The 72,089-nt window shown below is 37.6% G+C and overlaps 2 protein-coding genes across 3 annotated transcripts; one reads left to right on the forward strand and one right to left on the reverse strand.

Moving 5' to 3' along the window:
• Positions 1-3,844: 3,844 nt before the first annotated feature.
• MTHFSD (methenyltetrahydrofolate synthetase domain containing) lies at positions 3,845-10,081 on the forward strand. 2 transcript variants are annotated; one of them, XM_053448295.1, is made up of 8 exons: positions 3,845-3,957; positions 4,618-4,721; positions 4,996-5,109; positions 7,467-7,580; positions 7,817-7,907; positions 8,053-8,165; positions 8,765-8,890; positions 9,462-10,081. In XM_053448295.1, the coding sequence occupies exons 1-8, from the start codon at positions 3,930-3,932 to the stop codon at positions 9,951-9,953; spliced, it is 1,182 nt and encodes a 393-aa protein (XP_053304270.1). In that variant the 5' UTR covers positions 3,845-3,929; the 3' UTR covers positions 9,954-10,081. The 2 variants fall into 2 exon arrangements, with proteins under 2 accessions (XP_053304270.1, XP_053304269.1); XM_053448294.1 differs by lacking the exon at positions 4,996-5,109 and adding an exon at positions 5,143-5,256.
• A 7,459-nt stretch (positions 10,082-17,540) lies between these two features.
• On the reverse strand, positions 17,541-20,482 carry FOXF1 (forkhead box F1). Its single transcript, XM_053448297.1, has 2 exons — positions 19,384-20,482; positions 17,541-17,956 (listed from the first exon to the last, which is right to left on the reverse strand). The coding sequence occupies exons 1-2, from the start codon at positions 20,360-20,362 to the stop codon at positions 17,799-17,801; spliced, it is 1,137 nt and encodes a 378-aa protein (XP_053304272.1). The 5' UTR covers positions 20,363-20,482; the 3' UTR covers positions 17,541-17,798.
• Between the last annotated feature and the right edge of the window lie 51,607 nt (positions 20,483-72,089).

The raw sequence follows: 72,089 nt of genomic DNA on the forward strand, positions 1-72,089 counted from the left end.
TTTGATGTGTGATCACATTTTAATGATAACCAATTGAGAAGTAAATGGCTTCCACATGTAAATGTATATATTTTGGTAACTTGTAGATAATATGATATCTTTGTTTATTTTATGTAACACTTCGAGATCTCTACCCAGAATAGCGATTTTAGGATTAACAGAAAGGATTGAACACTTAAGAAAATGCCGTGTATTAAACAAAAATAAAGTTACTTTTATTTTCTTTATCACACAATATTAATTTGTAGATTTTTTTTATACTTTTGAAATAGAATGTATGCAATGTAGAGTCAAAAAGAAATGTTTATTAAGGTCAATCATTTTTAGATAAAGAATAAATTGATATTCTCTTTTATAACAAGATACTTAGTTTATTGTTAAAAAAACAAAAACAAACTTTAACAATTGATAAATAATTTAATCTGTTTTGTGTGTTTTTATATAACGTTGGTTGTTTTACTGGCACACAGGACACCCTGATACAAAAAAGACACTACTAAATGATTAAATCGTTTTTGATGTATTCGTTTGTTTCTTGTTAACAACTACCGGTATTAAATATTAGCATTGTAAAATCACGTTATTAAAGTTAAAAGAATAAGGAAAATATCACTTTTCGAATACTTTGAAATTATTCTGAAACTATAACATTCTTGTTTGGAAAAAACAAATATTCATAAGTGTTAATTTTTCAATTTGTTTCCACTTGGTACAGTGCATTTCTAAAATATGGATTTCTGATATCGACGCGCATAATGCACTTGAACGCAGTTTACTCCTTAAAGTGGTAAAGTTCTATTAAATAAACTCGTTATGCGCTGACTTTTGTTAAACCTAAAGCTCTGGGCTAACCGGTTCTGCCTCCTCTTACTAATTTCTGATTTCAGACACTTGATTCTGTTACGAGGCGCCCTCTAGAGGAAAAAACATGTAAAACCAGAATGGCTTCCTTTATGATGCTTAAACGTTCATCTGCTGCCACCTTGTGGCATTGTGTTCACAGGAAGCCTTTTTTATATATATATATATATAAAATGTGTAGGCAATGTAAAGGGAACTACAGGCTAAACTATTAGCAGCAAGAAAATACACTTCTGTACTTATCTGTCCATCCAATCATTATTTTTTTGTGCCTGATCACAATTGAGCAGCTTCAGATTTTCCATAGATCCTCATGCTTCTTTGTGCTAAATTATTTGCTCCACATCCTTGACTTTCAGCATGTTTTGCAGCCCAGATAATCTTATAAACCATGCAGACAGCAGTAGAGTGCCACTTTGCTCTCTCTGGCCTAGGTAGTCAAATCTGCATGCTCAAACAAGGTATAAATACACACAACACCTAATGGAGATATTACTTCCTTCAACCTATATGTCATGGTATGTTTGGTACATGACCCACTGAAAGAGAAGGTGGTATAACTCATGTACACTTCCATAGTCCTAGAAGAAAAACGTGACATACAAGGCACAGTTATTCTGGGGTAAAAGAAAACCCATAACAGCTGTAAAGCTATTACAGTCATCTCAGGTATGGGGATTAATCTACATGGCATCAAAATTAATTTAGTAAGACAAACATATCAGGGGGCAGTTTTCATAGTCGATAAATTCTCCTCAAGTTTATGTAAATGTTTGGTTTTACTACATGGATTAAAAATCCAGGGAGAATCTTATTTTATTATTCTGAAATATATCAATTATGAATTTACCACTCATTTCAAATTACATATTAAGTCAAAATTGGATGCTCTCCAGCACTATGTATGTGAAAAGCTGTCCATAATCTAAACAATAAGTACTTTCAAAAATCATTTTACAGATCTGCTGGATATCCCATATAATTTACTGTTCACAGGGATCATGCGTATGTTATTCTGTAATTTCAGGAGTGCAATATATAATCTGGAACCCATACAGCAAGTATTAACAGAACAACCTGATTTACTCAACCGTGTATATAGTTTCATTAGAGAAATACGTCCCAATACACATCATTTCACCGGAGTCCTTGTCCCCAATTTGGTGACATACCAGAACTCCACACACCTCCTTTATCAGCTGCGGTAAAATTATAACCGAGACCGCTAACAGCTTCCGCTACGAGAGCCCTACAGCTTTCTTACAATGAGAAGGTTAATTAAACAAGAGGTTGATTTCCTTCGGTGTAGTATTAAATGTGTGTACTTTGGCACATCTCACAATAGCATTTTGTAGATCCAGATTTTATGAATGAATTCTCCTCATCCCAGATGAGAAAACATTCAGAGCTAGTGGTGCAGTGTATCAACCCACTAGAATTCCTGTTCTTACTATGGGCTGTATCCTGCACTGTATTCCATCTTAAAAATGAGTGCTTTTTTCAAATGGATCTGTCAGAATGGTTTAGGATTAGAAATGGTCTACAAGGGGTCACTCAGTGCGCTTCACATTGGGAAAACCACCTTAAGGTATTTTATAGATGGTATTTATATCCTTCAATGTTATGAAATCATCTCAGTCCCCACTTTGTTGGAGAGGCTGTGGAACATGTATGGTGGTCCTGTGCCAAACTGACCAACTTCTGGTCACGTATTCTCACAATGTTCAAATTAATAACTTCTATTAACTCTCTGACCCCAAAGATGGTTCTATTCAAAGTGATTCTCAATGTTATTCCCAAAGTACAGAGAATTATCCTCATTTATTAATTGCTGTCACTTCTATTCTCCCTAGACACTGGGGTAAAAAACTGTCCCAAATACACAAGAATTGTTGACACTTTATAAGGAAAATAAATCTCTAGAACTCAGTGTACGTCATTTGACGATAGAATACCCTACATTAAAGTACCATTGGGATGAATTTAACAGGAAGCTTCGTAACAAATTTAGGTCAGAATGGGACTCTACTTAGGAAAAAAAGAAAAAAGAGAAGTGTATTGTGTCATTTTCTAAGTTCAGTTGTGATATATTAAGATTGTACATCTCATTATACTCTCATCTGGATGTACTGCAGTATATATATGAAAAATTTACATTAACTATTGTAAGTAGCTGAACCTCCCCCTTTTTTTTCTCTTTTTTCTGTATTCCTCTCTTAAAAGTTATACTTATTTGTTATATGAAAAACCTTTAAATAAAAATTAATCGAGAAAAAAAAATGAGTGCTAATATTTTATTCCATTCATTTTACCTATGTATTTTATACTGGCAAAAACCATTCTATTCTGTAAGTTGCTTCATTGTATGTAGGGATCATAATTACTACTAGACATTGAGGTTTAAGAACTAAAAGGGAAATCTGTCAGGAGAGTTTGTTGGAGACTTTTGGTTTTCGCTCACCCAACTTCACTATTCTTTATGAAGGGCCCTGTATAATGCATAACTCAGTGGGTAAGGATAATTTCAAGAAATCTCACTGTAACTATACCTTATACAGGGCCAGTCAAGCTCTTCCTGCAGCAGAAGCTCATAAGGGTTGCACCATTATAATGTAAAGTGATGTCAAGGCGTTTGAATCACAACTCTTCCTTTAGTGAATAAACCCAATTGTGAAATTTTAACATGGGGTTATATAAATCATGATAACAAGCAATAAACATAGCATGAAGCCAGGTGCCTGTATCCTGCATGTTTGTTTGCAAATAAGAATGATATAAACAAAATCTTGACTTTACATTAACTATTTTCTCTTCTGGTATATTAGTCACATTAGTGCAATATTTATTAGGCATGCATTGAATTGGTGTAGAGCTATCAGCCTGGAGATCACATGTGTGAATGTTTCACTAGCTAAATGCTTTGCTATTTTAGGTATTTTGTCCTCTCAGGATTCCTGTAGTTTTCTTCTGCACACGTGGAGCTGTCAGTTTCTTAACTGGGTCTCTGGGAGAAGTCTAGAGACGACTGCATGCAGCTGCAGTCTTACAGGGAGTGAAGACCTCATGCCATGGAGCCTGCAATTAGACTGACACCAGGTACATCCTTCTCTAATATTCCCTGGGTGCTGTCCCCTGGGTGCTGTCTGAATGCAGTCCACCTGTACTGAGTGGGTCAGGGCAGCAGGCATGTTATTAAGCAGAATGGGACAGAGCTGCCACCCAGCCAGGGTAACTTGTTTCATGTCAGCAATGAGCCTGTGATATTTACTTCCAGGGCAGGGGCAGTGGGAGCAGTCACTGGGGGCTCTATATCATACCATCAAACCCCATATAAAACACCACTGGCTATCTTTATAACCTTTGTTAATCTAACTTTTTTCTATAATGTTCTTAAGGACCACTGGAAATCCCCTCTTTCACAAAGTGCTGTCAGTGTGAAAATATGTGATCAACCATAAAGTGTATCTAATTGGGCTTGGGCACAGCAGATGTCCCATTTTCTCCCTTTTACCCTCAGAATATGTGGTGTGTTGTGTTTCAGCTGCTGTCCATGTAACATGTTTATAAACATGTTCTTGCTGTTTGATACTTTCACTTAGTTACATAAGTAGTTATCAGCACATAATACAAGGCAGACAGCTAATCATTTGATATACGGGATGGGATCTGCATAAATGTTTGTTTTCAAACAAAAAAAAGTTTATTTTTATATAAAGTTGTGTATCTGCTTATATTTATTTTAAATATCAATTGAAGGTTGCAGCAAATGGGATATCCGCCAGAAGGTGTGGGATTACATTGAAAACAATAATTTGGCTGATTTTCCAAGGCCTGTTCATCATAGGATACCCAACTTTAAGGTACAGAAATCACTGGAGATGTGTGATGTTTTTTTGTTTAGGATTATATAACTATGCAGTGGTGTTTTATCACTCCGAGGGCTTAGGACCCTATATTTGGTGGAGGGTTCAGATTTACAGGGCGTGCTGCTGGCATTTTCCATACCATTCCATACCAGCTGTTTATTTTTATCTAAAATGTTTGGATATTGGGGGAAAAGCAGACCTTATTATTGTCATTAGTACTAAAGATAAACCTGCTTCTGTTATACCATTGCTCGGACTCATGGCGCAGGGAGCTGCAAAGGCATGTGAAAGGCTCTCAGACTTGCAGGCGTTCCAAGATGCCAAGACTCTTAAGATTAACCCCGATACCCCTCAGAAGAACGCACGCTTCCTCACACTGGACGTAAGTAACACATATTTACCTCTTCCTGTATAGGGCTCCAGACAAGCCTGTCAGAATATAAAACTTCTAGAGGCATTTGGTAGGACCAAGGAACTAAAAGTGGATCCTGACAAGCCCTTAGAAGGTGTTCGTCTAGAGGCTCTCCAGGTAAAATGGACATCAGCCATTTCACAGGGTGAGAAAATTAGCACCACTGTGGTCATATACCTGTAATCTGTTATCTTATGTATACTACTGCTTGGATCTCTGATATTTCCAGATCCCGCTAACATTGACACTTTACATGGTTATTACCTTGGTGCAGCTGCATGATGTGCGATTTGGCCACAGTCAAATACTACACAAATAAAGGGATAAAAGTTACATTGAAAATGCCATCCCGCCCGGCATTCGCTCAGTTGGCTTGATGGCCAGAACGGCCCTGCACCTGGGTCAAATCAGCCAGTGTATAAAAGCTACAACAGTTATTACTTAAATTTTATTGTAAACTTTAAAATTATTGCATCACGTCCTTTTAATAACTGATTTGTTAATCAACAGTTGCCACAAACCGTTGGGTACTGAAAAGGGTAGTCAGAGCTGTAGATCAACCTTGGTGAAAGTGGTAGATCTGGAGCTTGTGGAATGCTCCTGCTCAGGGGCGTAACTAGAAACCACTGGGCCCTGCGGCAAATATTCCCCCCCCCAGGCCCCCCTGCTAGTCTGTGCCATCATTGCCCTTTGACCCCTTCCTTCGAACATACAACATGTAAAAAGTACGCATCCGTGCTCTCTCATGCGCACGCATTCGTGCTCTCACTAGGGCTGCAACAACTAATCGATAAAATCGATAATTGATAATAAAAATCGTTGACAACTAATTTCATTGATTAGTTGAATCGATTTTATCAATTTATAATCCGGTTCCTTCAATGTCACTTACAGCAGTTACTACTTACCAGTCCCTCCCTTCAGTCAGACTGATTGGGCCCGCCCATTTCCTTATAGCGTCCACACTGCTCATCTTACAGTAAGTATAAAGTTATTTGGGCTGCTGAAAGTTAGGGGGGTGGGGGTTAATTTAGGGGCAGTTATGGTTGATGGGGTTCTTTAGGGTTAATGCTAGGAGCAGTTATGGTTGATGGGGTCTTTAGGGTTAATTCTAGGAGCAGTTATGGTTGATGGGGTCTTTAGGGTTAAATCTAGGAACAGTTATGGTTGATGGGGTCTTTAGGGTTAATTCTAGGAGCAGTTATGGTTGATGGGGTCTTTAGGGTTAATTCTAGGGGCGGTTATGGTTGATGGGGTCTTTAGGGTTAATTCTAGGGGCGGTTATGGTTGATGTGGTCTTTAAGGTTAATTTTAGGGGCGGATATGGTTGATGGGGTCTTTAGGGTTAATTCTAGGGACAGGTATGGTTCATGGGGTCTCAAGGGTTAATTTTAGGGGCTGTTATGGTTGATGGGGTCTTAAGGGTTAATTTTAGGGGCTGTTATGGTTGATGGGGTCTTTAGGGTTAATTCTAGGGGCAGTTATGGTTGATGGGGTCTTTAGGGTTAATTTTAGGGACAGGTATGGTTGATGGGGTCTTTAGGGTTAATTTTAGGGGCTGTTATGGTTGATGGGATCTTTAGGGTTAATTTTAGGGGCGGTCATGGTTAATGGGATCGTTAGGGTTAATTTTAGGGGCAGTTATGGTTGATGGGGCCTTTAGGGTTAATTTTAGGGGCAGTTATGGTTGGTGGGGTCTTTAGGGTTAATTTTAGGGGCAGTTATGGTTGGATGGGTCTTTAGGGTTAATTAAGAGGAATCTAAATCCAGTGTGCTGTGAATGGGTCTGTGAATCTATGAGGGCGCTATAGCATATCTGGAGGGTATAAGGCATATTTGGGGAGGACGGAGCGGCATATCTGGGGTATAAGGTATATTAGGGGGCACAGTGGCATATCAGGTGGCATAAGGCATATGTAGGGAGGGTGAAGTGGCATATCTGGGGATATAAGGCATATCTGGCAGGCAGTGTGGCAAGTCTGGGCTCAAATGTGCATAACTGGGGGGCAGGTTGGGAAATAAAAACAAGAAGTGCATTTTTATCAAAGTTTTTTTATTCTGCTGTTTTTAACATCCTTTTTGTTTGTTAAATTATGTTAAATAAAACTTTTACATTTATTGTTTTATCCGATTGATCGAAAAAATAATCGGCCAACTAATCGTTTATGAAAATAATCGTTAGTTGCAGCCCTAGCTCTCGCACACACCCACGCGCACGCATGCGCACACACACACAAATACATCCATACATCCATGCTCTTCTATGTGTAAGTTGGAAGGCACACTTCCTTTACAGTAGATTAATGGTACACTCTCTCTGTACACAGGCTCGTAAGACACTGTTGGTCCCAACTCCACGGCTTCGAACTGGTCTCTTCAACAAAATCACCCCTCCCGCCGGGGCCAGCAAAGAGGTGCTGAGGATTTGTTCAACTTCACAGGTCAGGTGCATTGTACATAACATAGCAGTGTGTGTGTGTGTGTGTGGGGGGGGGGGGGGGTGTAGAAACCTCTCTCAAATTACCAATATTACAAAGATGCTGACCGCATATTCAACAAAATAGCTATAAAAGGCTGCTCCCTTGTGGACAACATTTGTATTACAGTGACACTAATATATATGTGGATTGCTATAGGTTTGCCATTGTGAGCCAATACACCTATCTCTTATTTGCAGGGAGTGAAGGAATACAGCATTCCTTTAGGCTTGGATGCTGCAGTACGAGTGGATCTTGTGGTTGTGGGGTCCGTAGCAGTATCTGAAAAAGGTAACTGTTTCCCACCTCCAGCAATTAACGTACACAACAGTGTTTAATATCCTGTGTTTATCCTGTTAGTACAGTAGAGACACAATGGACCTGTTCATATTCTCAGCAATACATGTTAACACAACACAATCTTCATGTTATTTAGGCTGGAGAATCGGAAAAGGTGAAGGTTTTGCCGACATGGAGTATGCTATGATGGTGGCCATGGGGGCAGTTACAGAGCACACAGTTGTGGTCACTATAGTTCATGATTGTCAAGTATGTGTTTTCCTCCTCCCAACTGAAAGTCTTTCATAATTAACACTGGCTATCTCATGACCCCTTTATGTTAAAAAACAAAAAACTAATGGACTGCAAGCTGTTCAGCGACATGTACAGTTAGATTCTGTTTGACTTTACTTCTACAGTACTTTACTCTGTGTATTTTTAATAGAAACCTAGAATTTGATGGCAGATCGACCCTATTCGGCCCATCTGGTCTGCCTGTTTTTCACACTGTTAAGACTCAAACATAAATCAGTTGTTGGTCTCATCCTAGATTCATGAGCCATACGACCATTCAATGCATTGTTTCAATTCCTTAACTGTGTTCACTTCTACCATCTTTCCTCTTCCACTTACCTACCACACACTCATCCTTACATTAAATCTAAACCTCTTATAGTTTAGGGTTTAATTCCTTGTCGAATTTGGAATGGTTTTCTCTAAAGTGGCAGCTGTAATCTTTCACTGTCTAACACTAGAGATAAAATTGGAGAACAGCAAAGGTCATCTTCCAATTTGTAACTGCATTTTTTTTTTGCCTTGAGATATTATACATTTTGGAATGTGGGAGTTGTCACATTTATATGTTTAAGGTGATGGATATTCCAGAGGATCTTTTAAGAGATCATGACCTCACAGTGGACTATATACTGACACCTACGCGAGTTATTAAGACAGACTGCACACGCGCAAAACCACAAGGAATTATATGGTCAGAGGTATGATCAACTTATCTTATGTATCTTTAATTTAAATGAAAATACATTTCCTAAGGGCTGAAAGGTTAGAGAATGGAGCTAGGAGTCATTGGAGTTGTCTTAGATAACGTACTCTTTTGTAGATATTGTTGGAAAGCTTAGGACCCATGTTCTCAGGGCCAATATAAGCAAACTAATATTATAGAATTGTATCCAATTCATAGTCATTTTGTTTCCAGCCGTTACAGACAATATAGAGAAATGACAAGCGGATAATCTGTTGCATCTAATGAAACATTACAAAGAGTTAAAGGTGCAGTACCACCTACTCTGCTGAATGTAACAATTTAACTCGGGAGCAAAGTAAACGCAACACACACACACTATAGGATGTATGTTAATTGTTTTCGTAAAATGTACAAAATATGTCAACAAATGTTAGAGTGAAAAGCAGTAACAATGTTTAATGTTAATAAAGTACAAGTTACCCATTTACAAATGTTAGGGTTCCTTTAAGCTGGGTTCCCATTCACTGTTCATGAAGCAGAGTTTCAAATAAAAAAACAAAACTTTTTTTTTTTTTATAACGCAGATCACGCAGGAAATGATGGAGAAGATACCGATCCTAAGGAAACTTCGGGAAAAGGAAAGGAGAGCTGGAAAAGATGTGACTCTCAAAGACAATGGAGCATGTCCACAAGCCTTAATAACAGGGAAAGAGGAGGCAGCACATGCTTCCACACCGGCAGGTGGGACGGATCCACGCGAAGCTCCAATACACTCCAGATTAGCAGCCTGTGATATTAGCGATGTCGTCACTGTGTATATAGGAAATATCTCCCCGGCTACCAGAGTCAGCGAGTTAAAGACCATTTTGCGAGAGCGAGGGGCATCCCCTCTGCGGCTAACATGGCAAGGAGTCCAGCACAGAGCCTTCCTTGATTACAGAGATATTAGCCAGGCTGAGAAGGCATTGTCTAATTTAAAAGGGTTAAATATCGGGGGTAATTCTCTGCGCGTTGAGCTAGCAAGAACTCGCGGTCAAATTCCCTGTCCAATCAATAGGTACACGAAAACAAAGTAGGGCCTTGAACATCTAGAAGGGTCACCTACAGGGGGATTATATTGGTATATGTGTGAGTAAAGTTGTATTGTGTGACAAACAAGCACATCTCAGCTGACGCTTGTTCCATTTGAGCCCATGTGAAAAAAGTAATTAGAAAAAGTAATGTTCATTTTATGGCAGTCCCTCTTGAGAGGTTAGGTCACATTCACACCCGATGGAGTGATGGGAAAAAGGAAGAACCATGTCAGTTCAGCTTTACATATCCCCAAGCAGATTGTGTTCCACATATGAAAACATTCTGATTTGCACAGGAACAAGTGCGTCGTTTTGACATACATGCAGAATAATGTTCTCTCCTCCCAAAGCACACAAATCTAAACATTTCAAGGCCCCACCACAATCCTTTGTGTTATATTGTTATTTCTAGAGATGTGTGATTCACTGTATTTGATGCTGGAGCTTTAATGGGGACACAATGATTAAGCAAAGGCGTGCTTCTAATGGTGCTACGATCGCCAGCTCCTAGAAGTTAGGGGTGTATAATTGTTTCTTTATATGTATGAGATGCCTTCTATATGGAGGATTTCTACTCATTAAACACGGCATTCAGATTTTTTGTTTGTTACTTTTTCTTGCAAGACTTGAAGAATATTACTGTAATTGGCTTTACTAAGGTGGCTGTTTGCTTAACAGTCCAGTGGGTGAGATCAGATATCTCCCTAGCTATTAGCTAAGAGTTTTGTACCTTGTATGTGGTATCCTTACCCTCCTTAGGAGGCAGAAAACAGGCATACAATGTCATATAGCAGGACTCAGTAGAGAGGACAGCGGTATGGGAGCAAGCACTGGGAAGCCACCCAGCCTAAATACAATACATCTTACTACGTGTAACCCTACATGCAAAAAATGCAATCTGTTTTTATTCTTGCACATTATTTTGCTATAAAACTCTAAACTAAATCTCTTCATAAAGTAGATAGAGCCACATCCAGGTGACAGTTCACCATTGCGGTCTACAAGCCATCAGCACAGCAACCAAATGATGACTTTTTATACAAGATCCCCAGGTTTGGTATGGTGAGAAAAGGTCCACATGTAGGTATAATATACATAGACTATTCTAAATTAAAGGGGGCAGTCCATTAATGACCATGGAAGACTAAAAGAGAATTCAACTTGTTACATTGTAATTCAACTAGTAACGGCTAGATGTCGCCACAGCTTAGCATATATCGGTAGTTCTACTTGTGTCGATAGTGATCTTGGTCACACTGTATATTATCAGTATAGTTGTCCTATAATAAGTGTGCAAGATTATATATAAAAACGCTTGACAAGCTATGGTCTGAAAACAACCGGTTATTAGAACCACTTAGCTGACAAACCCTTTTGCCTTTAAAGAATACTTTAAAGATTCCTTTGGTCAGCTCAGTCATATGGTTCTTTACCAGAAAGTAATTTGGGACCACTATCTTGGCATTGGGGACACTGGGTGATTTACCAATTTTGCTACACCCTGTCTCCTTAGTAAGAGTGAACATATGGTTCCTGGTATTGATTGTATAAGAACAGCAATTTAAACTGGTCAAAGGGAACTGGACCGGTTTTCTAGTTGCAGAATCCACACACAATCCCATACCCACGGGGATCTGTGTGCCTTAAATATGCAAGTTTATTGTGGGCCTAGTAGCTGTCAAATAATCACAGGCCAAAGGTGCGACAGGCCAATGATATTATAAATGCCTGGGCTGACATTGGGCAATTAACTGCCAGTCCATAAAGAGGCTCAATTTTCATTGGGTAGATGTGATTTGAGGCAGAAAAATAAGATGCAGATATAGGTCCTGTCCAGTAGGAGGCACCAAAGCTCTTTACAACTTGTGTGCCTAGATGAATTACCCTTTGGACTGTTAGCGGGACTTCTGTCTATACCTTCAGTGAACATCATTAAAAAAATCGCGATTTCAGAAATGTATAAACTAATAGTGACCTGTGACTCTTTACAGGGTGACCGTCCATATGTGTCAGCTTAATGCATGATGGGAAATAAAATGAAGCAGACAATTCACTAGCAGCTTTTATCCAATTTTGTTGCTTACTGTTAAAGGTTAGTGTGATTGTTTGCTAGCCCTTGTTAATATGGCTTTACATGTTACCAATACTTTGTTTTCTGTAAGGGGTAGCCAGGCTGATCCTTTTACCAAATAGCCTTTTCAGTTTGCCTTTAGAAGATTATATGACCTCGTTTTGAGTTAAAGCTGCCAATCCTACATCACTGTTTGCAGTATAAAATCTATATATCTATATATCAGTATTAATAGCGTTAATTTATATAGCGCCAACAATGTATGCAAAGCTTCTTAAAATACTTATTCCAGGGGTCTGACAAAACTAGAAATGAAAAGCTGAGAAACAGATACATCAGGTAAAGAGACCTGCTTGCAAGACTACCCTTCTTTTGCACACTTTACCCTTCAGTCCATTGAATATAAAAAAATAACCATCCTTATTCTTCAATTAAACAAAACAAATAGGATCTTATAGAAAAAAACACTACCACATAATACAATCTGACCCATTTGGGAGACTGATTAAAACCAATAATGTTTACGTCCCGGAAGGAGAGTATGGGTGCATCTCAGTATTTCTTTCAGTACTTTTGGTCGAATGAGTTCAGGATGCACAGTTTTAAACAAAGGACAGTAATATCGAGCACACAGAGCTTACAATCTCTCATGACAACGTCTGAGAACATCCTTAACAGAAGTGAGGGTCATGGAAAGGGTGGGGATAACATGACAAGCTAATATAGTCTGTGTACCAAAAAACAGACTTACACTTCCTCAAGGGCTATATATACATACATATACACATATAAAACATCTATAGCTCTAGCAGGGCAATCTCTTGGACTTCCTTTGCAGTCAGGATATAAGGATGAAAGTGGCTCAGAACAGAAAGTCTGAACTCCCAACCTCTTGTTCTCTTATCTCGGACACACCTGCTACAGAGACTTGCTTCAAAGACAGCTTTAGCTATTCATATTTTTTTTTTCTGCTTGATATCAAAACCCTAGCTCTGTGCATTATTAATGATCACTTTCCTTGAAGACATTCCGGGCCTGTTTAGTTCAATGAAAATAAAAACAAAAGCCATATCTGCTCCCTGTGCTAATGCGGGTTCCTTTTAAAAATAGATCTGCCTTTTTAAACATTTTTAATTTAGGTATTTAACCGAGGTTTTTTTTTTATTTGTAAAAAATCAACGTTTTTCCCTTTGAGGACCAAATCTGATACTAATTGTCCACCACTCTTGGACAGATATTTAACTGTATCTCCCCGTAGCGAAGCATCAGTCTGACAGATGTTCATGCGGATTATGTTAAAACACTGGATCGTGAGCCTACACAGTACCTACAGGCATTGTACTGGATTCTGTGATTTAATTGGCAGCATAAATTAGAATCGCGAAATATTTGGGATTCTGTATCCCATTTTCTATCAGGTCATCGTCTTCTACACTACCTATACTTATTTACACTGAACCTACTGACTATCCTCCTGTTTCAAAGTGCTATCATCAGTCTTAAGGCGCACGTTGTAGTCTTTGCTTGTACGTAATGTGAATTAACAGATCTCTTTTCTGCAGATCAACCATTCCTATGCCTCAGTAAATGTTCTTCGTAGAGACATTCTGGGCTGTATGTATGCTTTCTGGCCAGCAGGGAGCCAAGCCTATTGTTAACAAGACGACAATCAACATAGTAGGAGGAGGTATATCAAACTGTTGTACAGTAATTAGTGGTATTTAATAACTTGTGTGTGACATTCTCGATTGACCATTTCTTATTTGCTGTATCTTAACTGAACACTACAAATGTGAATTGAAAATATCTACATCATGGATATTGTACCTTTTTTTTCTCCATGTAGAATGTCCATTGAAACATCTGTGTATATGTTAAGATGCACAACACCTCGCACTGATAAACTCACCTTCATTGTAGAAATGTTTTTTTATATATGCCCCCCACCCCCAAACTTTGAAGTCCCAGCACCCTGTGTTTTTTGTTTTGTTTAACAGAAAAGTTACTGTAGATAAAAAAAACTTTAAAGAAGCCTAAAAAGATAATTAAACAGCACAGAGTGGAGCTTTATTCTAAGATTACACTATAATTGCAGAGCTTTATGTAAAGTGACATCTATATCATTAAACATATATATGTAATACGTGTTGGTGGTTTTTGAGCATAATGCTGGCAATACGCTTTCTGATGATGCAAGTAGTTTCTGTAAACTTTCAATTGGATCAAGTAATAGGGTAAAAAGTACTGTGTACTTAGACTTAAACATGACAGACATATGTTGTGTTCTGTTGTACAGGAAAAGGATGAAATACTGAATATATATTTTGTTTTCTATCAAGAGTTGTATCATCCTCACTTATCATTACTAATAAAGCGGAATTAACATTGGCAGAAACGGCACCGTGAGCTGAGCTTTCATGTTTGTTTCCAGCGGCAGCGGAGCCCCATAACCGAATCCCGAGTTATAGTAATGTATTTCAACCGGCCAATAAAATACCAGACAATACGGTTGCCAGGTGGACTGTCCAGCGCATAGTGGGTTTAGTTAAGGGCAATTTGTCGAATTGTAAAAATAAATTAGCCACACGACATCAAAATATCTGATATCAGGGATATTAGACATTTATCGCTACTGAAATATTTATAATATACCCGATGGAATTCTGGCAACATAATTGTAAAGGTTTAACAGCTTTCAAGAATGTTTACGCCAATGCGTATTTTACAAAATAATATATTACATTATATAGCAGGAAGTACGCAGCTAAAGTCAGTGATAATATATGGAAAGTCCAAGGTATTGCCAGACTTTTCTTCCTGCCTGTAGTAGATAGGGCATCACGCTTCCATTCAGCGTTCGTAGAGTTAAAATAATTTGATCCATGCTCTGCTAATACACACAGCAACTGAAACACTGCCAGACAGATTACATTTTTTAACCCAAAGATAGATCAGACTAGTAACATTAGAACACATAATACCTTTATTGTTGTATGTAGCACCGTCATATTCCACAGGGCTGTACAAACTTTAATCTGGACATAAATATTATTGTATCACGCAATGTTGGATTTACAGAAAAAAAAGATGACACGGGCCATGCGCTAATGAGCTTATTTTACGTGGCTGCATTAAAATTACTAAAATGCTAAATACTGGTAACTCTGTGGCAAAGAAATTCCACTTAGTGTATTTGTTGTGAATTAAAGCTAGAAATAAACCTGATTTTATTTCATGCCCTCTACCAAAACAAATGCAGTGCATGTAACAAATGTTACTTTACAATAATGTAAGCACAAATATGAAAATATTTTAAATTAACTTTTTTATGTATAAAGTCAGCCACATACTTTAACATTGCTTTGATTTAATTATGTGTTTTTAAGCAGCTTTTTACATACATACTTTTGGTATGTATAACATTATTTAATTACAGAATGCAGTCCAGAATTATTTTGGACTCCTTGACTTCACATTATCAATCACTACAGTACCCAGCATCTTGTAGGTAGATAAGGAGACTCCTTATTTTGATATAACCCTCTGAACTAATTATTTCAGGAGTAAAGCGTCACGGTTGAAATAAGCCAGGGATTTGACTGAGTGACTGGCTGTCCGAAGGAAAAGACGTGGTAGGTCTGAGCTTAAAGTAATGTCTTAAAAGCCTAGGACACCGTCTGGCTGTAAGGAACATAATTTAATTTCCTTGGTATTACTCACACATTTTGTATAAGAGGCCCCTGGAAATATTTACATATTGTCAGTCACACACATACACCCCCCCTAAATTATTTTAAATTGTTCCAAGCACACACACATTTAGAAAATATATTGGCTTATCGGAAAAATAAAACACAGTATTTACCCGCTCACTATTCACAAATCAGGTTATTTTTAATAATATCTAAGGGGAGATATTTATGTGGACTTTTGTAGAGAAAAAAAAATCTAATTATTATAATATATATGGAGTTAATCAGATTTTCCTCTGTGGAGACCAATAATGGTGGGGAATTATTAGCAATTTATAAATTATTTCTAAGCTAAAACAATGTTTATCGAACCAACAGTAGATTTGCCAAACCAAACTCTAATATATATTTTTATTTTAAATTAAAACAAAAAAACACGTTTTTTTAAATCGTGGCCTGTGTGTGAAAATTAAAGTTGCAACAGTCTCTATATGATCGATATCTCGATCAAAAAGTTAAAATTGTGTGTTTCATTACAGTAGAAAATGATTAGAAATCTGAATATCAAATCACTAAAATAATGTATTTAATTTCTGCTTTTGTGTTTTAGTCACATTAATTTGTAACCAAAAACTGCATCAGAAATGGACTCAAGAAGGCGGCTGAAAAAACACTAGAAAACATTTCGATATTTCTGTTTTCATTATTATTTCTGACTGGTACCAGAATAATTAAACTACACTATTACTTTAAGTAAAATACCCCTCTTAATTTCACAGCATAAACTGGAGGCAGAGAATGATTAACTTTTAACTGTTCAAAATTTTGGCCAAAAAATAAAAAAAAATTCTGATTCTGATTGGCTAACAACCGGTTTTAAAATGTACAGTAGTTGGGAACATGCTTTACCAAAAAAACAAACCCATAATAAAGTAACGCAAAATATTTAATTTCATATTAAATTATGTAATGTATTTCATTCTTTGCACTAAATTTCAAATTTATATTAAATTGAACTAAAAAAGGATTAAATTTAAAAATAGTTATGTAATTACTGCAATTTTTTTTCCTGAACTGTAACAATGAAAAGAAGATTGGAAAATAATCTCGCGCGCAAACCTTCACAATTTTTTGCTGTGTGAATTTGTGTTCTCGCAAATCATTTTAATAAAAAAAATGTTGGAAACTAACAGAGGAGAATAATTTCCGAGCATTTACAAATAACAAATGTTTATTTTGTTTTGAAATGTACACAAGATGCAAAAAAAAAAAAAAATTTGTACAGTGCAGAGAAGATAATACCAAGTAAGAAACAAAATCAGTCCTTCCTTATATATAGATTTATATAAAACATAATCGGAGTTTGACTTTACACAGAACACTTTGTTCCAAATTTACAGTGACCTTACAAGAAAAAGTTTCACAAGGCAAATATTGCCAACCAAAAAAAACACCATTTTAATACTGATACATTGATGCAAGGTGGTGTCTATGTAAATAAAATAAAAAAAAACAAGATAAATAAATTAACAGGGTGTCTTACAAAAACAAAAAAAGTGCCATAACTCTGCAAACTGTCTGCTCCGGATCAGAAATCCATTATTTTTGGGGGTCAACATACCCGTGAAAATGAATCATTTTGTAATTTTCAGGTAAAGGCAGGAAAACCTATCTACGCAGAAAGATTTTCCCCATACTACACATTTGTATTCTATTTATGTATGGATTTTCAGAACTATTGCAGATTAGTTTGTATAACTGGCAAACCCTAAAAGGAAGGGTTAAAAACAAAAAAGTACAAAAAAAGGAAAAATGCAATCCTGCATTGCCTGTTACTTTCAGTAAATAGAAAATGCCATCAGCAAAATTAATTTAACACAGTCTTGGCTCATAGAGAGTTAATTGTCAGCACCGTGGCCTTTTTTGACAGAAGCAACTTAAAATACCTTTTGTTAGTGTAGACACTAACTCGCTTAACCATTTGTTTGTTGGGGAGTCTTCGCAGTTTGCTATGTGTTTAGGCCCCAGATGCAGAGTTCCTTTTTGGGTCACCCAACCGTTTTGGAGTTTGGTCCCCAGTAAAGATCACATAACACAGGGCTTAATATCTTGATAACTGACTTGCTGATGGTAATAGGAGCCGCTGCCCGAATGCATGGAGGAGGAAGCCATGGCATTAAAAGAGAAGACAAATTCTTTTCTGTCATTCATACTGGGTGATTGGGAGTGGTACCTGGGAATACCTGCAAGAGAAGAAAAAACACTTAGTGCCAAATGCACTAAACATTGACAAGCACAAACCCCAACATCTTAATATTCTAGGTTTGTTGAAATTAATGCCAGTTTTGTTATGCCTTCTCCAAAATATTGCACATGCCTAGCATCTTGCATTTCTGTATAATAATGTAAATTGTTAATGCAATATCTTCCATCATTTGTCTAATAGTTGTTTTAGAATCTATACTATATAATATATATATATATATATATATATATATATATATATATATATATATATACACACATACATATATACATATAGTATATTATATATACACTATATATATATATATATATATATATATATATATATATATATATATATATATATATATATATATATATATATATATATATATATATATATATATATATATATATATATATATATACACACACACATACATGTCAAAGGCGGATCCTACTTTTTTATTGACCCAAGCACAAAAGTAGGATCCGCCTTTGACACTCAAAGAGTTAATCTCACAAGGGGTTAGGGGGAGAATGCATCCAGACAGTAATATTACACTCACATTAAACAGAATTATTTTACAGCTCAGTGACTATCATTCCAGGAAATCGTGTTATTTTTAGGGGTAAAATACAGTATTTTTTTCCATGTACACACTGTTACTGCCATATTTAATGTTTAAGCCAGGGTGGCCATTTTTAACGGGACTACATTTCCCTAGATTGTTAGATTTTTAGCAAAAAACGGGAATTGTGAATAAATGCCATTTATTAAACTAATTCACGTATGACTTTAGAATCTGCAAGTTACAGAGAGCCCCTGTGGGGTACAATGACTTGAAATAGCTGGAAGAATCCCCATGGATTCTAGAAAGCCCGGGGCATCCAGACAGACTCTCATCCTCCTTAATTATTGTGCAGGCAGCCCCAGTGGCTCCACGCTAAATACTGACAGGCCATGGCGGGGGTCTCTGCCCCCCATCAATCTCTCCAGAGACCCTGAGAGAGGGAGAGCCGAGTCTGAGTCACGGTATTCTCATGAATGTGAGCCATGGCGCTGATGTCATTGAGCTGTTACAGACGTTACTTTGCGCGTCTTGTTACATAGTAACACGTCATTACAAACTAGAGCTTGTTTTATGGGGAGAAATCGTGCATTAAGCTTGCTTGGGAAGTGTGGGATTTGATTAAAAGTAAATGCAGTAATTTCTGGTGTTTTAGGTGTCACTTACGGGTAAACTTTACAGGGCAATGCTAGTCTTAACCTATAAAATGCCAGTAGTAGCAAAGTCAGATTTAATCTGAGCCCCTGTGATTTAACCCCAGTGAGACAAAATCAGTTATGAGACTTTTATTAGACTACACACACACACACAAACACACACAAAATATACATGGGGTAAAAGTTTAGATTAAGTACCTTGCAAATCTGCCGATGTGTTGTGGCTGTTTTGATGCAGGTAGGACTGGTCCAGGGTGTGGGAGGAGAGGCTGGAGGACAAGGGGTTGGCCGCAGAGTTGCAGGGTGAGAGGGGCTGTTGCTTGATGTATGGGGCACCGCTGGACAGGGCAGATGCAGATGGAGCCCAGGCAGATGTTGGATTTGAATATACAGAGTGGGGCTCCATAACCCCGTTGCCTCCTAGCAGAGGGGAGGCCGAATCATGGTGGGGGTAATCTCCCCCGGAAGACCCCGTGCAGCTCCCCATGTAAGAGTGGCCACCGTTGGCCGTCAGGTGTGACACCGAGTGCGCAGTTAACCCCATCCCGTCAACGTTACTCGGTAGATGCCCATTCATCATTCCTAGGCCACTGTCCAATGACAGCCCGTTGGGTGGGCATGAGATGCCCCCGCCGGACCCTTGGAAGCTGTAGGAGTCTGGTATGTGGTTGAAGCCCAGGCCGTTCATCATGCTGTACATTGGTTTCAGGGCTTGACATTTCCTCCGGAAACCCCTGGGTCTTCTTCTGAAGGAGCCTTCCTCAAACATAAATTCGCTGGCCGGGTCGATGGTCCAGTAGTGGCCCTTGCCAGGTCTGCCTAGTCCCTTAGGCAGCTTGATGAAGCACTCATTCAGTGACAGATTGTGCCTCACCGAGTTCTTCCATCCCTGGTAGGAGCCTCTGAAGAAGGGGAAGCGGCTTTGAAGGAACTGGTAGATCTCGCTGAGGGTTAACCTCTTGGTGGGGGAACTTTGTATGGCCATCACGATGAGCGCGATGTAGGAGTATGGAGGCTTCTCTGGCCTCCTGATGCCAGCGTTGGTTTTCTTGGTCTTGGTGTTACAGGAGGCGGACTCCATGACCGATGTCTGGCCGCTGTGTTTCTCGGTGGCAGCAGACATGGGGCTGCTCTGAGCAGGAGTTTGGGAAGGAGGCTGCTGAATCTCCGCCGTCATTTAAAGGGCTTAGTGGTCTCAGTGCTGTGAAGAGACGGTAAGGTGACCTTCAGTAAATGGTCAGAGTAGAAGCTGGAAGGTTCTTCACATGCAGCTCTCCTGGACTCTGTAGAAATGTCCTCTGAGTATGTGTCCTCTGACTCAGTACAGTCCTTTCCGGGCTATTTCCCTGGGTGTGCTCAGCGCTGAGCTCCTGGTTGCTCTATGTATCTTAGTGCAGGAGGGGAGCTCCTTAGCATCTCAGTTGATCTGGATTCTGCCCCACAGAGGGAGATTGCCTTATACTTATCTCTTGTCATCGGCGTCTGTCTGCTCTTCGCAGTAAGACGTAAGAAGAAGGCTCTCCCCGCCCCACAGACACCCCCATCCCCACCTCCCCTTTCTGGGTACTCCCCCCCCCCATCACACACACTGAGGGTCAGTTAAAGGGACACCAACATTGCATTACCCAAAGCACAAAAATGGTATTTCTGTGCAGGCTCCATATATTACCCCTAAATACGAATACACCAACTGCACTAAAATTAGCATACTATGATAATCATGTGTGTCCCAGGCGGCACTCGGTATAGGGTTAGTGTTTTGTATATTTTTTGATTTGGTAAATACTTTAAATCGCATGATTCTCAATTGTCCATACTTTGTTAATTTCTATATTTATGGTTTTAGTGATACATCTACTTGAAAAGAAAAACAAATCCGATGTATCAACTAACGAAAGCAAAATACCCCAAACCCTGTTATCCATTAATTCCTTGCTAACTGTAAGCAAATGCACAGCTTGACCTTTGCAGTATATATTATATATAATTTTAATATTCTCATTACCATCGACCCCTCTCTGCATCTGTTTGCACAGTAAATAGATCTAAGCCGACTCCACTGACCACAGACAACTCCACATCTCACACACTGAGCAACGGATATTAAAAACATATTTGTGGGTTCCCTGATCTGGCACATAGAAGGAAAAAACAACACCATTGAAGTGAAATGAGTGGGTATAGTGGGGAGCTGATGGAAAGGTGGAGGAGCAGAGGACTTGCCCACTTGCATTGACTGAGATTGCTTTGCAGATAGAGGAGACCGGGCAGGATGTTTATACAGCTCAATGTAAACATATTCTCTGGGGTTCTTTAATAAAAAATTCTCCTGCTAGTACTCATAAGGCCTCTTTTCTCCTACACATAAAATGGGCTTTGTACACTATCCCTGCCTTTTCTTTTAAATGTGTTTTGTACCGAAAACCCCGAGGTTTAGAGCTGTGATCAGAAGTAGTCTGAAGGACTTTTGAGAAGGGAGAGTCTCCAAAACACTTCTGCCGTCCAGTCCCCTGTAAGATATCCATCAAGGTAAGACACTTTCAGCTTTTGTCACCTACTTACAAACAAATTGAGCCCCTTTTCTCTGTCCAGACGCCAAGAGAGGCTTTACTTTCACAGGCTGTGGGTAAAAGAGCCCTGCGGGGTAGCACAGGGGACATCTCTCAAACCCAGGTTGCCGTGTGATACTGATAATGCCCCTGATTTACCTATCAGCCCTCTCTACCCCCTGCCAACCAAGCTCTAGATCCTCAGTCTGGTGGGCGCCTGCTTCGTCGACCGTCCAAAAGGGGGGAGAAGACCGACTCAAAATATTCTATCACACTCCGGCGATACTGTCTGATTATCTCACACAAAAATCAAACGAAATCCTATTTCCATTTAAATAAAAAAAATCATTTCTGTATATATTATTGTTTCCTATAGCATTGCAATAATATTTCACATAGAAAACCCAGACACTTTATTGCAAAGCTCTGCCGGTAAAGACTTCGGCAGAATTCTGTGTCCTGTTTTATTTGCCGTAATTACAGAATCGAACCCATTCGGACTTTCTCTATGAGAGCCTTGCGACGGGTTTAGCGGTATTATAACTGCCCGACCCCGCAGATTGACCCCTCTGAGAGCAGAGTTTACAGAGTGTTTCCCCGTTATCGCTGTATAAAATCCAGTCTATATATCCTGTTTATTAACGAGATTTACTATTATGCGGGATTCACACAAATTACTCTTAGAACCCCTACATCTTGTAAATTTAACGGGATGGCACCGTTTAAAAATTTAAATAATTTAAATATTTAATACATTTAAACAGGCAAAATCGGTTTTTTATTTAGGATAATTTTACCAGGATATATTTTGAAGACATTGGGATTTTGCAGTATATAAAGTCATTCTTTATATTCAATGTACTATAACGGAGACATCATCAAGCTTTGAGTATTAAGTAAATTTGCCAAAATATTGAACTTTATTTTTTAAGCTTTTGCTACATACTTTCGTCTGAATTAGAAGCCAGTTTATTTATGGCTTCTAGTTTGTCAAAGCGAAATTATCCTGGGTGGACAGAAATGAGTGGAAATTATCCCTACTATTTTTAGGATTCGGAGGAAAGAAGGATGTTTGCTATTATTGTTTTAATGCAATGCATCCTTTCATATCCACAATACACAAAATCCCCCTCTTCACATCTGCAACGGTTTTGTCAGTGTATTTATGAAATAAAAAAAGAAGATTTTTGGTGGGTGGGTGGGAGGACGTGGTGAAGTGTGTGTTCTTCAGCACAAGGTATGTTTTCAGCAGCTAATTGCTGGAGAGAGCTCCATGTGTAATCCGAGCTCAGATCATGTCTATAGGTAATATTGGTGTAAGCAGCACTCTCCCTCCGAGGGGGGCTGTGTTTATCAGACTATAGACCACCCAGGGAGACAGCAGACAGGCGTGTGCCCCCTCTCCTCTCCCTGCTTTTAATTAACACCAGTGACTTCACTTGCCCCAGCCCTGCAATCCCTCCTCCTGTGGCTTAAACCTTCATTCTCCTGAGCCACCAGCCTGTGCTCCTGGCTCTGCAGACCATTGCAAATTGATCTTTAAACGTTTACATAAGGTGAGGTGGGAGGGGAAATATTACTGCCCCAATTCAACTAGAGGGTAAAAAAAAAAAAAACGGGGTAGATTGGCATTTTGTAAACTCATGAATGGTTTCAATAAAAAGGTGTTGACAGGGAGGAGGCAGAGGAATATTGTAGACTCTTTATTGGGATGATCTTAACTAAAAATAACCTCAAGTATTATTGGAGGGACTCGGTGCCATGTGGTTTCTTTATAACAGATTTTTTTTCTCATAATAATGATCTGTTAAATAAAATGCAGAAATAAAAACAGAAATACTCTATTGGCATAAAGAGACTTTTGTTCCATCTTCAGCCTTTAATGTCCGTGAGGCCAAGGGACTGTAGTATTTGGATGGGAGAAATGGAAAAGGAACCAGCGTTATTACCTGGGGACATCTATAATAAACAAAAATAACGTTCTAAATGCAGCCCGATAAATCGATACAATTTAGACAATAAGCTGTGTAAAAATATACAGCCAATAGATCAAATATAAATGTATAAGCTGAAGCAGGGTCACCCTTGAAATGAATAATGTTCTGTGTTTCTTGTCGGCATTTTCTGGTGTATACAGATATTTTACGAAAAATATCAAAAAACAGAACGTACAAAAAGGCATCCCATTCATTAAGGAAAATAAATATACTCAGCTATTTTGGTATGGTTGTTGGCCCCGTTTAAATTCTGTTATGTCTTCGCAACAATACAGTGAGACTAGTTTGTTCCTATCAAACAAGACCTTGCAAGTCAAATGTATTGTTTATTATTACGGGTTTTTTTTCTAATTATTATTTTCACGTGGGTGACAGTGTTCAGTGATACTATTAGATTTATTACTTTGATTTGGGAATAAAAGTATTTTGTGTAGGAGAAACCAACAAGGAATTATGAGATAAGAAATGTAAACATTTATGGCAATTTGCAGAACCACCTTTTCTCTTTATAAGCTCTATCCAGGCCAGAGAACCACCGAGAGATCCACAAAAGCATTGTAGGACAGAGAAGGAGTTAACACTATAGCCTTGGTGTGTGGCAATACACAGTTCAGGCCCCTCCACACCTCCTGACCACGGACCAGCTTAGAGCTCAAGTTCACTTTTGGCCAAAAGTCCCGATTGTGTCTTCAGACTCCACCTTCCCTTAGATTTGGACTTTCTGCCAGAACTCACATTTTCCGTGACGTTTTACATTAAAACATTTGACAACTTTACTGCTTCTACAATTTACAGCTTTGTTGACACATTTCTTAGTCACTGAGGGATATCTTTGCCCTAAATTCAAAATCCAAAATAGCTGTATATATATTTTAATAATTCCCCATAGTGTGTGGTAAAGTAACAGGTAAGAAATGCCGTTTTAAAACTATTATTTATCATTATAATTACAGAAGTGAACCCGGGCCAACTGCAGTGTAATTACATTTACATTTTGTAACAGTTACATCTCTACACTCTAAGAAAAAAAATACCTAACATTTACATGTTAGAAAATATCATTTAATTAATTTACAGTTTTGTTTGGGTCGAGTTTATCACAACAAGCCTCACACTTTTTAATATGCTTTTAATTTGTTTAAACATTTACCTCTTCGGTAAATAACGGATGATTGTGGTTTGGTTGAGAAATATATATAAAGTTATTTCTACTTGAAACGGGTCTTTGTATATGTATTCCTTTATACATCTCCTCGGAAAGGAATACATGCTATATTTTTACATTTGATAATTAGTCTCGATCGAAAAATATTTTCCATAATATTAGGTTTTAATCTAACAATAAAAAAAGTTGCTATTGTAAAAAAACTCTGTAAATAGAACTTTGAACCTTTTTAATCACAATTCATGACAAAAAAGTTTAATAGTGCAGTAATGATAAACCCACAATCACACCCCAAACACACTGAGAAGCAAAGTATTGGGTACTAAGCAGCCAGGGGTTAAAAAGTGCATCCTTCTATCTCTCATGAATCCATGTTGTGGATAATATTAAGACCATAAACAATCTTTTTTGATCATATTATATCCCCCAAGTGTCTCTCCACTACACCTTCATATAGTTATATTATACATTACATATTAATGTACACACATTGGTTAAATAGATATTCGCTTTAAATATTTTACACTGGGTGATCATTCATACAGTAATGAAGTACTATGTTACTTAGATTTTGTGCCTCCCTCCTAATGTTAAAATCAAAACAAATGCTTGTTTCTATTCATTTTTTCACATGGTTTCTGGGCTATATTTCCAGTATTCAGACTACATACTAACAGATACAATTTTTATGTTATAAATTATGTTTTACCCTCAACCTGTGGGGAATTTACAGGGGTGAAAACTGCAAAATTAAATGCTATGAAAAAAATTAAGCACTGCTGTCACATCACTATAAAGGGGACTGGAAATAGAGGTGTGTGGAGAGGGCTGGGGAGACAACAATTGCAAACTAAAGTGTTGAAGCTACAGTCCGATATTATATACTGGCTTTATATAGCGCCATCGTCTTAAAGCTATTATACAGATATTAAACTAAGTGAAAAATAGGTGCTATTGCATGTTTAAGGACGGTATATATTGTGTCCAATCACCTGGCTAATGGTTTTTATTGATATATAATCAATTATACTGGGATAGTTGGGATTAATGCCTCATAATCCAGTCCATGTCATGGGCTAATTAACTATGGTTTATGTTGAGAAAAAAAATTAGCATGTGATGTAATGGTACACACGTTACAGCTCATTAAGCCTAATTTATCAGTAAATCCCTAGGTGTGTATAAAAGCAACAAGACACAAAGGAATACAGGTCGTAACTGAATAAAACATTAGCAGGTTCAAACTATTAAACCAGTAAAAATTCCTAAATTCAAGTTTAGGAAAAGAGAAAACACATAAATAATTAGACAAACAATGGCCGACCGACTGCCAATAACAGCTATCTTACACTGAAACAATGTTACACAGCAACCAGACCGAAAACACACACCGGCACTACGGCCAGCAGTCACACAACACGAATGCAGCACCGGACACTTGTTATAGTATTGTCATGTGGTAAATTATATCAATCGAAATCAGCAGCTTCCCTGGTGCTTTTAACATCCCAGATCGCAAAGTGCTTTGCATTAATGGGTTAAACTATGTATTTATCTCGGGATACGATTGTCTTCTACCGACGGCGTTGCAGGCATTAAATGTCTTTCATTTACCTTTCAATTACTCGATATATGCTTTTTGATTCACAAAATTACAGACACCGGCATCAAAGTCTTAACTCGAAAAACGGTCATGTTCCAAAAATATAACTCACTATAATATTCTCTTACATAGAAACGCAAATAAGAGCTTTAAATATTCTGCGTCTATTTCAAAACACCGAGATTTGTATAAAGCTATCTAGCTGCAGGGGTTACATTTCCAGTAACCTCCAGGTACGACTTACCCATCCAAGTCAATAAACAGGTGCATTATAGACAGACACCTTCTCCCAAATGTAACGTTCCCTTTTTTATTTGCATTTTAAATTACCGATCATTGGTAATCCTAACATTTTATTTTAAGAGGTGTGTATATATCGTTACTACACCGAGATAGAAACACTACACACACATTTTTACATATATAGCTAAGTAGAAATAATAATTTTGGAATTTAAAATTGGCACATGTGCTAAATATATAGAATCCACAATACTCCGAGTAATCTGGGAAATTGTCTATTTGCAGTAGAACTGTATTAAATGCTTTATCCAATTCACTTTTACCATAGGTATTAGATTTTTGGTCAGCTGAATTTACTAAATGTAAGCATATTAAATATTCTAATCGCTAATGTAGAAATTAGTTACAGATAACTAAATGGTAACTGTCCAAACCTATTATAACTTATGCACCTTTGGTTTTATTTAGAACGAAATTCTCTTTATTCTATGTTTATAAAAACAAAATTTATATATATACATATATACACACACACATATATATATATATATATATATATATATATATATATATATATATATATATATATATATATATATATATATATATATACATACACACATACACACACATATACACCTTTAATTCGATAAAAGGAGCTAAGTAAAAGCAAATGACTGAAATACAGAAAGCCGACATATTTTGTCACAATCACATTTTACAGAGTTTGTTTTTTTACCCCCAAAAGTGGGAAAAAAAACCTCAGTTTGGGTGAACTGCTGAGAAATGTCTGATTTTATCCCAGCAGACCTTGTGCCCTTTAGTATCAGTCCCAGATAACTTCTAACCCTGCGCTGTAATAGCTGATAAGAAGCGCTATTTCGATTTGGTAAACTGGCAGAGATCTATACATACACACATGTACATGGTCGCTATAATCCGTTATTATGTGTGTTGTATGTTTTCCTATTATGTCTGATTATCTTCCCTTATTTTACAGATAATACACGGGATTGAACACAGAACAATGTACAGAAGAAAGTCAATTTTATTTCATTTAACCCATCAATGTCTAAAGGAGTTTCAATTCGATCATTGGTAGCATTATAATCCTTACAAAATAAAGAACTGGCCGTGGGTAACATTATGGATCTGTCAGAACCGTTTTTTATACACGAGTTTATTTAGCCTATACATCGTATCTAATTATCTATAGTATCTAGTTATCTATAATGATTTCTCGTTGATACATACTACTATTTTTTCAAGGCTAGTATTAATCAGACGGAACGGTGTTTTGGTTGTGAATTGTCTCTTGTCCCTGTAACTTTTGTACCGGCTGTAAAATAAAGTTTGTTTGAAGCCTGTTGTGTGTATGAATTGTCAGTGATCCCAGTGGACCCAATCCTGAGGTTTCATTGAGTGCTGGCTCAGTAGGTGGCCAGTGTATGTGTTTGGGTTTGTAGATTACAAGCAGACCTCTGCATGCACTAAGCTAGTTGATGGGGAAGGAGGGGGTAATTCTGTCTGACGTGGGACCCCTTTAACCCGTGGACAGCCGGGGAAACTATAAAAGAATTGCTTCCACTGTAGTTTCAGTACTTAACCATGGTTGTTACTGCTGCCCACCTATGGGGATACAAAGGGTTACATTATCTTAAAGATAGACTGTTGAATTGACACATCTGGTATTTTTTAATGATAATGTGTTCTAGAAATATGTCCAAAAATACTCGTTCTGCGTTCAGATACATGTTTGTGAACTCAAAAGGCTGGTTGCCAAATTTAAACTAAAAATAAGGGTTTTTAAACATCAGATTTTATATATCAGCACCGAGTTTGAATGTTTCTAGCACGGATTTCATTCAAGCACCTAATGTGCGATATAAACAGATTTAACAGTCCTCAAATATGCTAGAAATGAATTACAATACACCGAATTATTTGCATATTAACCTTTCATGTATTTGCTGAAATCACTAAACCATTGGGCCATATCTAGGTACAGCCGCCTTTATACATGATTATTGTATAGAATGGGATATTACATCTCTGTCAAATGCATTCAAATAAAATACAATCACTTTGATTTTACAAAACCAAGTTACACTACTGGGGTGCATATATTTTAACCACAACGCACTTGGATAAGATATGATCATGTACAATGCAAAAAAGCCTCAAAGCAAACAGGGAATTAGCAATTACTGGAACCCTTATCTGCAAACCGAGTAATATATGGTGTGATGTTTGTTCCAACGAGGCAAATGGCCCTGTTACTAGTTTTAAGGGACATTGTGCTATCAGAGTGACCTCCATATCAGCCAGTGAGTGAATGTAATGCTTTGGTCTCCAAGTGTTGGTCACATCACAAAGCTCCAGCAGCCATGGCATGAAAACCTCTGGAGATTAAAGTGTGTTGTCACATTATTGTCCAGCAACAGGTCAGCCCACATAGCCCTGACTGCTGCGTTAATTTGGTCAATTTGTCTGTCAGCACTTGGCTAATCCCACAGTCCTCTCAAACAGGTGCTTTATGCTCCATTCACATCTCAGCCTCCTCATCAGCACCCCTGCCTGGTGACAGTGACTTACTGTATACATCAGTAAGAGCTGAGGGTAATGCTTTACTCTGACAATGTCTGATCTATTCTGAAGAAAAATATAATCAGCACCTTGAGGATCACATTGGGAGCCCTCTGTCTATAACAGTTTACTCACGTCTTCAAAGAGTTTCCGCAGGAGCTGCTGGTTTGAGTTTAGTGCCTCTGATTTTCCACTCTAAAAGATTTCCACACAAAAAAAAAATTGGACACTAAAACAAGATCGGTTCAGATGCTTACAACAATGGTGGTCATTTGGAAAAGGTCCAATATGGATACAGTGTACCGTATATTTAAATTGTTAATTCTGTAATTGGGACATGCTAGGAGGTTATAGACATTGCATATCATGACATTTAAGTCACATAAGGTATACTGGCAAATGATGTAAACAAACCAGTACATCAGAGGTGGGTAGTAGGGTAACATTTCACAGAAGACTGTTAGCAATATGCTATGAGTTGGAATTATGGACCAACCTGTACCTGCATCTCTGGGTTGCTAATTAAAGAGATGTGCAGGTTCTACTGGAGGAAAGCAAGGGGAAAACAATCCACAAGTGGAACACACGCCAATCGATCTAACCTTCCTCAAAGCAAGTATGCAACCTTTTTTGTCATTGGGTCACGTTTATAAACCCAAAGAATGGCTTTTTTTAAAAATTCAATTCACATCTGCTTCCAGTACCCGTCAAATTCTATGGGAAATACATTTAAAGCTAAAACTACGATCCCCCTAAGGTCTAAATGAGTAGGGAACTTCATCATATAGTCAGTAACATTGGAGTACAGGACATAAAAGCCCTCCTTTTCTACACATAACACTATACGAATGGATCAAGAGAAAATGTCATAACGTCTTCCACTGAAGACATGACTTGGAAATAAAGCCAGCTACTATAAATCAAAACTAGGAACATTGAAAATCTCCTTTCACACTAGTCTACAGTAAAGTAACATGCAAAGCATATTATCCACAGAGGGGACTACAAAATAGTCTTGTCTTTCTCCTAAGCTATGAAACATTGTTGGATCCAATGAGCAATTAGATTGGAACCCTTATTATTCCTCTCGAACATCAAACTATGCTTATTTATCGATGAACCAATAAAGGTAACCAAGGTAATTTTACATAATAGTGATAAACCAATTTAAGTTTAGATCAGCATTGAAACCCTGCTGTTTGTGCTATCAGGACATGTTTGGAAACCCTAGGTACATCCATTATATATCAGACTCATAATTGAGATCAAGAAACATTGTTTGCCATGGTTTGCAAACATTGTTGTGTTGTAGGTTTCTCCAGCCAGGCCAGTTCAATTACAGATTTTAGCAATCAATGTAATCCTAAAATCCCTGTCATTTTGGAATTAAATGTAGGTCTCTACTCCCCCCCCCCAGACACCGGGACCCAGTAGTGTATACTTAAGCTTCAAAATACCATCATTGCGGTCTGCAAACATAAATGGCTACATCTGAAGAAATACAATCATATTCTATTCTGCACAACAACGTACCAAAGTGCTTAGTCAGTTTGTTGCAGCATACAGCAAATGGCATTAAGTAATAATTAATGGAGTATCAGAGAGTATGGTCATCTTTAAGTAGGTGCAGTTATTACTTGTTGACCCAAACAGATCTCACATGAGCACATTTTCAATTATCTATATGTGTACTTAATGTGGTTTTGTTTCAGTAACCCATTTCATCATGGGTAAGGAAAAAGATATTAAAAAAGGACATTGTGTCATTATGTGCATGTCTGAGACGTGTATAATTAGTCTATTTTTATTTCACTTTCTTTAAATTAACAAGTCTTTTGGAATTCTATATTTTGTAAAGATGTAAGCTCAGGGCAGGCAATCCAGTGGGTATTTAATGCCAAATTTCATATTCTAAAGCCATCAATTTACTTTATTTTAACTTTTTGTGACAAGCATAATTGCAGCTTTTAATATCAGCAGTACTGGAACTACCTAAAGCAGCCTTTTGTTTTGGAAGAACCTACCTAACATTCAGCAGCAGAAAGCAGCTTAGAAAAACAACAAAGTTCAGGTTGAGCTAAAATGCTGTGCTTATTACAAAAATACCAGATTTTTTGTGATACTGGAATGATTGCTGGCATTACAGTGAATTCTATTGGCTGGAGAGATGGCATATAGAGTCTTGGGTAGGTCATGGATCCACTACCTGGGTAAAAAATTCCCCGATATATAATATATTTTACATGTACGTTAGCAAATGTTACTAAAACCAAACAGGATCAACTTGTACTTTTTCTTTAAGGAAGTGCTAATGGTGCATAACATAACCGGACAGATAGTGGGTGTAAGGATACAAATGTTCACCGAGCGATACTAGCTAGAAATGAAGCTCAATAAATTTCATAAGCAGGGCCTAGTGACTGGGGCAAGTCTTAAATATTTACAGGAACTCTGAAGCTCTAAAGATTTATAGTGTTGTATAATGTGTGCATTGCATGGGACCCTGTAGGCCAACACAGACAGAGGACAACACGAGTGGAGACATGGGATAGCCCCTTAGTGTATACACAAACAGCTTTTCCAGCGCACACACGGTTTTCCCAAGTTGTGCTTGGCAGAAAGCAAGCCGAGGGACAGCGTCTGACAAGCCAAACCTACCGCGGAGAACAGACAGTAGAGGTGCAAGTCATGAGTAGGATAAACACTCGAGGTTGCAGGCAGCCAAGGGGACTTTTCAAGTGTTTAATTAAAGAGACTAAAACGAGGAATCTAGTTTATTCAGTCTGTCTCCATTGCACAGAGATTGAGAGATTCCTCCCCAGTATTTATACTTTATGCTACTCTCCCTGTGGTATATACATCATTTTAATCTTTCTGGCCTGTTGATTGTATTCAGCTTAGTGCCTCTTCCTGGAGATACAATCTTACGATACTGGGGACTGTTCGCATTACCTTGTGTTTTAATTCCAGGTCAGGTAGTTAAAACCCAGACTCAAGGAACGCAATCTGAACTTGGGCACCATATAAATCATTAATGACAAGCTGTACTGTACAGGCTCTTACGTGAGTTGGCACTGAACTTTGTAGGTTAGGGTTAAACTGGGAATCGCATTAATGAATACAAAGAGTAAAGATTGTTCACTGTTGCTTAACCTATTCCATTGCGTTACTTTACCTGTTTGGTTTATCATTATTGGCATTTTAACATATTATATATAAAACAAATACACGTAGTACATACTTTGAGGGTCTACCCTCCACGGAAACGCTCTTGTAAATGCCCCTGTCCAGAGGCCACAGACTAATGTCTATTTATGAAATTATTCACTTGGGAAAACACACAAAGGTTTTAGTAGGTTTTCTATTGAAACCCCCCTGTTCAGGTGGCCCAAACCAACTTTGAGAAATCAGGTCCACTTCACTAAAACCTGTTTCAAAGACTGGCACCCATATCTCCAACAGGCTACCAGAGATCAATACTAACAAATTCTACAGATTATTTTAACATTTGTTTTTCATATCACAAGACGTAAAATCAAACATTCATAATAAAGTCATAACAATAAGAAAATTCAAATTAGAAAAATCAATTATAATGCACTCATACTGTTACCTAGAAACTGTTTGCATCCATGATTAAATAGAAGCAAAGATTGAGTTAAGGAAATGGATATATATTTTTTTATACTGCAAAAAGGAAGGGAGTTGCTAGGGCTTTTTTGATCATTGTCTTATCTTTTTTTACAGGACATTTATCCATATATCCTTAATGATGTTTCTCAGGACCCCTATCTCTTAATTCTTTTGTCTGATCTCCCATACAGTCTTTTAAGTTACGGTTTTATCAAGGACAGTTCAGGCACTGTGACCCCATCCTGTTAGATTCTTTCAGCAGGGAGCCCCACACTGCAACCTCAAATATGTGCAGATTTCCACTAACACTTCATTGCCGGTTATCTAATGAAGCTCAAAAAAAAAAGTCTGGTCGACAAGATTTTTTTTCTTTTCTTTTTAATATGTTTTAAAAACAGTGCTACTATTTAAATGAAACATATGGCAGAAATGGTACCGAGAAATACAGGGGGTCAACAACGTAGAACTAGTAAAGACCTGCGCCAGGGATATGTAGAGTTAGAAATCAAACAAGGCAGATGTTGCGACCATATTTAAAATAGGTATCAGAATCTCAAGCGGGCATTTGACAGCCAGTGAGCTAAAAGTTGGTAGCGGGGAAATTTGAAGGGTTGCAAAAAGGTATACATTCAAGAACACATCTTGATCTAGAATCCAATTTAGAAGTCAACATGGGTTTGTGAAGGGCCGGTCTTGTCAAATCAACTTCTTAGCATTCTATGAAGTTAGTAAAAATATAGATCTGGGTGCGGCCGTAGATGTGATTTATCCGGATTTGGTTAAGGCATTTGATACGGTTTCACATAAAATGTGACTCTACAAACAGGTTTAGGAGCAAATGTCTATTTTGGGTCGGAAATTGGCTAAAATATAGAATGCAGAGAGTTGTTGTGAATGGATGTTTCTCAGACTGTACACAGGTATTAAGTGGAGTGGCTTCTGTCCTGTGCACTCTAATTTGTTTATAAACTATCTCCCAAGCTGGACTGAGAGCCAGGTCACAGTTTTTGCCGACGACACAAGATTAGGCCGGGTAATTCAGACTAATGTTTCTTCTTAGCAGGAGGATTTAGACTGAGTTGGAGACTGGGCATGCAAGTGGCAGATGAGGTTTAACGTAGATAAATGCAAAGTTACGCATTATGGTACAAATAATGCAAACTATACTATGAATGGAATATCCCTGGGGAAAACTACCAATGAGAATGATGTAGGAATAATGGTAGACAACAAACTTGGCAACAAGCAGCTGCGAGGGCCAATAAGGTTTTGGCATCCATAAAACCAGGTATTTATTCACGGGAGGAGGATATCATCTAGTCTCTTTACACATCAATGGTAAGACCTCACCTTGAATACGCGATACAATTCTGGGCACCGGTCCTTAAAAAGGACATTATAGAATTTTAAAAAAAAAGTGCAAAGGAGGGCTACAAAATCAATAAGAAGATTGGAAGATACCAGTTATTTACAGCAGCCAACGGTTAAAATTATATACACTGGAAAACCAGCATATTAGAGGTGGTAATGACGACATTACATAGATATATGCAGGGCCAATTTAAAGAGCTTTTCAGTGACCTGTTCATTAACAGAAATGTACAAAGAACAAAAGGTCACCCTCAGACTGGAAGAGCAGAGATTTCATAGACAAAAGAAGGGATTCTTTACAATAAGGACACCAAGGTATGGAGTTCACCGACAAGGGAGATGGTGTTATCAAATACATCCAATGCCTTCAAAAAAGGGGTCTGGATTTTAATTTTTAATTTTTTTTTTTTTAGAAAGGCATGGCATACAGGGCTATAAATATAATATTTTATAGCTTTTTGACCCCACCCCCACCCTAATGGCATAATTTGAAGTAGTTTTATTAGGCTTTTTTAACCCTCTTTTGGATCAAGAGTAGGAAGGTTAGGACTTAGGTCTTTTTTCAACCTAATGTACTATGCAAGTAGGTAATAAAGGAATGTTATTGTAAAAGAATTAAAGCTTCAAAAGCACAATGGGGCAATTCCCCAGTGCTCCCAGTGTGGAAGGTGTAAGCATTATAAAATATTCAAAAAGTGTATGCAATAGTTAAAATTGATTTACAGTAAAAAGCTACTCCAGCATAAATTTGTGGCTTCTGATTTAACATAACCCGACATGTTTCGACAGCTTTTTTGGTTAAATAAAAAGTTGGTGTTTATCCAAAAATAAGTAGAGATTAACACCTAATCGTTTTGTGATTCCACATGACAAACTGGTCCTTCTGCTAAGGTGGTCTTAGATACAATTGTATAGAAAGGCTGGGGCTCGTAACTGGAAGTTAATGTAGTCACTGTCTGAAGATACTGTTACAAAACTTTTATTCAATTACTTATATATTACACCACCTGAGCAGAAGGCCCACTGACTGCACTAAAAAACAGGCCATAAGCAAAGGGCCAAGAGTAAAAGCAGGAAGACCTATGACCCCCATTTCCCCACTCCCTGAACAGACAAGGGGTATAAATACATATACAGATCTGAACCATCAAAATTTCAATTCGCCTTACTAATGCTTTTTGTCTTTTTCTGGTCAATATTATGAAATTTGTGTGTTACTTATTGTGGCCTGATTTTAAAAGCAGTTCATATCAATAAGCACTCTTTCTAGCAAACGGACTATTTCTATTTTTTCATTCAACAATTACTCTGACAAAGCAGCATGTAGAAAAATCAACTCTGTATGTCACATGAAAACCGCATGTTTGTCTCCTACGTTATGTGATGAAGAACAGGTTCTCCTGTAACACATGCGGTTTCCTGGATTTCCATTAAGTGATTTTCCGTTAAAATTTGCTCAAGCCAAGCTCAGTATACGTACCGCAGATTATTTATGTATTAGAGTTACAAGAAACTCCCACCAACAGAGGTATAACGACCAGGGGTGATGCTGGCAAAAAGGCCAGATATCACAGACCCTCTCATGATGGCGATCTGGCTACATCTAGAGATTTCGTTTTTTTTTAATCTTGTGTTTAGGGAAAATAAGCAATTAACGCCATAAGCCAAAAACACGAATTCCATTAAAACTGATATTGTAAACAGAATTGATTACTTATCGCTTATAAGCTATACATGCCCCCGCCATCTATAACTTGTCTTTTACTTTAGAATAACCTAGTCTTTAAGAGATCAACTTGAATTTTACCCAATCCTTAAAACGAAAAAAAAGGACCATAATAAAAATGTTTAATGGGGTTTTAACACAGCTCTCCATGAAATTGTGTTTATCATTTCAATTCTGAGAATAGTCCAATCAATATGTCACAAGATGTATTATAGTTTTGGAGGTTAATCCATATAAACAGAGAATATAAATTCGCTGATGTATGAGGACCATCTGGCCCATCTAGTCTCGCCACAAACCCAGACATTGCGTGGAGAGGCACTGAAAGAGTTAAAGCTGTAAACCACATTTGAGCCTCCATTTAATACAGGATACAGTTTTATAATACATAATTTTCAATACACAAAAAAGTTATTTTATTATAAGAGAAACAGACCCATCATACGTTGGAACAAAAAGGCTCAGGATCATAAATTCCTTTCTCTACCCAGCTTTTCTGATTTAGCACCGTTACAATAAACAGATCTTTTTTCCTGGATTTAATAAGCCAACTAAAGGTGAGTTTAAATTTAACAGGTTATTTAAGGCAACGCAGGAAAAGTTCTTGAAGGCTAAAATCAAAAGTGTATAAATTCTCCCCCCCCCCCAAAAAAATAGAATTGTTTTATTTTATTTTGTATTTAATCTCATCATCCAAACCTGTCCCTGTACCTTTAATTATTCTATGTAATATTCCATCTGCAAATGAGAGAAAGCGTTTAATACAATGGCAGATTATTACATTAATGCCAAATCAATTTAGCTTGACAGCACTGGCTTTAAATTGGTGGGCACCATTATTTAAATATTTAAGAAAAACAATATTGACGCAGTGGTGGATTTTAAAAGAAAAAAAGTATAACACTAGCCTGGACATGTTAACGTGATATAAAAAAACATTTACTAGATGTTATAAATAAGGTTATGATCTCTCTGATAATTAAATATTAATATTGGGTGATGGCACTTTACATAGGCCTTGAAAGAACAATTTAAAATTATTCTGTATTAAAGTGTCATTATATATTTCCTTAAGCACCTCATCTAGACAGGGTGCTAAGAGGCCCTTCATCAAACACATACGCAACCGTTTATGATCTCTATCCTAAGGCAACTTTTTTCTTTCGTACCAGGTCTAGTTGTGATGTTATACTTAACAAAATATTATACCAAGAGCCTGATTTGTTGCTAGTGTGCATATTGCTTGTGTAATTGTACTTATTTAGGACACTGCCCTGTGCCACAGAACATGCGAAAATGGACCACATCTCCATTTTGCCAGCTTTTGTATCAATTTATATAAAATATATTCAATCAAAAAAAAGTGTCCTGTTATATTCTCTATTAGTGTCTGCTGTCACATTTGAAAGAGACCCACAGGGTTATGCGCCAACTCACACCTATCAAAACAAATTTTTTAACATTTGGGAGATTTATTTAAGGTACATGAATACTTTAAAACATGTAACGTTATATTATAATCATTTAAATGACTTCTCTCCCTTTCTACATACTTTTGTTACGGGCCTGATAGTTGCTTTAGATGTGGTTGCTAATGTAAGGTTTTCTTTTTTTAATATTAATTTAGAGGTTAAAATCCTGATAAATATTTATCGTACACGAGGTATTTTTAGTGTCAATTAATTTGAAACAGGAGAGTTTGAAGGGTAATATTAAGCAAGGGAGAAGTTCAGTTCAAATCTGAGGGGGACCCCACACCGATAAATAACAACTTAATAAAAGTCAGACAAATGGCACACAGAGGTGACAGAACGTATGTGATAAGGGAGGGTGATTAATGCAAAGAGATAATCCGCTCTACCTGAGAAAAATGAGCTTCTTAGAATCTGAAAGGCATGTTTGTTGTTACTGCAGACGTGATAAAGGAATAGTTCACATCATCCAGATGGTTTCTGTCATACGCTATCCAATCGTGGAACTTTAATACTCTTTATCCGACTCAGACAATAAAAATATACACTATATATCATTCAATATATAAAAGGGTGTTCATTATTTACCATTTTACAAATAGATGTGGTTTAAATGCAGATGGCATAGATAATTTGTTGGGTGCCACAAATTAGGGTCGCGTCAAGGAAGCTATCCCAAAAAATAAATAAATAAAAAGCTGTTTTATTTAGGATGGCACCGGGCCAAGAAGAATATAGCTGTTTGTAAACCAATGCTCCAAAGATTGTCTCATGATACAAAATAATGTCAATTGTATATTTTTTGGCTTCAAGAATAAAATTATATTTAAATTCCCAATATTTTAATGTTTCACTAGAGCACAGCAGACTATGCATTTTTAATACATAGAACATATTTTTCGTTAAATTCATAATTTTCTTCCAATTACCAATATGGCAGCAATACCATGTTCAATAGTGGTTTACAGAGATAAACTAAAGTCTTAAACGTGGTTCTCTGAAACATGTCAGTGTGATTTTAACATAAAAACCTATAAATAAAAGTTTGATACGTGCAGTATGCGGTGCTTTAATTCTAAGCTTGTGGTGTTTGAGGCCCTGGGGCACGATAGGGTTCAATGTGTACGTTGGCGAAATAGCTGGGAGATGCGTACTCTGTACTAAATTTCTCATGTGAAACATGCTTTATTTTAAGGGGGCTAAACAAGTAAACACCATCTTTCTGCAAAGTGCATAACATTTTAAAGCAGTCCATCCCTTAGACGTTGTATCTTTTGATAACGGGTACTGTCTGCCTTACAGAATGAGGCCGTTTAGATGGAGATTAGGGTTAGTTACTTAGCCAGGTTAGGAAAAGGAAGGGATGGAATGCCTAAAAATAATGGGCCTCCTCTTACCAGGGAGGCAGAGGTGGCATACGCCGAGGCTTCAGCCAAAACATCCTAAGCTATATCATCGCATGAAACAAACAAGACATACCGATTCCCTCATTGTTACTATTCTGGACCATCAACCTCCTTGGTCCAGGGGAGATTAGGGTTCTCCAACACTAGAATAGTTAGAGAAGACAACCCAAGATATTTCATTCTCAATGTTGAAAATTGCATTAATGTGGTGAATGTCGCAGACTGCCTACAGGTTTCTCTTACCACAGTTTGCTCACTCTCTCCATCTCTGATCAAGCACCGATGATTTCGGCTGCTACAAATGAATGGACGCTTACTCCTTACATCTGCTCCATATTTGCCTTTTAGAAATTAGATCTCGGACATGGCAGCTGGATGCAGGGAATGGACTGATTGGTCATTCAACCTCCATAAGACAAATTTAAAGATCCTTACAGGAAATTGAGTGGAACACCCAAACCGACATTCACCATTAAAGAGTAGATTTGGATAGCAAGTTATTTATACTTTCTTTGGTAATAGGAACATCTGGGAGCTAATTCCCTATATGTAGAAACTAAAACCCATTGAAACTTTTTTTTTTTCTTCATTTGTCAGATGCAAGAAAATCAAACACAGGCCATTGTAATATTTTATTTTCCATCCTCTTTATTGAATAAAAGTAAAGTTGGAGAGTTTTCCAAAGGCTGGCATCGGAAATGTCACAATCCATTACCGTTACAGTGATTCGACTGAAGCATTCCTAAAATGACTGGCCGGGAGGGAAAACGAGCAGTTCCTGGTTAGCAGTGACATGCTGGCTGCAACGAGATTGAATTTGCATTACTCAAAACCCATTTAGTCAAATTGCGGAAAGTGGAGACTTTAACCCTTTCACTGACATACGATCACGCAAAGACTCAGTCCACTGAGGTCTAGCGGCGGGGTATGCAGCACAGCTGCTCAAATATCACTGCTGGCTTATTTTGTTTTAGGAAGGAAAAGCATTATTTATTATATCTACATGTTTAAAACAACCCCATATTTTTTCTAGCCCACTAGGGTAGCAAGTGCAATATTATGATTTTACGTTAGAAATATGTCAGTTACTCGTGCTTATTTTTTTGTACAGGCACCGTTGTAGAAGGAATCCTACTACAAATCGCTTCACAATAAGCATAATGACAAACCAACCCACCACAACATCTTAAATTATTTATTGCATATTGATTTATATAGCGCCGTCATACTCTGCTGTTTTGTCCAAGATGGCTACCTTTATACTACAGTAGTTCTAACCGTGTTTTATGTATAGATCAAAATAACTGCAATTGTGTCAAGTATAATGCCATCTTTTTAGATAAATCCAACCTTTCTGGAATCATTTGACTCCTTTTATTTAGAAGAGACTAGCACTCTAATATCCAGGATTCAATAATATAAATTGATACTGATGTGGCCCCAGCAACTAAAAAAAAGTGATTGATTTAATCAATGTGAAATGAAACATACCGCAATGAGGGTTATTTATCTAGCCATGCAATGCTTAGTCCCTCTCCGAAAATACTTTCAGCATATAGGATTCCCATGTGCCTCGTCTCCATGGGTGGCCACATTTTCTTACTTAAACTGCAAGCATCGGGCAGGCAGCTTAAGCAGTAATTGCAAGTGGAATATTTAATTAGATCTCGCCGAGATGAATTGATCTCATCAGATCGAACGAGTTGGTGTTAATTATTGTAAACATCTTACGATGGCTTTGCTACAGTCAAATTATTCCACCAGCAGGAACATGAAGCCCTCCATGCATTCTTATGTCTTCAATTAGCCGCCGCTGTATTTAGAAAACCCTAGAAGAGCTATCCTTGGAGCAGTCATTCAAACCCTCTGGATTTAGCCGTGACGTGGGGGCCAAATTACTTATTATTTCTGCATGCGAAAAGGCAAATTCTCATTTAAAATTAACTTTAGGCATTAGGGAAACTTGACTTTGATCATTCATTAAGCTGGAGGAATGTTCTCATTTTTTTCCTTCCCCAAAATAGTCTTGACGTAAAGCTATTATGTCAGACAAAGCAGGTCACTAAGCGCATTTAAACCAAAACATCAGGACAAGCTGCTAAAACTTTATCAACCCAATATTCTTGTTCCCCCCCCCCCCGTGACTTGAGGAACCTGTTCTAGGTGCATGTTAAATTATTCAATCATGATAGTCCCCAAACACCATAAAAATCATGACAGCAAAACAAAAACAAAAAACAAAAAAAAAACACACGTAATATAATCCAATAGCATTGAATAGTCTCTTTAGGACCACAGAATGACCACAGATTAATGAAATGGAATCATGGACTATTTGTTATTCTGCTGGGATCCATGAGGTTTACTCTTAGGAATTTAAAACAAAAATGAAAAAAATAAGTACAAATTCAGAATATATATGCATTAAGAGTGCTATAATATGATTGGTTTATAAGAAAAGATTACACTTTACAGACAAAAAAGTAATGAGCAACCACGCACCAGTTACTCTACCCTATGCCTTGCATTTGCTACAACATTACTTTTTTCATCCTCAACTCATTATAAATGTAGTTATACTAACATGTCAATTGTAGCAAGGCTAAAACTTGGAGTAATTTAAACATACAAAGTGAACACGCAAAGAGGCTCCAAGATTTAATGAGCAGTCCCTACAGACTTCACAGCAAGACCCATTGGTTAAATTATCTTTGTAAATATGACAAATGCCATGTTAGTCCTTTAGGGTAATTACTCTGTTCATTTGGACTGAGCCAAGTTTCATAGCTATCATGTGGATTTTAAATATATAAATTTTAATTATAATATTAGGTGGCTATGTGGATAAAACATTTTTTGTGAAGGCCATGCCTCTGGAGTTTGGCGCATCAGGGGAATTTAAAATGAAACCTGGATGGCAGCAAACATTTAGTTTTAATATGACACGGATGGTAATAATCCAGCATCTTATTTACTAACATGACTTATCAGATGCAATGGATCCTGTGCTGCTCTGAATGAAATCTAATGGTACGTTCAAACGGGTTTTAAACTGAATATAGGCACAAATTTAAATCCAAATCACAAGACAATACAGTGATTAATCTAAATAAAAAAAAATAGTATTCTAAAAACAATTGAAAAAAAAATGATGCTAAGATTCTGGTATTTTCTTACACTGCACATGCAATATCCATTTTCCATCATTTATTCTCTAGTCTGTGATGTCCAGGAATTTTAAATATAGTCACACTAGACGTTTAAAAAGACAGAACTAGTTACCTTTTTGATTCACGGGAATGTCCATAAACCGTAATAAAAACAAACATGTTTCTACTGATATGTTTGGCTTGGCAGATTGGAAAGTTCATGCGTGGAGCTAATAGCACATTTCGGATGAGTCACTGACCGCATGTTAATTTATCTAAAAAAACTGGAATATAGATCTGTGGAATGCACAGAACCATCTTTCACATTAATATAGTAGAGTATTAAATTATTATCCATGGTATATCACTGATGTTTACAGCGTCCCCTCACCTATTAAACATTTATAGTCTAGAAACTAGATATAAAAGAATTGGTTAAAATCCATTAAATACGTTATTTTCCACGTATAATTTCAAAATACTACATAGTTTAGGTTTGGGGTATTATAACATTTGTAATAAAACCATAAACCCGTTTTATTAAAAAAAAAAAAAAAAAAATCAAGATGGGTTGATTTGCAGAACTGGGCTATACAAATGTGGAAGGTCTGTGCCCCATAGCTTTACTTTTTACACTAAAGCCACCTTTTCACCAGGCATTAGATATTCCCATAAAAGACCCATTATCTCAGTGTTGGGCTGTAAGCCAGCATTGCCGTTGTGCTTCACTTTAGATTCCATCTGAACCCATCATCGTCCTGTAGCATCTCTTCGGAGTACACTTTTTCAGTCTGTTTTTAAAGCAAGCATCTCCTGAAACATTTGGCAGTGACGTGAATTTCCCAACAGCGCTGTCATTATAAAGGATTGTCTTTCTGTAACTAGTCTTTCACTCGTGGCTGTTGCTCAAGAACAAATTAAAATGGACATTTTTGGCAATAAACATTACATTAAGCCTGGACATTACTGCAAGCTCATATTTGAAAACTGATATGCGGTGTTTCTGCCGCATGCGAGACCCCACACATGGCAATAAAAGCTATGTAAAATAAACCCACGTCACTGCTTTTCCATTCAGTTAAAGGAGCCTTCTTCAGCTAAAAAAGAAAGTAGGCTGCGTTTTGCATAATGGATGTTTGTATTTACACGACTTCCAGGCGAGCAGGAATTCCTTTAGCCTTGTTTACTTTCAACGTCCAAATCAGTTAGCCATGTCATGGTCAATGTTGGTCCCAGCCCCAAAGTACTGGGCACATGGTTGGCTTTTTTGCATTATTAACCAACAACGTGAGATGCATACGAGATCTGTTGATCTATACGAGGCTGATTAACCCATAAGATTTGTATATTCAAATGGACATGGTGTTGGAGAACCTTCAAATTCGGTAAAGCAACCTTCACGCTCAAACTATTGAACAGTATCACCAATGTTTATATATATATATATACTAATAATTAGTAATACATTGCTATTAATAAGTTAAACAAAGGTTTACACAGTAAAGAAGAAAAGCTTAATCCGCCTGGGGCAGGTAATATTGTGAACCAAGTTCCAATAGCTCTATGCGTAAACACATCACGCAGTTGTAAACTCTTCGTTAATACATTGATTTGTATTTTTCAACAGTGGGTCATCGGTGTTGGTGGAAAAGGCTTCTGTATAAGCATACCTGGCAGCAATTTAGTGATGTATGGGAGCCCCCAAAAAGTCACTTAGTGCCATCAACAAAATAAATTATTAAACACCTAAGTTCTGTATAGTGTGTATATAACACATGAGATCACTTTGTGGACGATAGCCCTAAATCTTTTTACTGGCGCTACAAACATGTTGAGAACGCCCTGATAGTAGCCATGATAGTATGCCTCAATGTGCAAAACAATAAACCGAAATTACACATTCATTTACACTTTGTACCCCACTTAGTTAGAATCACTATGTAATTCGGTGGGGGAGGGGGGGTGTGAATGTACACGATTCTTGAAAAAAATGTTTATTGTTGATGCTTTTAACAAAAGAATGAACAGCTTTGATTTGTTCCAAAAATGAAATCAGCAGAAGAGAGAAATGTTCTTATGTGACTTTTGTTTGAAAAAATGTAAATGTGTATGAGTAATCTGATGACCTCTCTGCCTAGTGTTTAATGAAGTTAAAGTCTGTTTATAATAAAAAGGAGGGACATTTTTTCATTGTTCTAAATGGAACAAGAGCTCCATTTCCATAACAACCTTTGACATGGACAACACCTATTGGATAACATTATTTAAACTTGTAGTCTTTGTAACCACTTCCATCGGGATCACCAAAAAATTAAATTGCGCCAATAAAGAACGTGTCATTGGGGATGAAGATGGAGAAAGAAAGTTTATATAAATTATGGTTACATTTTATATACGGTATAAAATAGGTAAATGATCAAAGCATCGACAGGACTTCTAAATACACCAAAAAGACATGTGTGCCATTTCATAGACCTTGGAAAACACATTTATGTCACTAAGTAGGACGGAAACATTGATCAATGATTCTGCCTAAACACTTTTTGGGGATTTATTTAAGTTCTGTGTGCTCTGATCCCTTTTCCCATTCATTTAGGTCACTGCGTTTTCATTCTAGCACTTGGGTCATACTATATCAAAGGTTTTTTCAAAGACATTATACACGTGTAGCATTGTCTAGTATAGAGAAAAAAAATCTGTTTTACTTTACAGAGGGAGGCAATTTATATTTACTAGCATCGATTAATTCAAAGTTGAAAATGTACCAATGATAAGTAATGAACTGGAACTACAGGCATTATTGCAAATGTATAGTTTTATCCTAGAAAGATGTTTCTGTTTTAGTTTCTGTATGTGAAGTTCATGAGAAATGATGACTTTGCATTATATTAAGAATACATTTAAACAGAACACTAATCCCTTAAGACTTTAGAAAACACCGATGACCTTAAAGACCTGGCCCAAAATATCTTAATTACAAACCCCCCCCCACCTTAAATAAAAAGGAATCATGAAGGTTTGGGCTTGGTGCCCACACATCTGCATAAGGGCACTTTGCCCAAAATATCATGTTTTTGGTTTCTTCCTATGGTCTCTTAAACGCATTTAACCACTTGTGCTTTGAGATGCCTACAATTCATCATTTACCACAAGCTTCAGGCTACACTAATGTGTGTTGAGTGAGACCAAGGTGGCATTGGAAGTATGCAATTTTAAGCGTGGCTACAACATAAAAGAAAAATGCATGTTTGCTATATAGCATAAATCAGAATTATTAAAGCCACAAGTGTGTGTACTGGATTTTCAAACATTGGGGAAAATTATTAGCACTTTAGTAATTCTTTAAAGACCGTTAAAAAAATGAGAATATATATATATATATATATATATATATATATTTATCTATCATATATTACATACACACATAAACACACTTAGATGCTACTAAAATTGTTTGAAAACATCCAAAAGGGAAATAAGTGGTTAATATCCAACTTATATTAAGTCATGAATATTAAGGTCTTTGTTTAATCAGACCACATTCTTTCATCTTACTGTAATGAGATGAACTTGGGGTAAGTATTCAAAAACAATAGAAAAACAAAACAAATTACAATATTTTTTCAAATTATACATACATATTACACATAAAAAACACAACATATTCAGGTGACAAGAAATTAAAAATATATCAAAATTATTTCAAGTTATTGCAGTTTAATTTAGTCCCATTAAACATTTAACTATTCTCTTCCCTGTTCTTGCCAATAACGCTCCCCAGGGTCACCTAACTTTTCTGAGTGATATAGATGAGCTTAATCGCGTGTTTGTGATTAATTAAATGTGTTTGGCCGTGATGGAGAGGCAAAAACCAGATACATCATATTTTACAGTTTGTTTGGAACTGAGTTGCGGAGGAGTAAACGGGAGGAACGAGATAGACCCAAAAAGGGGAGTCTCCTATGGAAATAAGCATGGCTAGCTTGACATGTCTTCAACTAGTGTTAGAAGCTTAGGTCACGGATTGAAACTTATTTTATTAAGTCTTTTGTGCACCCTTTGGAAAATTATTTTTCAATGTAAAAAAAATATATATTTTTTTATTTTCCAATAAATATGGCTTGCTAGAGCCTTATTTGATCATATACAGAATTCAACATAAATGTTAATTGTCTACAGTTCCAAATATCCAAGACCTAAAAAATTATGGATAGAAACATTTAGGGAATAGGTTTTCTCAAAATAGTAGTAACGAAATCTCTCATCTGTCATATTTCATGTAATATCCACCTCACTGTGACTTCTGTAATTCACTCATCCCACATGACAATATTTAATATGAGGAACGTACAGCAAAGTCTGTTTCTCATAAGTTTTTGGTGCTCCCAAGACAGCTGTACAGCCATATTGAAAATCAATGTTTTCACGACCTTTGAGCTCTCCACTCACTGCTAAGTGTCTATTCTACATGTTGTAACAAGGATAAAAACGGCTAAATCACGACTTTAATGTGCAACAAAATTATGTTACACATGGGAACTGTACATTTAACGGTTACTAAATTATTTTTATGCCCAGATGTACTTCCTTAAAAAAATCATGCATGTAAAAAATAGTTACTTTAGGCAGTGGTGGACACATTTATAAATAATCCAGGATTTCACATTTTAGCTTTGTGAGAAGCCAAAGGCCCCACCAGTTAGATGTCCGGGAAATTAAGTATTAAAAAGTACAACAGTATTTTTATCAGCTCTTAAAATGTTACTATTATCTCACTTTTCAAATACAAGGAAAGAAGATTCTAATAGAATTATTTGATGATTTGAGTTTGTCTACCAATGCTACAAGCAAAAAAGAAAAAGCTTTTCTAAACTTCACACTTTGAGTAGAATATTTCCATTGTGGGATTTTGAGAGATTTTGTGTCTGTACTCTAAGGCTTGTCTTTTTTTAACTTTTGGATTTACATTTTAGCCTTCTACATTTCAGAAATCTCTTAAGGGATGTAAGAAAACATTCGTCACAGGAAGCCTTTGATTCTGGGTCTTTTTTTAACAAATTTCTACAAGGTGCCAAAAACAAGAAGGCCAAATCTTGACCCAAGTATAGAACACGATTAACAAAAGCTTCTTTAGATATTCCGTTGAGTAGCTTCTAAATAAAAGGACCATGTGTTGACACTGAAGAATGTTGGTCTTCTGGGGGGCACATTCCCTACCAGAGAGCTATACGTGTTTGTACTTTCACTGTGAAAAACACTACAGGCAAACTTTAGCAACATATTGGAGGATGGACTATAATGTAACCAACAATGGCAGATCTTTACTGGACACTTCAATTAGTACCCAACATGGGGCTTTATTGATCTTCAAGCTGTATAAAACCATTATATAGTAATGGCACAAAGCTTTGTGATGAGAATTTCACAAACACACCTTGTTTCTGTTCGAGTTGGAGTTAATCATAGGTGTTTAGCAATTGTGTGTCTCAAGGTATCTAATGGACTTTACGTGACCCCGCATGGCACAAGTACATATTTAACTTAATGGCTTTTTAAAGTTGATGCCAGTTACAGGCCGGGGCACTCGGAAACGTTGCGTGGTAGAACAGGATGTCTGCTGTGTTTTCAGAATGCAGAACGTAGAATGTATTCATTTCTCGCAGTTCAGGTCAACTATGCGAATGCAGAAAAAACATTGTTTTTTTCCACTCAGTATTGTTTTAGACGCCAATTAAAAAAAAAGATGATGTAAGTGTGGCTGAAAATATTCTTCTAAAATGACAGGATTTTCAACTTCATTTTTAAATAATAATAAAAAACTAATGACATCAATTTCTTGAATGGGCATTCCCTATCACTAAGAGTATGAAGAGGGGAAAACGGAACACGAAGCTTCTAAGGAGGTCCACCACGACCGTAAAATGAAAGGAATCCCTGGCCTACAAAAAGGCATCAAACACTGAACTATTGCTTCTCTATTTTGCTGTAGCTTAGAGGTGAAAATACTTTTTTGTCCACTACCCCTGTGAATGTCATTTCCTTTGCTTTTTTTGTGCGTTTGTCCATTATTGTGTATCCAGGTTGTCACATAAGAACATCAATACAATAACACCTTCTTCCAAAACAGTAAATATGCTTAGGAACAACCAACAAAAAAAAGTTTGTAGAAATTTTCAACTGCATGCAGTATTACAATCGTAGCTTTATGTGCTGCGCAAGTTTGGAAAAAAGACTCCACTGCTGGCAGAAACGACGAAAAAAAAGGTTCTAAGAATTAATTTCCTGTGCGCCGCAATTCCCAGAAAAACAGGAAGGTTTCTCATTATGCTTTTTTTTTTATTATTTGAAAACACAACAATTGTTTAAGTAGGTCTCTCAAAAAGTTCCACCAACCAAGGCTTCAATTACATCTCCACCATCAGATGAGGGCACAGGCTGTATTTTCAGTTTCTACATATGAGTATATATATAGTATATAAGTAAATCTCCATGCATTTGTCTCTGCCAATGCATTTCAGCCGCACAAAAGCAATTTGGCCTGTCTACACATAAAGCTAATTGGTGGATTTGCTTTTAGGATCCGTGCAGTTATATATTGTGCACGAGACAAAACATGAAACTCAACACCCTGCTAAATAGGAGCACCACACATCAGACTCCATTAGGGCTCCTTCATAACAATGACCCGGCAAAACTTCCACTAGATTTTCCAACAACTTGTTTACTCAACCAAAGCTTTTCACACATTAACAAGACACACGCTCACACTTAGAAACACAATAACAAACAAGGTGGGGTTAATAAGCCCCTCTCTGCTGGAGGGACGGTAAACAGAGCCACGCGTCCACACATGCCTTTAAATAAACACAAGCACTTGTTACTCCAAGGTGCAATTATTCTGTAAAGCCTCAACAGGTTTATATATAAGGAACACTGCTTGGAATTTATCATATGGGAACAAATTTCGTTAACATCACATATTGTTACCGATGACTTCATGAAGGTTACATTCAACATGAATCCTGAAACTGGAATATAGAATATCTCCGATCCAGTCATCAGTGGTATATCACGGGTTACATTTTTACCTATTTTACTTGTTTTTAACAATATTCCTTGCATCTCAGAAGGTGACATTGTTTAAGAGGTTGTAAGTGTGGGAGCTCAGGGATACAGAGCTATAGCAGAAAGATTTCAAGGCTAGAACATCCGACAGTATTGGGTCCTGGAACTGGCTGTGTCTGGGTTTATAGGATGGGCCATCTAACTGCTTGTTTACCTAGGCGTGTTGCAACGATTACAGTCACGTGAAACCTCAGCAGTGATTTTTGCAGTGATTGCTGTACATGAGCCGCAGCTCCTTCCTCTGATTACCATTCCTGCTGGGAGGCACAGCATCAAGTCGCGCGCTGGAGCCATCTAACTTCCAGCTTGGAAATCAATATGAGGAGGTGCACTCAAGCAGCGTACGCTAAAGTATCGTTCCTCTTCTCTTGAGGATTTAAATGGTACTGGAGGATTAAAAGCCAACAGGCCAGATGTATTAAGTAACGCGTTTAGCCACCCAAACGCTTAATTGAGTCTACACATGCAAATACCCTGGGATGACATTAAGAGTTGGCCTACCCATAGATCCTTGTAGACAATATGATGCTGCTTGGTAATAGGTAAGAGACTATAGTAATGGCAAACAGAAGTCTACAGTTTAATCTTTTGTATAGAAAAGGAACAGCATATAATTCTAAAAAGCCATTTCCACTTAAATTAAACATTTTTGTAATTATTCAGGAATAGTGCGACCTCCATCTGTCGTATGACGAGCATGAGCACTTAAATAGAACACAAATAGTATAGGAAATATATTGCCTTTACTAACTCATCCTTACAAGGCCTCTCTGTCCCTTCTGCCCTAATCCCACGGATTTCTGAAGCTTTTAGTTTTAACTAAGTAATTTGTAAGCTGGGTTGAATCCTTGCCAAATGTGCGGTAACTCGCTTTGGGAAGTTCCCAGCCAGTTAATTAAAGCCATGAGGTTGAATCATTTAATTTAGGTGATTTGATTGTGATCAAAAAGAAACCTCTGGAATCGCACATTGAGAAGATTGCCTCAAATTGTTCTTGGATTCACATAAAAATAACAGAGAAGTGTGCTTTTCTCAGGAATGTCACACAAGTAATGCATTTATTGTTACAGCTAGAAGTTATCAGGAAAGAATTAAAAATTCAACATCTGTGGTCAAGGTTTGTAAGTTCCTAGCATGCTGCAAGGCATCACATTATTATGAGAAGATTATGGCCAGCATTATGTATTGAATTCTACAAATGAACATAAAATGACCATTGAGAACCATGTTTGTGCATTTGCTTCCTGATAGAACTTCTGTTCCTGTTTTATTTCTTACCAGTGAAGTGCAGTTACCCACAAGCTCTGTTTCAAGGGGGATCTATTATTTATACAAACAAGTGTACTTCAAATATCACAAGCACCGAGACCGACAACCCAATCGCCATTATACTATTGGCCCAAGGAAGGGGGTCCTTGCAGATATCAAATACACAAAAAGGCTACCTAGAAGTGGGGATCCACTGTTTTATGCCCACCTTAGCCAGCTGTGAATTGAGTTGATGGAATCTGGACAAGGAGGATTTAACTAAAAAAATGGGAGTTCTGGTATGTCTGGAATGTAGATTTTTTCCTTTTAATTTGTGTGGATCCAAACAGACATAATGTTTTATATTATTAGATATGGAGGAGCCATTATTTTGCAGGGGAAAACCACAGAGGGAGAAAGTGAACCACGCAAAGAAAATATGATGGGAATCTGAAAAGATAAGGCAACCAGACACCCCACACAATCAGATCTACTATGGAAACAAGTAGTCAATAGTTACGTAAAATAAGACATTTTTTACTAACCAGTAACAGGTATCCCACTAAAAACCAAGATGTCTTTGGAACTCCTTTAAACAAGCACTAGATTAAGGCGTGTTAGCTCTGTAGTTATCTAATCAGTCTATAAAGAGATATATATAAGGTTTAACCACATACCTTGATCTCTACTAAGCAGTGGGACCACTTGCAGCAAATTATAAATAGTTCATTAACCACAACCTATTCATTAAAGGGGCGCTCCAACCATAACCATCGAATGCATTTGATCCCCACAAGCACCTGTTTGCTGGGCAGGAGATGTGATTGGTTGAATAGATGTCTCATTACACGATATCCTTACTTCCCTAAAAGTACCCCAATATGTATTTATTGTTTACATTCAACACTAATATGCTCCACAACATTTATATTCACTGGCATAATAGAAGCGAAGAAGCCACAAAATAGGGACCACAACAAGTCTGGGCATAATCCCAACTTTGCAGCAATGAGATGGAATGTAGTCATATTGCAAATCTAAAACCAGTAAATATATACTTTAATACTACTATATTTTTGGCAGAAGCACATAAACCTACCCTTCATGTCTAGGTCTTTCACGAGAAGGGGAGTCCTAATGGTAACAGTTATACTTAGGACACGCTTCTTGGTTTGAGCTCCTTTTAAAACCTAACCCATTACTTTATGGAAACCAGAGAAAAATATTGATTTAGAAGAAATTAGTTTATCATAGTTGCAACAAGCATTACTGAATCTTTAACAATAACTCTTACAACAGAGGGACGCCGTAACAAATCCTTTGCCGGTGGAATTTAAAACAATTTCAATTGTGTGTTTCTAAATATTTTGTTGTGATGTAATCAAAGCGCTGATAATCATATAATCCATGAGGAATGGTTAGGAAGGGAAAAGGTTTCATTAAAGACCATTTGTATGCCTTCTATTTGAAAACCTTCCGACTCTTGACATTTTTATTGATTAAATGCATCTCAATAGAAACAAAAGCGTCAGAATTAAAGATTTCGCACAGAACACACAAAAAAAAAAACACTGGCTTGGTACAATGGTTATTCATAAGATTTCATAAATATTAGTTTGGACAGTTGGACACCCCCGGCAAGCAAGGGGTTAACTCTCTCACAGCTCAAGGCAAATTCTTGTACACAAGGCAATTTATCCCAAAAGGTGCGATGAAAGCTTTGCCGTACATACGTTTCTTAGTTCAGATGCCTAAAATAATACTTGCGATACTGGCAGGGGAATAGTAAGCTTCCTGTGAGTGTTTCAATTCACATTCTCCCAAAAATAACAGAGAGACTGTTAACACCTGCACTTTTCAACATTTCCTCGCTAACAGCACAGAGATTAATGGGCTCCATTCAAAATGGACCCTTTTGACCTCATTTATGGAGTTAAAAATCTCAGGAAATTGCTTGCTAATCCAAATCTTGATAATCCTGCATCCATACATTCTCCCCAAAGAGGCGTCTGTTTGTGTGGCAGTTGTTTATATCCGACACGACGCTTCAGCGTGGTTTTTAGATTGTTGAATATGTAGGATTCCCATTAGTTGAACCCTAGAACCCAACAATCTTCTCAACCAGCTGCAAACTTGACAAACGAGAGAGAAAAAAAAAAAGGCCAGGCTATGGCAAGTGCAATATGGTGATCATAGTTTGTATACCCTTCAGGTAACAAACATTGTCTACATACGCAGGTCACACTAGGAGACAGTAACACTGATCATCTTCATTCATGGACTTTAGGCTAAGGTAAGACGGACACCTAGTATTTCATGTAGTGTAGCCAGTACCAAGCTGGCAAATTGCGTCCTCCGTGACCCGCAGGCTGCAAAATATCCACAGACGTGTCTATCTTGCATAGAAGAAATGATTGCAGAATTGAACACTAACTTGGGTTATGACTGAATAATTAACCCCTTCGCGACCTTTGACGGTCCTGAACCGTCATAAAATTAAATAAGCTTAGAAAGTGATCAACGATCACTTTCTTCGCTTAAACGGCGTTACTGTAATGCCTCGATGTCGAGGCATTCAGTAACGCCGAGATCGGCATCGGGGGCCATGTCTGGCCCCTCCCCGGGGCGTCAACAGCCGCCATACATTGTATGGCGGCGGACGCCCGTTTTAAAAGCGTTTAGGAGGCGATCGACGATCGCCTCCTAAACTTAAATGGTGTCGCTGGAATGCCTCGATCAGGAGGCATCCAGCGACACCAAACACTTACCTTTGGATGGGCTGTGACCGCTCCGGAGAGCGGTCACAGCCGCCGGTGATCTTCGCCATCAAGAAAGATGGCGGCGGCCCGGGAAAATAAACAATAAAGATGAGAGAGTTAGCTAGACGGTCTCCAGACCCTCTAGAGAACTCTGGCTCCACTTGCAGGTTGAATACAGGTACTGCATTCAACCATGCAAGTCAATGGAGCCCAGCTTTCTAATCACTATGTGATTAGTAAAATATTCAAAAAAAAAATAAATTCTAAAAAAAAAAAATAAAAAAATAAAGTGCTAACATTTAAAAATAATTATGCAGTGATGTCACTAGATGAACCATCCAGTACATTGCAAAATGTGTAAAAAAAATATAAAAAAGTATTAAAAAAAAATAAAATAAAAAAATAAAGTTTATTATTTTGAGCAAGTGCTAAAATTTCTCAAAAATCTCAACAAAGAGTTAAAATAAAAGCACTTCAAATACCCAAGGGGTGTCTAATATATATAAAAAATGGCTGATGGGGTAAACTGGAGTGGCCAAGCTCAAAGATAGGGCATAGGTACAGACTGACCAAAATGGAGAAAAAAGCGCACTTCCCAAATGTGGCATTTTAAATCTCAAACAACCCGACAAACCCATGCATGTCGGTTATCACTGCACTCAGGAGATGTTCCTGAACACATATTGGGGGAAAAAAAATAAAAAAAAAATACTATTACAAAGTTTGACAAAGTGTAGTTCTATAATTGGTGCATGGAAAGGGTTAAAATAACAGCATTTGGAATACCCTGGGGTGTCTAGTTTTCAAAAATATATGGTTTGAATGGGTTAAATTGAGTTAACCCGCTTCAAAGATGTTCCAAAGAGGAGATGGAGGCAGAATGACCAAATGACCACCTGGATTACGCATGCCCCAAAAGTAGCCTTTTACCAGCCAAACAATCTGACAAACCCATGCATGTGGGGTATCGCTGTACTCAGGAGATGTTCCTGAACACATATTGGGGGGTTGTTTTACAGTGACATATACCAGGACCTGTATATCTATAACTAAAGTACAATTTGTGTGAAAAAAAAAATAAAAAAAATTACTATTACAAAGTTTGACAAAGTGTAGTTCTATAATTGGTGCATGGAAAGGGTTAAAATAACAGCATTTGGAATACCCTGGGGTGTCTAGTTTTCAAAAATATATGGTTTGAGGGGGTTAAATTGAGTTAACCAGCTTCAAAGATCTTCCAAAGAGGAGATGGAGGCAGACTGACCAGATTTGTTAAAAAAGATTTGGAAATCATAAAACGCTGCTTGTACTTATTGCCCTATAACTTACAAAAAACAGCAAAAAAACATAAAAACATTGGGTATTTCTAAACTCAGGACAAGTAGTAGAATCTATTTAGCTAGTTTTTTTACTTGCTTTTTTAGGTGAGTAAAAGATTTTTCAAATAAAAGTCATAAAATGTGTTTTTTTTCAATTTTTCACCATGTTTTTTTTATTTTTTTTTATAGTAAATAAGATGATACGATCAAAATAATGGTATCCGAAGAAAGCCCATCTTGTCCTGAAAAAAACAATATATAACTTATGTGGGTACACTAAATGGGTGAGGAGAAAATTACAGCTGAACACAAGCACCACAATAGTGTCAAAACAGCTGCGGTCCCACAGGGTACAAAACGAAAAATGAGCCCGGTCCTTAAGGGGTTAAATCATGATGTTTATCCTGGTGAACGCGCCTTTAATCTCTACGGCGGGAAAGTGATAAGATGCCCAGAAAAACATTTCTTAGAATATCAGAGCGATTAATCAATAATTAACACCAACAGGTGTGCAGATGGAGAGCCCAAATACTGGATGGTTGTTCCAAGCATGTTAATCATGTAATGGAAAATGTAGAAATTGCCAAGAAATCCTCTTCCAAAAGGGAAAAGGAGAAGGCAGATACAATCAGAATACATAATAATGCTGCAACATATGTAATGGAAGTAACCAGAGAAAATAAAAATAGAACTCAGCACAAGTAATAGACTCAGAAGGTGTGCAAATACTTGTTTGGTAAGGCTCGTGTCTGCAAGATCAATGCTTAGCGAGTTACTAGAAACTGAAGCACAAGGTAAAGTGAGCGCATTCTCAAGGCTAGCTCAAAGAGGGGGCTTTATCATTACGTGCGGTCTGCCTGAACTCCTCCGTTACCGCACCACTAGACTTCCCTGTGAGAGTCACTGTTGTGGTCCTGAGTATTTCCAGTACAGAAAAAGAACATCAGATATACAATTTTGCACAAACTCAGGCTGCAGTGTCATTTGTTTATTTCCGTATAATGCGTCGGAATCTGATGGCTGTTAGATATTCTGTGTCTTAAATATCTAAACTTTTGCAGTGACCAAACAGAAATCAAGACCACAGCTTCTAAGTCTTCTTAAGTAGGTTTATTTGGTAACAAAGTACTACACATACAGTCCTGATTGATGAACAGATCTCAGTATCCTTGGCGAAATGACCTTGACCTTGTAACCATGAGTACTTATACCCCATTACCTTCAGTTCAGGTAAAAGTTCTTACTATACACAGCCAATATATGAATTTAAGGAATCCTATTGGAGCAGTCATTGGATATAACGACATCCCACAGAAGACCCTCTAATAGCTTCATCACGTGTTTGAGAATATATGTTTAGCACTCAAGCTGCATTCAGGCCTAAAGTGTGCAGAACAGAATAAAAGCATAACAATGATTTCTTACAATGGGGCCAATTAAAAATATGTAAAAACGTGATACCTTTTCGAACAGAAGGTTAAGTTTGGCAACCTTTACGATCACATCGCATATAGCAAATATTTTGCACATGGCAAATAAGAGGAAACAAAATGCATTTCTCCGTCAGTTTTTATTAAACATGAAAAAATGATAATTGTATGATGGGTAGTCTTTTTTCCCTAAATTATTCAAATTTTGGATAGTTTTATAATCTAGCAAATTCTCTAAACATCAGTAACTACATCGCCAAGAACAGGGGGAACGCATAACCAATACTATGTTTTTAAAATACGGTTACACAAAAGTATACAATAAAAATAAAAAAACAAGACCAGGCCAACAATGGTTTATAAACATATAAAAGGTTTAAGCTTAAGTAAACTTGGGGCAATTATCAAAAATGATTTACAGTGAAACAGCTGCACAAAGTTTAGCCCCACCGCCCGGGATTTTTATTTTTTCTGCATTTGCTTTTGAAGCTATTTTATGAAGCGTAGGGTCACAAGCATTACATGTATGGGAAAGCAGCGCTAGAGCCGCTGGCAGACTTATCCTGATGTATTACAATGCTGGATGACAGGCCCATGTGTTACAAGCGCTAATGAAGAGCACGTAAAACCCCCTCCGTCAGGCTGTGGGAAAACACAGGCAGGTCTTCAGCGAGAACCTCCACTTTCCAAAAAGGGTTGACCGACATTAAATGAATGGCATTACTGGGAAAACATACCGATTTCACCAAGGAATTGATGGCATTTCATTCTTTAATGATTACCCTAAATCATAGTCTTGAACCCTGGGGGGGGAGTATAACCCAGTAGCTGGCCTGTTTCCACACATTTTCTTTTTCAAATAGCCCCAGGTCCCACTTCTTATAGTGCTGTAGATACACTTCCACTTCTCAAAACACTAAAATTGCCACACACTTTATAGCTCGTACACGAACATAAATGGCGTGATGGCACATTTAGGACTCCCTTAATTCTGACCTAAACAAAGTAAAAATTAAAAAAAAAAATTAGAATTCTCAAAAGGAGATAAAATAATTCCATCGGCCTATCAATATACCCACTAAAACACAATAAATGATGGTAGCGTATCAAAAGGTACGGATCTCCATGTGGGCCTGTAATACCAGATGTGATATCAAATCATGACTAAACCAACCCGACTAAACCAAGACTAGGACTATATTGTCACTAATTACATGGCGGGACATTGCCCTGGTAAGCAGAGATGCCATAATTTGCCCATGGCGGAGCATTCACGTTACGAGCTGCAACGCATTCTTGAATAATCCCGTGTGATGCACTATTAAGGTAACGGGAAGGGCAGAATTGTATCTAAATGATGACCACTGTGGTATAATTATACATATGTATCTCGTTACATAATTCCATTTTCTGCAAATGTACACAGAAACAAAAAGTCTGCAAAAAACTTACAGAAATTGGATTGGAACAAGGGTTAGCCGTTGACTTTAAAGAAACCAATTCAATCTTGATAACTATTGTGCTTCGTTTGAGATGTTTACACAAGTAACAGCGGGATTCTGAAACCCTTGACTTTTTTTGGGGTCATTTACACAGAAGCCAGGAGCGCTGCCAGCTGGAATACAAAACGTGCAAAACTTTGGAAACTTGGTACTTTGGCCATTTCTAAAGACAGAACCTTAACCTAGGAATCCTGCCACAACAGAACACGGGGCCCTCGCATTTGACCCCTGCGTTCTGATAAGAAATACCAGTGGCGCCTGCGCAAGAATAAAATTAAAATGCATTAAAAATTGATCTGTGCCGTAAAATAGATTAGGGCCAAGTAGGCATTTGTAAGGGTTTTGAAAAGACCGTTTTATGGGTATATCAGTGGCAATAAGATAACGTTACATCAAAGAAAGATTTAATAAAGTGAAAATCCACTTATGATGTGTGAGGCGCTCCTACATACATGAAAGGAACAGCTCTACTTTTGTGAAACGGCTGCTACTATCAGAAGAAAAGCGTCAAGTACAAACTGTCTTGATACAATTGACCTCTCCACATATAACTGTGCTGTCCTCATGTTACCCTCCTCTCCACTACTTTTCTGTTCCTTTCTCCCCAGAGAAAGTTAATCATAGGAAGAAAAAAAAACTACATTAAAAAGCAAGGATTAAGATAGTGAGAGGAAACTATTTTCAAACAATTGACTAAAAAAGCTGGTCTTATGGGTATAGCGTATGAGCAGTTTATAGCAGAAACCGAAAGGTCAAGCTACGGAGACCTAATAGATCTGTTCCATTGTTTGTAATCTCAAGATCCTCCGAGCTTCTTCCTAGGAAGTACAGAGTTGGGTGAAGGACGTGGAAGCCAAAAAAGAAAAGCTTCATCAAGCAAAAGGTATGGAGTCGTTACCAAGTAATAAAACGCTACAAACAATATCCTGCAAACCCCAACTAAGGACAAGTTGTTTTTTTTAATGGGCGATCAGTCATCTCTACCCTCTATACGCCGCTTTAAATATATTCTTTTTAGCAGCAACCTATCGCTGCCCATAATGAAAGAGAAAAGAAAATATACCATGTCAGCCACAAGCCACAGTACAAAAAACAACCGAAAAGGTCTCTCACGTACATTGGCTACACGTCAAACTTGGTTTACAGAACAGTGTATCTCGTGTATGATTGTAAATAAAATCAGCTGGGTACATGTATTGTTTGGGACAAAATAATGCAACGCTGTAAACAATCAACATGGACACAATACCCATCTTGTAATGGATAAGTACACTAAGGAGTTAGATGTTGCCGGACATTATAAAGCTCTGCACAGATGAATATCAGGTCCAGAGCTAGCTATATGATAAATTCATTATTCTAGGTCCTAGGACCCCACTAATTCTACCAAACGTATGTTTAGAACTTCTGTAACTGTGTGCATGCATACCAAATTATACATTGGAAAAACTGCAGCCAATGGTAATAGCGATGCCAGCTAGTGGATGTTGCCCTGTATGGGTACTACTGCCGTACAGCCTAGGAGCAATTTTTGTGATGAAACTAGGTATGGAAATTAAAATTTTTTACCAAAACCACAAAACACAATATTTAGGTGACTGAAAAACTAGAGTAAAGAGAACATACCTAAAAATTAACTAAGAAGAGACCTAAGTATGAAAAAATATATATAATTTATTAGTGTATTATAAATAAAACATATTAAAAATACATACAAAACAAAAAACATTTAGAACATACAATAATGTATAAAAAGTATATCTATTGGGGTTAACAAACCCAAAAGATAAATAACTAAAATAGACAATCAATAAACAATTCAAAAGAAGAATTAAATATAAGACTCACTAGAGATTCGTTTGTAGTGAACTTCCTCCGCTGCAAAAAAGGCGGCGCAGAGAATATACCTAGTCTGAAACCAAATGTATGATATTTATATATTTTTTGCTAAATATGTCTTGAGGGTAAGATAAGATATCACTATGAAAATGTTTTATGCTAAACTGAGAATATCCCAAGGCTTCCTCACTGATTATATAATTGTTTTGATGTAGTGTAAATTGTGTTCCTTTGTGCCTGTTTTTTCTAATTAGTGTTTTTAATGAAGAATTTACATCTAAAAACCTTTGGAACGTCACTCTTTGCCTCTAGTAATATTTGTCCTATTGGCTTCCAACAAATCACATGACAATTTAGCATAAGATAGCGATAACTTTTGGGGTTAAAAGACAGACACCTAGCATCTATAGGGTAAGTGTTCAGTTTGTAAACCGTTGTGTCATTTCACACCAGTTGTGACTGCTAACTTTGCCTCTTATTGGCCGCAGCTATTTGTTCAAAGCTCATTAAAACGTTACCGCGGTCTATAAAGTGCAATTATCCAAATGCTCCAACAACTCTGTGTAAACACCGTAAGTTCAACGACTTCTGTTTTGTTCTCTTTAAACAAAGTCACCCCCAGCCAGCTTTTTTATCTGGCCAGTAAGGGCGATGGAGGGCAAGTCACCAGGGCACTGTCTCTTTATCTAAGGCTCTGTAAGAAATCACAGAGCTCCATTCTTTTGGAACGCTAAGCTAGAAATGAAATGGTTGTGGCAGAATCATCTGTTGAGGGCTTCAGCCGTGATCCATGTAAATGCAACCCCATGAAAGCGTGCACAAAAAAAATAATGTTTTAAGCAAGGCTGGAGAATCTTTTGGTGTTACTTTAGCGTGCCGTCTACCTGAACATTATCATAAAAAAACAAATGAACGATATTTTGCTTTAAATGTAATTTCATGACATAGGAATAAAACGTATTAACTTTTCAATGCTTTAAACGATATATACCCCCGTACGTCCAGAAATCCCAAAAACAAATCTTCTGCATACTTTAGCACTTTCCAGGAAATGTGATCAATGTGTGATTGAAACAGCTCATTGGGAAGCCCTCTTATTTTCCTCAAAATGTGTATTTTGGCATGACCGTACAATCGCTTGCGCGTTTACTCCTGTCAGTGGATACACCTAATTTTCTTGATTTTTTTTCACAGCAGGTTAAACATTATAGAACAGGTTATACTGTAATACTGAACTTCTTACTGGTACTTGTGAAAGACACAATGCACAGCAGTTTAACGGTAGACTGCAGATTATCAGTTCACGGAACGCTAAAAGCACCACCATTTTTTTTGTAGCTCATTTAAGAGTCCGAAGAACATGGTATTAATCCGTACATCTTTTGGCCAACACAAGGTCATACACCCTGAGGAGCAAGCTGTAGAACAATGTTTGAACAGCCTGTAAATTCACTGAAAAGTATGGACATTGATCAGTAAGAAATTAAGCATAGTGTTTTGTATGTGGTCGGTAAAATACATAAACACATCAATTGGTGTCACTTTTTTACATACATACCAGGACCAGAAAGAACTTGGAAACATGAAATGTATTTATAATATTTATAAGTCATTAATAAGTGATCATATGCCATAGCTTCTCAGCTGGAGTATCCGTGCTTGTGTAATGCGTGTAAGGTTTGCAAAATACGTACATTATGTTTAAAAATACTGAATGGATACAAAAAACATATCAGCTGGCACACATGTAAAAGTTAAAATGTTGCACATGAATTGTCTAACAATATTTTATCATGATATAAATTATTTTTTTTTCATTAGTGGCGCAGTTGTTGAAGCATATATGTGGCTAATGGCTTCTAATAACTAACATGTAATCATTAGGACAATGTTAAAGATATCCACAAGTTATAGCTAAAAAAGAAAGGTTGAGCAGAGACATTTAATAAACAAGAAGCAGTTTACTTGGAGAGGGCAAATTTGGTGGGGCACAATTGTGTAGAATCTCAGTTTTTGGGGTTTTTATTTTTTTAGTAGGTGGGAGTTGGAGTGGGGAGGTGTAAAGAGACACCTGCAGAATGCGTTTCATGAGCATCCTCAAAAATGCTTCATCTTACTTGGCCAATGGATACAAAGTAATTTTCAGGCAATTTGTTCACTGTAAAAAAGGTATGCATTTAATAGGTAATAATTCCCAATATAAGCATACCACAAAAGGGGGTACACATTCATAAGCAGCAAGGATGTTACCTGTAATTACCCCCCCCCCCCCCAGTTTGCCTAGATGTCTAGAAAGCGTTTCCAGCAGAGCAATCTCTCCACAGCCCACAAGTTTATGAATCCCAGAAGTTTCATTTGGTGAAAGCTTGGCCTGTGTTACTGCACAGAATTTTTCTCTGTCAGGCAACAGAAAGCAGTACAAAGAGCCCAGCTGTTAGTCTTCAGAGCACAGGCTTTTAATTAAAACAGTGGAAAATTAGATAACTTTACAAATTCATCACTGCCGCCACTGGCTGTCAAGAAAGAAAAAAAAAAAGCTCCGGGGTAACCACCCACCTTTTGTTTATATCACAAATTTGAGTTCCTTTCTAGTGTGTTTGCATCCTTGTCTATCCCCTTTCTTCACTTTCAGCTATTTGATGCTGAGTCAATGCAATCATTGTGTAAGGGTAAGCAAACAGAGCCCGATTTCCCTCCTATAAATGTATTTTTGGGAAGAACGTCTCACTAACGGCATTCACGCTTGCTACCATGTGCTTGGAATCTTTTTTGAATGTGCGACCTGAATCTAATTTTACGCTACAGGTCCCAGTGGGACTTTGTAGAGAAATAGTACTCCTTTATCTGGGAATATTTTCTAATCATCCCACATATACAAAAAAATATGAAAGATTTTTATGCATAATTCTGTATTTTATATGAAAATGGCTGCCTCATGATTTCTAAACAAGAACATGTTCCCAAGCCCAATGTCCAAAATGATGCTTATGGGCCGGATCTCACAAAATATCCGCTAATGTTGCTTTAAAGTATCATATATATTTATGCAACATATTTGTGTAAAAGAATCTGGCTCCTCAGTACATCAATCTAGAAATAGGCTGACATGACAACTTTTGCCATGTTCCAGCGGGGATACACTGGCTGCCCAATGCATCTTCACGTTATTGGTATAGACTTGGTGCCAAATGTGTGTTTAGGACACCATATAAAATAAATCATTTCACTGGGCTTTCCTCCAATCCTGAAAGCTACAAGTTAGGCTTTATATAAATCAAGGATGACCTCAGAGTCCAGCTGGTGTAAGACAATTAGACAACTACTGTCCAACCAACTGGACAACGCCTATAGAGGTCCATACAATAAAAAGGCCTTGCAAATTAATTGAATGTGTTAATTTTTAGAACAAAGCCCCCCCCACAGTAAAAAGTGGAGAGAAATTCTGTAACATGATTCACTTACCGTTATAAATGATCTTCCATTAGCAAATAAATCACATTTAGGGACAATCATTTACAAGGAGCAATATAAAACACAAACATTTGTTTACAATATGAAGCTTCTACTTTAAGGAGCTACAATGTCCTCTCAGTGACCTACGGATTTAATCTATAATTATAATGTTCCTAGTCATTTTAAAATTTATTTTTAAAGCAGTATTAAAAAGAGAGATCCTGCTACAAGCTACCTTCCTAATGATGTACCTTCCTTTGAACTTTGACAGTCCCTATATGAACACACTGAGCTGCCAAACCGCTTTCTTTGAAGTTCTTTCCTGCCTTTGTAAAGGAGTTTCCTTCTATGCGGGCTACTAGATATGGACGAGAAATATTCTGGCAAGAAGTTTCCATCGCTGATAAGCCTCAAGCACTGGGTATCACTCTTAGGTTGTCTTAGTCATATCTCATTCATGAGTACAAGGACACTAAAACACTTTACTAATGAAATGCAGCCAGCAAGAGTTATAATTAATCCATACGTGTCTGTGTGTAAGCATGGATGGGTGTGTGAGCATGGATGTATAATTGTGTGTATATATATTCTAGTCTTGTTTCAATACAAATACATTTCTACAACAAAGTAACTGACTTAATTACATTATTTTTTTGACTGCATTTTCAATTTCAAAGAAAGTGTTTAGACATATTGTGTACCTCTTGGATGTCTTGAATGTAATTGGCTTTTATGGGAAAACTCTGTAGAAACTCTGCCACAAGATAAGGCGAAGCAGTGAGGTTTACGCATAATCACCTAGGGAGAAAAAGAAAAAAGTCTCAAACAAAATACATTTAGCTTTTATTAAGGTAGGCCGGGCAGAGATGTCCTTTTGAAGCCTATTCACGCTAAAGTAACAATGGCTTGACAAACTTTAATGAATAGAAATTCGACTAGAGTTAGCGATATTGCTGAATTTGTGCTATAATCTATCATTGCAAAGTTATATCAACAAAGACCATTGATTAATAGATCCCGGTATCTTATCAAGTGACGTTATCAGATGGAGGTTAATGGAGTTATACTGGTAAACAAACAGCACGAAGCACAGAGAGAACAGTTTCGCCAATATGCACTGGCACATATAAATCATTGAAGATCACCGTCATTACATATATCTGTCTTCCGCCCATAGGAATGTTGAGCAACATTGAAATATCTCTATAACTACAAGACAAATCCAACTCAAATATAGTTTGGCATTTTTTAGGAGATTTACCATTATTCTGAGAAATAATCTGGTTTTACTATATCTGGTTTCATTTCAACATGGGTTTCCTTAATCCATTTTACCTAGAAGTATTTTAGAAGAAAACCACAATTACCTCGGACCTTGCAACATAAGCCTCTAATAAGTTGGAAATCTGCTGATATGCATCTTTCTAGGACCAAAGGAAAATAGAGCATATGCCAATGAGAAGAAACATGCTCTTCTTTTCACTGAATCCAATGTCATGCATAAAAACTTAAGACATGTCAAATATAGGTTTAAACATTCCTCAAAAATTCTTAGTAATCTATATTCTTACTTATTTCCGGGATCCCATATGTGCTTGGAATATCCATTTAAAGGGCACAAACACCAAAGAAATACTGGATTAAGACCTGCAGAAAATGACAAAAGAAAATGAAATTGTTAATACTGGTTTTGACAATTTTCTCAGACCTATAGCAAAATAAAATTAAATATATACACATTCCCACTGGTTTTCTGGTAATTGTGTAGACAAACGTTCTATTTGATACAGAATATGTAAACTATGTAACAATAGATTTATCAATATTTAGTGGAACACGAATAACGCCCAAACCTTATATATAAAAAAAAAAGTTTTGTCGACTGTTCTACCTCTCCCATTTATCTAATTCAAATGATTTTGGCTGTAAAAGCCAAAAATTGCCTGGAAAGCAAAACTATTTTATTAGGAAATTGTGTTTGTATTTAGCAGCCAACTGTGAGCTAATTGAGGGATTTGTCTGTTTTAAAACACTGTTTGTTCAATGGCATTGACAAGTCAGAGAGATGAAAGTAGGCTCTGGGGGTTAAGACGCAAACTTCATTTAAGAGTGAATTTAAATATAGCAGCTGCGTGTTCTCTCTGTCCAAATCTGAACTTGCAGCCTGGACATGAGTCCTCTAGGATTCGACAACAGTACCCTTTGCTGCTGATTGACAAATGAGCTGGTATCTGAAAGATTTAAGTACATTCACGGTGATCAGCGTTAGATTAAAGGGCCCCCAACAATTGAAAAACAGGAATAACTCATGGAACCTATTTAAAGAGCTTGCACCCTCTCACGTTTCACTTTTTATCTTCGCTAGGACCTTATTGCAGAGTATTTTTTACATTTTTTTAAAAAAAAATTGAGAATACCAAGGGCTTCGGCTCATAATCTGAATGTGACCTATTGAAGATTGTTAATTTAACAGCAATGATCTGGAGACTTGAAAGCGGAGGCAAGGGGAATTTAAATGTAAATCATGCTATAGGACTACGAGTGCATAGGTGTGCGCTTACACCCATATATCCTACGCTTGTGCACACTATGAGACCTGAAGGTGTAAAAACGTGCACAGTGCCTTTGTGTGTTTTGAGCAGGACGGAGGAAGGTTTACCCTTTTTTGTCCTCAGAGCCTTTTTAAGAGCATTACGTTCTGACATCACACCGGTAGATATACAAATCTTAGACCTAGTTGTGACATCATGGGTGGGTGAAACACACACACAGGCCCCACCCCCAACTCCACACACACTGGCCCCCCTACACACACACACTGGGCCCCCCTATACACATACACACACTGGCCCCCGAGCTCCCAACACACACAAACACACTGGCCCCCAACACACACTTAAAATTTCCACCAGCTCTTACTACTCACACACCCTGTCAACTTTCCTACCCCCCAGAGTGTCTCTCACCCCCAGAGGAGCTGCGTTCCTCAACATTCTACTTCCTGTCAAACTCCCCGGGCGTGCAGTTTCCCGCGAAACAATATAAAGGTTCCGTGGGCGGGGACACGTAGCTTGGGTGGAGAAGGCTGACTGACCCTGTGGGTGGGGCTTAGTATGCAATTACCGCTCCGAATCAGCTGGCCAGCACGGCTTGCATATAAAGAGCATTTTCTGCCCGCCGCGGGGCTTTACGCCGCCATAGTTTTGAAGAGAGCGTTCACGTATGTTCCGTGCTAGCATGTAGCGGGCGGCCCCAGTGCGAACCACTACCTGTCGGCCCCCCAGGGCCTGAGCTTCCCCGCTGGCCGGTTCGCTCCGTGAGAGCGGGCCTGCAGCGTCAACCCATTGAACGCCGCGTCATTTTTGGGTCAATGTTTAACGTTTTCAGTCCCCTCATCCCATGTTGTCCTCTTCCCATAAGCCGCAGCTGTCACAGAGAGAGGCCATCCAAGGTAAAGAAAACAAAAACACACAAATTATAAATAAAAAAAAAACTGTAGTTTATTTTTAATACATAATTATTGGAACCTGGGCAATTATTAGATACTTCAGGCCAGTGATGGTTGGTCTCAAGTAATTACTTTTTTTTGTGAAAATAAATATGCAATTTTATTATAACATCTGCATATTATCAAAATGCATATTGTGTATTTTAGGCAGGTCGGCACTATAGAAAAAAAACTTGGACGTCCCTATAGATACCTTACTGCCAGGTATGCACTTGCTTTATGATGTCATAACAACTAACTCAGCTTAATGGATGGATGCTGCATAAGTGAGGTTATATATATATATTGACAATAATCACGTTATATTTTTATCTGTATATATATTTATATCTGTATATTAAAATATGTTTTAAGTGTATTTTGGCTTTTAAGAAGAAATGTATCTATAGATTAGTGTATGATACATCCCTTAAAGTACATACATCTCCACGCCAGTAGGAGTTTGTATATAAGAATGAGAGTTTGGTACAAAGCATAAAGGTTTTATTATGGTTTATTGCTAAAGCAAGTGATGGCATGAGCTTTCTGCTGGTTGCTATGGTGATAAATCTTTATTCATGGCCCCCAATAGCTCAGATACCATTTATTTCTCAGGTGAGGCTGTGCGCGCATGTCCTCCTTTGGAGCTGTTTCCGCGTGAATCCTGATTGGAGACCTGAACCCGAGCAAAAGTGTTCAAATCACCAACGGCAGGTAAGCGATAACCAGCAATTTCATTGACAAGTAAACAGATTTTAAGAAAACTTTGATGAAAAAGTTTTAATGCAGAATTTTATTGGGTTGACAGGTTTACAAAATCCTGTTGTGGTAGGATAATGTTTTCTTGTTTGATGGGGAAGTGTTGAGGTTCACTATTAACTTATTTGGTTGGAATAACTGCATGGACATGGCTGCTTATAATCCTTTTTTTAAGGAAGAATGGATGTCTGGCTGATATGTTGTGATTGCAACACTGTTTCTCTAAAGCTGTTTTTTTAAGGCCAAAATATTTATCCCATTTATGTTCTTTACTCCTAAAAATCTCACCGTGACAACAGTAGAGTTAACTTCAACTAAGCAGTTGGATTGTAACAGTATTTATATGCTTTTGCCAAATGACTTTTATTTACAAATATTACCCAAGTATGAACCGGTATCTCGGATTTCAGGGCCGTGTGTTCCCTTTTTAGACTGTGCGTCTTAATAAATAGGCATAGTATTTGGGATTTTTAAACTTTGGGGTCTTCCTGGATTTGCTCTGCTTTGGTGGTCTTATCTGTTATCCTGATCTTCAACTTCACAATGATGGAATGCACACTTTCACAAGTCGGCCCTTTAAAAAGATGTCACGATTTGCTCTCTGCTGAGTCCTGTGACCTCTCCTTTGCTCACTGGTTAGTTATCCATTGGAGGGCCAAGCTTATCGTACGTATCACAACAGTTCTTTCCATCATGATCACTCATCAGCTCCCCTCCCGCTGACTATAACAACAATCTATATTGGTGGTATGGCTTGGGTTCTAAATGAGAACTCTAGACTGCATAATGTTATTGATTAGACTGTGACCCACACTCCTTTTAGACAGAGCAGAGTGCAAAAGGACACCAACGTCTAATTGATTCTTTTCAAGAGTACGTTACCCAACCGATTTTTTTTTCTACGTTACTATCTTTTATTTATATGGCGCCAACAATGTACGCAGCGCTTCTTACAATACAAATATTCAAGGGGTATGACAAGACTAGAATTGACAGACAAACCGATCCATTAGGTGGAGAGAGCCCGGTTCGCAAGCTTACAACCTTGAGACTTTTAAACTGATGGTGTTGATAAGAAATCTGGCATTTTTAGACCCGTAAACTTTCCGCCTCGTATTTGTGCTGGTAGTCTGTACCATAATTTACATTTGTTTTCATGACCAAGAAATGGGACTTAGAAAACAGGCGTGCAGACATGTACATAGACGTACACGCAGGGAGACATAAACAGTCGCGTGCTGTAATGGAGACAGAGAGAGACGCACAGGGAAACCTGCACACGTTTATAAACTACCATTGGTAATGTGCACTCTTCCAAGAAATAAATGTCGTCGTGCGATGTGTAACCTCTAATGTAGATGTCTGATAATGTAGATGTCTGATTGTGATCTGTGCTGTCTCTGTGTAAATACGAAAGGCTGTGGTGAGCGTGTCTGACTCCATGCCAGATTTATGGCCGGATGAAAGCTGTAAGATTGTCTGCCCGCTTCCACCTAGTTCTTTCCACTTGCTCTATCTGCCTCTTGCTGCAGCCCAAAGCATCCAACGTATGACCAACACCAGTGTTGATGGACATTGACCCACTGCTGTTCTACTATTCTTATAGTAAGGTGGTTAAGGGGAACCTCATTATCAACACAGACCCCTCGCTACCCACATATAGACTTGGCGCCATGCTTTTTAGTGAGCAAGCTGGTCATCCTTGTGTTCAGCATCTGTAAATTAATTGAGCGTAACACAAAACACCAAGGGCTAATGCAAAATACCAAGTCTCATAGGTTTATGGGTTATTCACATAAATGGGTGGTTAGCATACATATACAAAGTTTCTAAAGTGCTGCGACTATTCTCTCTTCACCAGAGGTTAGGAGTTAAAACTCATGCTACGTGATCTTTGCCCAGCCTCTGGCGTCCTTAGGAGATGACCATGCCAGTTTATACCACCAACACCCAACGGCTACCCAAGAATCCCAACGTGTTTATTGTTGGTGTTAAAAAGACAATGAAGGTGGTCTTGGATAACATGCTGATCCCTGGCATTTTTATTTCCATAAAAAGGGAGAATCTTATTACAAGATCTAAAGCAACACTGTAGCCCACGGAGCAGCGCAGCTTAGTGGAGCGGGCCTTGACAGAGCTAGGAGGAGGGCTTTACTATTTCACTAGGTCTGGGGTTGGTTACGGGGTTTAGTAGATGGGGTCTTTTTGGATACTCTAAATGGGCGGACATTTAATTTCAGCTTCTTACCTGTTTTTTTGTCCCAACCTCCCTCCCTGAATTTTGGGTTGTTTGTTTTTTGGCTTCGCTTTGTTACAGCGGTGGGGATGAGTTGGTAAGGTGGGGGGTAGAATTGGTATTTTTTCAGTTGGGTATGGTTGGTTGGTTGGTTGGTATGGTAGGTTTTAAGCTGGTCTGTGGCTCAGAACCTGGGGGGGTGTGGGGGGGTGTTGGTATGCCCCTACTTTTGGTTTGGTAAGGTTATTGGCACCTTACAGGTATGGTGATGGTTTATGGTTATGTCAGTTATCTGGAGGTCATTGTCTGTGTTATTGACGTGGGGGAAATGTGTAAGGGGTTACATTGTTATGCTTTTGGTTGTTTGGACAATTACTTATTTGGTATGTTTTATGTTTATATATATTGTAATAAAGCTGTGGACTATAATTTTTCTGACACAACTGCGTGATCTCATTTATTGGGTCTGCTGGTTTGGGGTGTTTGTCCTTTTTAGCCTCATACTATAGAAAAGAATCTTAATGTCTAAAACTAAGCTATATGAATGAATATTGGCGGTTAGAGGCGTACTGTTTTATATATTCGCTAAATGATTAAGATAACAAAATAGGGAAGAATAAACTGGAAAACATCACAAATTATACTATGTACCAAGAAAATATATATAAGCACAAATACAGAAATGTTAAGCGGAGATTGTAAACAGGATTACATTTCATGTAAAGGCCTCAATTCTATTAAATATAAGAAATCAAATTATATTTCTTGAAATGGGCTCCTCTACTATTTAAGGGAAATGCCGTATTCTATTACAGTATAGGAAGCACGGGCTCTGGGTGGGCTGGGAATAAAAAATATACAGAGATTTATAGGAGGCGATTTATAAAAAGCCAACATTTTAACTACGTCTATATTCATTGCGCAATTAAAACAGCAGCACCCAACAATGTGTTATATTATCCCATGTTCCATGGAAAACAATGACTTTTCTAGCAGTGGTTTCTAAAAATCAATTAGCTTTTTAAACTTGGATTAGTGAACACAACGTGCCATTGGAACACAGGAGTGATGGGAGTGATAAAGGGCCATTGGAACACAGGAGTGATGGGAGTGATAAAGGGCCATTGGAACACAGGCGTGATGGGAGTGATAAAGGGCCATTGGAACACAGGCGTGATGGGAGTGATAAAGGGCCATTGGAGCACAGGAGTGATGGGAGTGATAAAGGGCCATTGGAGCACAGGAGTGATGGGGGTGATAAAGGGCTGTTGGAACACAGGAGTGATGGGAGTGATAAAGGGCCATTGGAGCACAGGAGTGATGGGAGTGATAAAAGGCCATTGGAACACAGGAGTGATGGGAGTGATAAAGGGCCACCTTATGCCTATGAAGATATAAAAAAGTCAGCCGTTTACAGCTACAATAGTCATTTACAGCATTAACCCCGTCTGTGCTGGATTTCTGATCCATTTAACGGATAAAAGTTGCTTTTCGTTCCAAAACAAGGAACTGTCTAAGTGACCCTTACTTACCTTAAGTATATTACTCAATATTTATATAGCAGATAAATTCCCTAGAGCAACAGGGGTCACATAAAACTACTAACAGATACTTTGTTGACCTGGAAAAAAAAAAGGATTTAGGCAATCCAGACTTGGAAGTATTTATGCTAATTCCAAAACAATTTGGATCAAGTAATCAGAAGAACTGAGCTACTTCCAAGTATACGCCGGAGCCATGGTCTCCACAACAGTGTGTAGTGTGCAGATATTCATCAGGAAATCATTTTGGTTTCGTTACTCTGATACAAACCATCCAACTGGCTTTCACGCATCAATCAGAACAAATATGCCCATGAACCATCAAACGCAGATCTCACCAGTACTACAGATGTGTTACGGATTGAGTAGCTTTCTAAATCTAGATAAAGGGGGTTCTTTAGAAGGTAGAGTAGGCGACCCAGTGGATTGCCCATTTTGTGTTTTCTTCCTGGTTTATGTGCTGGTAAAGTCCGTGTAAGAAGTTGGGCAAAGATTGGTACCATACCGCCGCCATGTTGTCAGACTGCAGGTAGAGTACAGTTTATAAAATGCATGCAGCACGAGGGGAAAACATTCTTATATTTTATAAATGCATAATCATGCATTCCATTGCATGAAAAAAATAAGTAAACTAGACAGACAGTCTAATTTAATTAGATCTAGTCTTTATTATTATTTTTCTAGGTATAATTGTTGATTTAGGGGGAAAGTACGCTTTCTTGAGTTTTGTTTATTATTTCTAGAACTATGAGTTGCATTGATAACATGGCATTAGTGAGCAGGAAGTATACATATCAAAAGCAGAGGACGTGCCTTAAACTCCGCTACAGACAGTAAGGGCAGGCAGCCGAGGGGTATCCCTGGGGTCCTAGCCGCAGAAAAGGGTCTTGTAGGAAGAACGTTTTGGTGGCCAGCCAATGTCACTAAAGCATCAAAAGAATTACATTTTTATTTTAGGTCTTACAATTTGTAGGTCATTCTCAATGGTTTAACTTGTGCTACTGTCTTGCAATGTGTCCAGGGTTCCTTGCAGATTGATTAACTTCAAGAAGGGACATCTGAGGTCATGGTAACTTGAGTGACTTCACTTTCTGTATTTTTTTTTTGTTTTTTTTATAGACTCTTATAGATTTTTCAGCGCCTTTTACCTTCATATTAGTGTTGTTTTGTACAAAATCAATTTCTCAGGAATTGACGTTCCCCAAAAGTTTGCTTTCTATGATATTTCACTATTTAAAGGGGGCCAGAAAAAAAAACTCACATTACGATGGGAATGGCCACCATAAAATTAAACAATTTGGTCTGGT

Source organism: Spea bombifrons, chromosome 10 (genome assembly GCF_027358695.1).
Source record: "Spea bombifrons isolate aSpeBom1 chromosome 10, aSpeBom1.2.pri, whole genome shotgun sequence".
Lineage (NCBI taxonomy): Eukaryota > Metazoa > Chordata > Amphibia > Anura > Pelobatidae > Spea > Spea bombifrons.

Excerpts from the sequence above, each read along its gene's own strand:
- MTHFSD (XM_053448295.1), top strand. The coding sequence starts at position 3,930 with ATGGAGCCTGCAATTAGACTGACACCAG. Across the intron at positions 4,722-4,995 it reads ATAGGATACCCAACTTTAAG|GGAGCTGCAAAGGCATGTGA; the intron begins GTACAGAAATCA and ends CTCATGGCGCAG. Across the intron at positions 7,581-7,816 it reads GGATTTGTTCAACTTCACAG|GGAGTGAAGGAATACAGCAT; the intron begins GTCAGGTGCATT and ends TCTTATTTGCAG.
- FOXF1 (XM_053448297.1), bottom strand. The coding sequence starts at position 20,362 with ATGACGGCGGAGATTCAGCAGCCTCCTTCCCAAACTCCTGCTCAGAGC. Across the intron at positions 17,957-19,383 it reads CACATCGGCAGATTTGCAAG|GTATTCCCAGGTACCACTCC; the intron begins GTACTTAATCTA and ends CTTCTCTTGCAG.